At 40.6% G+C, this 72089-nt stretch overlaps 1 long non-coding RNA gene across 1 annotated transcript; it reads right to left on the reverse strand.

Annotated features, from left to right (window-relative positions):
* Window positions 1–11304: 11304 nt before the first annotated feature.
* Window positions 11305–47717, reverse strand: LOC110192557 (uncharacterized). The gene is made up of 3 exons (XR_002320190.1): window positions 47640–47717; window positions 45467–45574; window positions 11305–11462 (listed from the first exon to the last, which is right to left on the reverse strand). It is a non-coding gene; the product is annotated as an uncharacterized LOC110192557 (long non-coding RNA).
* Window positions 47718–72089: the final 24372 nt, after the last annotated feature.

Here is a 72089-nt window from a genome sequence, read left to right on the forward strand (position 1 = left end):
ATATTGAAAAAGAGAGCATTTCCAAACACACAAGGGAATATGAAAAGAAGATTGTATATGCAATCTCTGTTATATCATTTACTTTAAAATATATATATGCCTTTAAATATGTACACATATTTAAATACAAATGCATATGTATGTGTATTTATTGTTCAGTTATTTCAGTCATATCTGACTCTTCATGACCCCATTTGGGATTTTCTTGGAAAAGATACTAGAGTGGTTTGCCATTTCCTTCTCCAGCTCATTTTACAGATATGGAAACTGAGGCAAACAGGGTTAAGGGACTTGCCCAGGGTCACACAGCTAGTAAGTGTCTGAGGCTGGATTTGAACTCAGGTCTTCCTGACTCTAGGCCCAGCATTCTATCTACTGTGCCACCTAGCTGTCCTATATATTTGTGGGTATATGTATATATGCATATATACATACATACATATATGTATGTGGAATTTTACAATTACTTTGTTTCTTTAAAATGTTACTTTCAAAATGTCCTGTTTGTATTTCCTTTGAAACTTACTTCTATTCTTTTCTGTGCATTTAAAAAAGTTTGAAATGGCCTTTTGTTTTTTTGGTTTGGCATTTTATGATAACAATAATCCTGTATTTTATTTTATTACTCCCCTCTCATTAGCCATAAGAAAAAAAGGGGAACATGGAACCCTTGTTTTGTTGTTGTCCTTAGTAATCAAAGAGGACCAAAACAACGTCACAATGTCAGGGTCAGTGTTATGTGTCTGACTGTGGCTGATCAAACCAATAGAGCTCAGAAGGCTCTACCACAGGTCAGGCACAAATAGTATGAACATTTGGGAAGGAGATGTCTCTAAATTTGTGCATTTCACATTTCACTTGAGCTAATGCAATTCTGCTTTGTTCATAGAGCACAGCACCTTCTGCTGGATGGTCCTGTGCCAGTGTCTCTCATATCTCACAATTGTTTCCAAAGTTCTTCAGAGAAACCTTGAGAATGTCCTTGTATTACTTCTTCTGACCTCCACATGAATGCTTGCTTTGTGTGAGTTCTCTGTAAAATAGTCTTTTAGGCATTCAAACAATGTGACCAGCCCATCAGAGTTGCACTCTCTGCAATAGAATGCTTGGCAGTTCAGCTCCCAAAAGGGCCTCAGAGTCCAGTACCTGATCTTGCCAGGTAATCCTCGGAATCTTCCTAAGACTATTCAAATGGAAGTGGTTCAATTTTCTGGCATGGTACTAACAGATTTCCAAGTTTCACAGACATGCAGCATGAGGTCAACACAACAGCTATGTAGACCTTCAGTTTGGTAGGCAGCCTAAAACCCCTTCTCTCCCACACTTTCCTTTGGAGCCTTCCAAACACTGAGCTAACTCTGGCAACGCATGCATCAACTTCATCGTCTATGTGCACATCCTTGGAAAGTATGCTGCCAAGTTAAGTGAAATTATCCACAACATTTAAAATTACTCCATTTTTTTTGTAACCAATGGTTCCATGTATGGATGGTGTAGGGCTGGCTGGTGGAGAACCTGTTTTCGTGGTGTTGTCAGCCACAATGAGCACAAGAGACAGAGAATCAATCAATATTCTGTTGCATTTCAGCTGCAGAACCTGCACTGAGTGCACAATATGTGAATAAAAAGTCACACACCAACTCTCCCTCCACTTTCATCTTAGCTTGTAGTCTTTTTAAGTTAAATAATTTACCATCAGTGTGGTAGCTGAACTTGATGCTATTTTTGTCCTCATTGAATGATCTGACAACATCACTGAAAACAACATGCTAAAAAGTATGGGAGCATGCATACACCCCTACTTCACTCCATCAGTGACTGGGAAAGTGAGAGAGCATTGTCCTTTATCCAGAACCCATGCAAGTATACTGTCATGAAACTTGAATACAATACTGATGAACTTCTTCAGTAGACTAAATTTCACCATGATTTTCCACAAGACTCATGACTGACAGTATCAAAAGCTTTGGTCAGATTGAGGAATGTTGTGTACAGAACTCTGTTCTGGTCCTGGTAATTGTCCTGGAGTTGTTGGTAGTAAACGCTGCCATTCCTCAGCCCTTTCTGAAGCCAAACTTCCCCTCAGGTTGATAACCATCTTTCAGGGGAAGGATTAGCTGATTAAGGAGGGCTGGCAATAATCCTGAAGGCAATGACTAAGAGAGAGAACCCCACTCTCCATGATCATCACAGGACAATCTATTTCCTCTTCCTTTATAGAGATGGACAATGGAGGCAGCCTTGATCTCCTGGGGGATAACCTCTTCTTGCCATATAACCTGGAAGACTTCAGTTAGCTTTTGTATGAGCAGTGGACCCCCATGCCTTGCAAGTCTCAGCTGGAATAGAATCAGCAACAGGTGTTTTGCCACTTGAGAGAAACCTAATGGCATTCAAAACCTCTTCTTCAGTTGGAAGTTTGGCTAGAGAGATCTGAGGATATGGTCAATGGAAACAGAGCTGTTTTCCTTTACATTGTTGTTATCATTTTAGAAATTGTTTTCCTGGTTCTACTGACTTTACTCTGTGTCACCTCATGCTACATAATATTCTTTGCAAACATCTCTTTTGTCCTGTCTTACAACACAATTCCATTCCATCACATTCATATGCCAATGTGTTAAGCCATTCACCAATTGTCTAATAAACAATCCAAGGCATACTCTTCTCTTCTCTTCTCTTCTCTTCTCTTTCTTCTCTTCTCTTCTCTTCTCTTCTCTTCTCTTCTCTTCTCTTCTCTTCTCTTCTCTTCTCTTCTCTTCTCTTCTCTTCTCTTCTCTTCTCTTCTCTTCTCTTCTCTCTCTTCCTTTCTCTCTTCTCTTCTCTTCTCTTCTCTTCTCTTTCTTCTTCTCTTCTCTTTCTCTTCTCTTCTCTTCTCTTCTCTTCTCTTCTCTCTTCTCTTCTCTTCTCTTCTCTTCTCTTCTCTTCTCTTCTCTTCTCTTCTCTTCTCTCTCTTCTCTTCTCTTCTCTTCTCTTTCTCTTCTCTTCTCTTCTCTTCTCTTCTCTTCTCTTTCTTCTTCTCTTCTCTTTCTTCTCTTCTCTTCTCTCTTCTCTTCTCTTCTCTTCTCTTCTCTTCTCTTCTCTTCTCTCTCTCTCTTCTCTTCTCTTCTTCTCTTCTCTTTCTCTTCTCTTTCTTCTTCTCTCTTTCTTCTCTTCTCTTCTCTTCTCTTCTCTTCTCTTCTTTCTCTTCTCTTCTCTTCTCTTCTCTTCTCTCTTTTCTTTTCCCTCTCTTTAATACCCCTTTAGAGTTAAGAAGTTTGTTTCTTTTGTTTTGTTTTGTTATTTTGTTTTGTTTTTTGCTGTTCCCTCCTTGGTATTATGTTTGCTCAACATTACCTCCACCTCACCCCAATCCCAATTGTTTTCCTGTTGAATTTGTTGTATTTTCTACATCAAACTATGTATGTTCAATTCTCCTTCTTTAACTTTCAGAAAAGAGTGACGTTCATCTGATGACCACTTCCTCCAATCCTTCATCTATGTCTGTATTCTTTTCTCATGCATCCCATTAATGAGAAATAGCAAGTCTCTTATTCCTTTGACTGTTTTTTAAATTCACATTCTTCTTTTTACCTTCCCTTGAAGTTTTTCCCTCTTCAAACTCTTAGAACAGAACCAATGCCCCACCCCAGGTCTTTTGATTTTTATTTTTTGCTTGTTTGTTTAAATTAAATAAATCAATATCCTTAATACCCTTTGAAGACATGAAGGTTCTGGGGACACTTGTTTCTTCTCCACCTATTAAAGTATTAGTACTATGTTATCATAACACTTCTTCCAAGTGCCCAAATAAATTTACCTTTCTAGGATTCTCTGAACTCATATATTTGTATTTCAAAATTCCTATCCAGTTCTTCATCAGAAATAACTGAAACTCCTCTGTTCCAACATTTTCCCTCCTGTAGAAGACACTCAGCTTTGTGGGTTAAGCTATTCTTAGCTGTAAGCCTATATCTTTTGTGTTTTGGAATATCGTATTCCAAAATCTCCCTGATTTTTAGTAGAAGCTGAGAGGTCTTGATTGTAACTCCTTGGGACTTGAACGGTTCCTTTTAGAATACTTGCTATATATTTTGATTTGATGTGGGAATTGTGGTTTTTGTCTATGATACTTTCGGGACTTTTCCTTTTGAGATTCCTGCCAAGAGGTGATCAATAGATTCTTTCTGTCTTTGCCCTCTGGTTCTACGAGAGCAGAGCAGTTTTCATTTCTGTTTTCTTGAAATGTAGTGTCCAGTCTTTTTTTTTTTTAAATAATAGTTTTCAGAGAGTCCAGTGATTTTTAATGCTCTATCTTGGAATGTTTTCTGTTCTCTCCTTTTTGGAAATTTCGTCCACTGGAGTTCAAGTTATCATCTTTATGAAGGCATTTCCCAAATGTGTAGATCTATCCCTAATCTTTTCCCAGAGCTGCAACTACATATTTCCAACTGCCTAAAGTTCAACACATCCAAACCTAAGTTCATTTGTCCCCTAAAACCTCTCCCCCCAAACTTCTTTGTTTCTGTTGATGATGCACAACTATCGTCCCATTCATCCAATCAGGGGTCCTTGGAGTCATTTTTGAAAAGACAGGTAGAACAAGGCTTGGGATTATCAAAATTCCAGCCAACAGCTTGTAAAAACACATTTCAAAGGAATATTATGGGGTTTGGAAACAGAGCTCTTCAGTGATTTTTCCACAGACTTTAATGATGTGAGTTCTAGGCCAGGTAAGAGAGGACAATGCTATGGCAGGCTTCTAGGAGAGGTGTTTGTAGGCAGATGGTGCTTGGTGTTACCACTCAAATCACACTGCAAAAGTGATTGCCTATTTCTTCTCTATATAGGGCTGGCCCTGAGTGCCCATTCCCAGGGGGCTGGGGAGCCAGAGACCTAGAGTTGTTAATGGACGGGAGCAAAGTAATGGAATAGGAAACTGAGACTCTAGACCCAGCTGCCACAGAAGATAGATGAGTGGTCAGGGGCAAGGATGAGGGTGAAATATCAATACAAACCAGGTACCAAGAGCAAGTCAAGAGCAGTACCTTCCCTGAATGACCATTTTTGTTGCCTTCCTCTGATGGGATCCCTCTTTTATGGAGATTCCAGATGTGTTGGCAACATTTATTCTAACTTCTTCAATCTGTGATCTCAACCAGAAAGACCCAAATACCGTTGTGATTAAAAATCAGATTGGTATTAATGATTTTAAAATCAGCAGCTTGTGTGCTGTTTGTGTTTTTTGATAGAATTGGCCCCTAAAGCTCCGGAAGAATCTTCCTCTGGTTGTGATAGAAATGTGGCCCTGGGCCTACCTTCAAGTGGGAGGAGCAGAAGGATTAACACTTGTACAAGATCATAGAGATTGGGGAATTGGGAAGACCAACCAAGAATTCAGGGCCTCAATAAATTAATGTGATTTATCTGAGTTCATGGGTTTACTTAAAATTGAGAAGAAAAAATGATGGTGTTCTCCTACGTTTGGCAGCCAATGAAGTAAAGGAGTGTTGGGTTTGTTTGTTTGTTGTTTGTTTGTTTTTTGTGGTAAATCAGCATTCCCATTAGGAAATGGAAAAGGAGAGAGCCGGTGTATGAAGTATGCATGGACAGGTGGGATGAGGCTTCATTATGGCTTCAGATGGGGAGATACTGAAAACATCCAAGGGTGGATTGTGTCACCAGGTGGTAGTGGGAAAGATGTTTTCTATAGTTTCTGCTTTTGTAAGGGAAAAGTCTCATTTCTGATGAGTGTCAGTGGTGGCTTCATTAATTTTCTTTGATTCCCAGGGATTATAGTACAATAATTGGTGGAGAAGCAAGGTGTTACCTATTATTTCCGATCCTGGGTCTATCATGTGAAATCTTTGAACATTATAATTGGTCAACGGGAAAAAGGAAGAGGCAACACATGTTGGACTAGCTGATTTTGGCCCTGTTCTTATACAAATACTGGCCTTGGCTAGAAGGTCCTTTTGGAGTAGGGATTATTTCATTTTTTGTCTTAGCATTCCCAGCCCCTCATGCAATACCTGGCATGTAGTAGATGCTAAGAAATATTGATTGATTGGCCTCTGAGACATACTCCCCTATAAAGGGATCATAATGAGGTCATAAGGGTCCACATGGCAACACAAAGAACAAAGGTGCCAAAGTTTGTTTATGGTCTGAATTCAATTAAAATTCCTAACTCTCTTGAGTCAGACTCAGTTTTTAACACATTCTATATAGATCTAATAAACAAGTTAACATTCACTTCCGGATTTGTGTTCAGTTTTATATACACACACACACACACACATATATATATATAGATATAGATGTAGATATATATGTATACACATACACTCATATATGTATGTATGTATATGGGGCAGCTAGATAGAGCACTGGGTTTGGAATCAGGAAGGCTCATCTTCATGAGTTCAAACCAGGGCTCAAACATTAGGAGCTGAGCAGGTCACTTAAGTGACTATTTGCCTCAGTTTCTTCATTTTTCAAATAAGCTGGAGAAGGAAATGGCAAACCACTTTAGTGTCTTTGTCAAGAAAACTCCAAAGGGTCACAGAGAGTTGTTCATGACTGAAATGACTAAACAACAGTGAGAGTGTGTATGTGTGTGTGAGTGTTTCATGTATATGAAATGGCCAGTTGGCAACTTCTGAGGACTAGAATAGGTCCTAAAACATCCAAGTAAATGGCTTTTTGGTCACCTGATTCCCATAGGACAGTTATGATTTTTAATACAAAAAAGATACTACAACAGTGTGCCAACATCAGTAAAACTTTAACTGATGTGGTATTTTCCACAATGTCTGGTCTCTCGTTCTTTGCTTCTTAATGTAATAATAATAATGTCTAACACTGATATAGCACCTACTGTGTGCCAGGCACTGTGCTAAGTGCTTTCCAGTTATTATCTCATTTAATCCTGGGAGGTGGGTACTATTATTTACAAATGAGGAAATTGAAGCAAATAGAGGTTAAGTGACTTGCCTAAGGTCACCCAGTTGGTAATAATAAAAATATAATAGTAACTAACATTGATATAGTGCCTACTATGTGCCAGGCACTGTACTAAGTGCTTTATGATTATTATCTCATTTGATCTTCACAACAACTTGGCAAAGTAGGTACTATTATGATCCCCATTTTACAGATGAGGAAATTTACATTTTACAATGAGGCAAACAGAAGTTAAGTGCCTTCTAGTTAAGTGATGAGCTGGTAAGTGTCTGAGGTAGGATTTGAACTCATGTCTTCCTGACTGCAGGCCCAGAGCACTATTCACTATACCACCTAGCTGCCCTTATGTTTATAAGGATGTGATTTTGCTTCTTACATGACCATACTATTCTTCCTCACTCTGGGGAATGTAAATGAATCAGTATTACTCACTCTAGACTATACCCATGCATACATACATTCATACTTATCTACATCAGTAAGTTAGGCCTTTATCCCCTTGTTAGGATCTTTGTATATAGAAAGTTTATTCCCATTGCCCTATGGAAACTGAGTTAACATTTCACATGTAGAATCCTAAGGAAAAAGCCATGAGCACTTGTGATAGGACTAATTGTTATTAGTTTCCCTGATGTAGCCTCTTTCCCAAACTCACAACATGGAGTAGGCCCAGACCCCTCCTCCTTTCCCCTTTCAACTGGGATTAGCTTTCACTAAAAGGAGACAAAACTTTTCCTGGGACCTGATTGGTATTGGCTTCTCCAATGCAGCTTCTTGGGCACCTAAAGACATGAAAGTCTCAATCGTGGGCTGTTGGGGACCCTTCCACTTGGTGGATTTCTGAAGACAGCATGAATAATCATGAGCTTCACCATCTCCTGTTCCAGTGAATGGATGCTTTCCACCGGGAGACATGCTTCTCTGTCTGGCAGTAGCTGCTTATTAGCAGAGGAATTTGCCTGGCCCAGAAGTAGCTAAACCTGGTGAGGAGCCAACTTAACAGTCATGGGCCCTCCTTGACCCAGCCCAACAACAGGTTGCCTTCTTTGCAACTTCAGTTGAGCTATCCATTAAGCAGCCTTAGGAGGAGCTAGCTGTACTGAGCAGCAGACCAACCTGTCCATGATCAATACCACACTCCATGACAAGCCTCATGGGAAATCTCTAGAGAGAGAAAAGATATTGAGGCCCTATGTACAGTTCCAGAGTTCTGAGCTGCTTTAGCCACATGTGTGTTATGTACGTGCCCATACCACCATTTTCTTTTAAGTTCATATACATTTTTACCCTATGGCCTCTGTGTGTATTTTTAGAATGGTGCTCCAGGTTTAGGGGGAAAATCTTTGTAACAACTTTTCTTGCTATGACATTTGAATAAATGCCTTTGCTAAAGATCTGAGTCTTCTGACTGATTGTAAAGGGGAAAGAAACTGGCTGGGACTTCTGAGCTGATATTAAGAATACAGCAACCCAACAAGGTTAACCCTAGAGCCCTGAAAGTTACTCTTCTGGGGACCCATCTTGGCCATTGCAGTGCAAGTTGGTGGAGTGAACACATGGGAGATGTTACATTCTACTCTCATCTTCCTCAGCCAAGTCATTACTATAGTGAAAGATCCCAAAGTTTAAGTCTGGAAGTGGAGGTAGCTAATAATGTCTTACTCCCCACCGATCACCATCTGGGAACACCTAAAACGGAGGGAGCACCTTTAACACATTTCTGAGATTTGACTTTTCCTATAAAAAAAAGAGAAAGCTATCATAGAACTCCATTCAGGGGAACTTCACACCATTGCCACATTCTTTCTACTGCTTTAGAAGTTGTCAGCATCCCTTTCCTATCTCCAGTTGGCTGAAAAGAATATCTTTTGATAAATCTCCTTTGGATCCATAAATCTTGTAGGTGGTTCTCCTTTTCTTCCTCCCCAGTGTGGTTGCTTGGGTTACACAAATCTTTCATTTCAAGAGGCATTTGCTGCCAAATGAAGGAAACAAGATGGGTAGAAGAATCTGATCACATCTCCTACTCATTTTAATTTCCTCGAATTCAGGGAGTCATCCTCATACCCGGGGCAATAAATGGTCCTGATTCGATAGCTACTCTTTGGTTGTATCATGTGTTTGTGTTTCATAAAATCTCTTCTCTTTGATTCCGTTTATATTTTGTCTTCCCTTGGGTGGGCCAAAGCTTGAGAAGATGATAGGACTTACACACAGTACCTACTAGAAAGACACAGATCATGGGGAGCTCTTGAGCAAGCCCTCCCACTCCCAGCCCTGACCTGTAACATTCCTGCTATTCCAGTTGCAATCAGAGATACTTAGTGATACAGAGCTTGTGTTTGGGTGTGAGTATTTGCACATCTCTCCCTACCCATCTGCAGATGTGCATTGTGCATATGCACATGTGAGTGTCTGTAATATTTGTATATTTAAGACCACTTGCTTAATTATCGTAATTCACATTTCTATAGCATTGTAAGGTTTATAAGATGCTTCCCCTCTCCTCATAATTACCCTGGTAATAGATGTATCTCTATTTAACAGATGAGAAAACTGAGTCTCAAAAAAGTTATATGACTTCCCCAAGGTCACACAACTAGTTTCAGAGCTAGGAATTGAACGTAGGTCTTTTGACCCCAATTCCAGTGCTTTTCTAAGTCTGTCTGTCTCCCTTCAGAGGAAAGAACATGATCCTCTTGGCTGAAGCCATCAGGCTGATCTCTCTGCTTTTCTGATCCAGAGATGAAGTCTTATAATCTCTTTCCACAGGGACTAAAGGTGTTGAAAAAAAAGTTAATGCTTCCCCAGCTCCAGATCCTGAACTAGAAAAACGGAGGCCACCCTAAGAGGCAGCTCCGGAGCTAGAACAGTCTTGAACTTAGCATTAGGAATCAGCCCTGGATCAGCCCCTTGAACTTGAATGAGCTACTGAAATTTTCTGTCTCCATCAGCATAGTGTTTGACTAACATCTATAAAATAGTGCTGAGAATATTTTTCCTGTTACCTCACAGGGTTGTTGTGAGGATCACATGTAAAGCTCATTGTAACCCTAAAGGATTATACAAATGTCAGGTATTGTTATTGAGGCACATAGATCTTGGCTGTAAGATCAAAAAGATACCAGAATCAAAAGGGACCTTTTAGATCAGGGTTACTTTTGACAGTTGAATGGACCCCTTCTTAGAATAATGTTCGTAAATGTATAAAATAAAATATAAAGGAAACCAATTAAATTATATGTAACCAATTATGTATATAAAATCATATCTTATATGTAATCAATTGTATATCAAAATGTAAAAAAGTTCAGATCCTAGGTTAATAACCCTTCTAGATAATCTAATCACGTTACAGATGAGGAAACTGAGGCACAATGAAGCTAATTGATTTGTCTAAGGTCACACAGGTAGTAAGTAGCAGAGCTGGGTCCTCTGACTATGGATCCAGTGCTCTGCCCACCATACTATACTGCCTTAGGATGACCCCCTTGTGCATTTCCCAGCCCAAACAAACTCACTTGCTGCCTTGTGGGAGACAGATTAATGGACTCTCCAAACAATCAGTAATCATGAAAGAAAATAGTTCTGGCAAAATACTTCTACATTTTTCAAAGTCTTCTTTCCCAGCCTTAGGAGTACAGGCATACTTCATTTTATTGTGCTTTGCTTTATTGCACTTCACAGATACTGCGTTTTTACAAATTAAATGTTTGTGGCAATCCTGCATCAAACAAGTCTGTTGGCACCATTTTTCCAACAGCACGTGCTCACATCATGTCTCTGTGTCACATTTTGGTAATTCTTGTGGTATTTCTAATTTCATTATTATTATATTATGGTGACTTGTGAGCTGTGAACTCTGATGTTACTATTGCAATTGTTTTGCTATACCACAAACCATACCCATATAAGATGGCAAACTTAATTGATAAATGTTTGTGTATTCTGACTGTTCCGCCAACCAGATTGCTCCCTGTCTCTCCCTTTCTCTTCTCACCTCCCTATTCCCAGAGATCCAGTATTGAAATCAGGCCAATTAATAACCCTACAATGGCCTCTAAGTGTTCAAGTGACAGGATGGGACAAACTTCACTGTTGTCTTATTTTAAGAAATTGCCACAGCACCCCAGCCTTCGGTGGCCATTGCCCTGATTTGTCAGCAACCATCAACATCAAGACAAGACCCTTCACTAGTAAAAAGATTATGACTGACTAAAGGCTCAAATGATGGTTAGCATTTCTTTTTAGCAATAAAGTATTTTTAAATTAAGGCATGCATATTTTTTAGACATAATACTATTGCACACTTAATAGACTACATTATAGTCTATGCATAATTTTTATTTGCACTGGGAAACAAAAAAAATGTGTGTGATTATCTTTATTGTGATAATATGGAAACTGAACCTGCAGTATCTCCAAGGTATGCCTGTATGTGCTTCGGTAGGACTTTTCCTGACTTGGGCCCCTCCTCTCAGGGTTACAAGGTGCTCTCTCAGTGAGGCAGTCACATTCTGAGTGTGTGAAAAGAGCAAAAGGAAAATGAGTCAGAGAAATAACTCCTGGGGCCAACCTCACCCTAGCATTGTTTCATCAAAATGGGGAGTGAGAGAGGGGGATCAAGTGCTTTGCCAGATCTGCTTGCTGTTCCAACTTGCCTAGGACTTGAGGACTCAAGAAATACTGACATCGGGCTGACACATGGAGGTTTGATTTATAGAGCACTCCTCCCGCCTCCTGCTCCAACCCAGAAAGATATCAAACATTATAAATCATGAGGGGATGGTCCTGTTTCTAGATGGCTTGTAAACAACACCAGTTGGTCGTGAACTTTGCTCCCCTTCCTTCTTCTACATAATTTCCCAGCAGGCAACAAAGCTTCTTCAGAGGCTGGAGGGGAAGACAAAATCTCTTGGGGAAAAAAATGCCATTAATTCAGTCAGACCAATCAGCAAGCCAACTGCTGTATTCTTCATAGCAAGAAATTTCAAGAGAGCTAATTAGTTGCTGTCTACTTTGAGTATATTCTGAGGTGCACTCATCATTGCTTTTGCCCACTGTCACTAGGCTCCAGGGAAATTTCCATGACTAACCTGGAATCCTGTCATTTAATGATAGGAACAAGGAGAGAGAACTCTAAATTTCCATGCTGGCTTTATGGAACAAACCAAAGATCTGGGTTCCTTTACTTTTCTAGATCTCATTTTTTACCTGTTTGTGAAATAGTAGCATCTAGGGGTGTGCTGGTAAATGTTTAACAACTGACTTTTTCTCCCCACCAAGTTAATCTGCATTATTACCTTTTAAAAGTCCAGATAATTAACAAAACAGTCAGTCAACAAACATTTATTAAGCACGCACTATGTGCCAGACACTGTGCTAAGCAAACAGAATACAAAGAGAGGCACAAGACAGTTCTTGCTCTCAAGGAGCTCACAGTCCATTGGGGAAGACAACATGCAAATGACTATATACAAACAAGCTGTATAAAGAAGAACTTGGAAATAATCAACAAAGGGAAGGCACTAAAGTGAAGGATCAGGGAAGGCTTCCTGAAAAAGGTGGGATTTTTAGCAAGGACTTGAAGGAAGCCAGATAAGCCAGGAGGTAAAGATAGGGAGAAGAGGATTCTTCTAGCCTAGGAAAATGCCTGAAGTCAAGAGATGGAACTTCTTGTTCAAGGAATAGCAAGGAGGTTAGTGTCACTGGATTACAGAGTATGTTGGGAGTAAAGGGGATGAAGTATAAGAAAACTGGAAAAGTGGTCAGAGTAATTTGTGAAAAGTTTTGAATGCCAAACAAGAGATCTTATATTTGATCCAAGAGATGATAGGAAAACACTGGAGTTTATTGAGTCGGGGTTGGGGTGGGGAGGGGTGGTCACACTTGCACATGAGGAAGATTCAACAGCTAAGTGGAGGATGGACAGCAGAGGCTAGAATCTTTGGCAGATAAACTAATCAATACAGTTTTGTCCAAAAATGAGGTGACCTGTACCAGGGTGGTAGTACTGTCAGAGAAGAGAAGGAGGTATATACAAGAGATAGTATGAAGGTAAAAATGAGCAGATTGGATATGGGGGAAGAGAGAGAGTGAAAAGTCAAGGATGACTCCTAGGTTGTGAGCTAGATGACTAGGAGGAGGAGGATGTCCTCAACAATGAAAGGGAAGTTTGGAAGTGGGGAGGGTTTTGGGGGAAAGACAATGAGTTCAGTTTAAACACGTTGAATTTAAGCTGTCTATGGGACATCCAGTTTAAGATGTCCAAAAGGTAGTTGAGGATGCAAGACTGGAGGTCAGCCGAGAAGTTAGGGCTGGATAAATAGATTTGAGAATCATCAACATAGAGATGGCCAAGATGGAAATCAATAGGAGTTGATGAGATCACTGAGTTAAATAGTATAAAAGGATAAGAAAAGAGGGCTCAGACAGAGCCCTGGGAGATCCTCACTTTTAGTGGACATGACCTGTATGAAGATCCAGCAAGGCACACTGAGAAGGAGTGGTCAGATGCAGAGAAGGAGAGAACCAGGAGAGAGCAGTGTTATGGAAACCCAGAGAGAAAAAGGTATTGAGAAAATGAGGGTGACTGACAGCATCAAAGGCTTCAGAAAAATCATGAGGGATAAAGATTGAGAAAAGACTATTTGGTTTAACAATTAAGAGATTGTTAATGATTTTGGAGAGACCAATTTTAGTTGAATGATGAGATCAGAAGCTAGATTGTAAAGAGTTTTTTAAAAATTGATTTATTTTTAGTTTTCAACATTTACTTCTATAAGATTTTGTGTTCAAATTTTCTCTCCTTCCCTATCCTTCCTCCTCCCCAAGAAAGCATGCAATCTGATATAGGCTATACAGATACATTCATATTAAACATATTTTCACGTTAATCATGTTGTAAAAAAGAATTAGAACCAATGGGTGAAATCATGAGAAAGAAGAAACAAAAGAGAGAGAGAGAGAGAGAGAGTGAGCAAATAGTACTCTTTGATCTGCATTCAGACTCCATAGTTCTTTTTCTGAATGTGGATAGCATTTTCCATCACGTGTCTTTTGAAGTTGTCTTAGATTCTTGTATTGCTAAGAAGAGCTAAGTCTATCAGTTAGTCCTGTAGAGAGTTTCAAAGAGAGTAAACAGAAGCCCCTAGTGTAGATGGCCTTCTGAAGGAGTTTAGTCAAAAAGACAGGAGAGATATGGGATAGTACTTAGAGAGGATGGATGGTTTAAGTAAGGGTTTTTTGCAGATAGTGGAGACATGGGCATGTTTGTAGGTAGGGGAAGGGAAGCAGCTGGCAGATAGTGATTGAAGATAAGTAAGAGTGGGGATGTTAGGAAGGGCAATCTGTAGAAGCAGATGGAATGTAATGGGATCACTTGTTCAGGTAGAGGGATTTGCTTTGGCAAGGAAAAGGGCTACCTCTTCATGTAAGACAGGAGTAAAGGAGGAGATTGTGGCAGAAGGCATCTTGGTGATATGAGATGAGGAGGAAGGGAGAAGAATCGGCTGTCAGTGAATGTCCTTAATTTTTTTTTGTAAGGTATGAAGCAAAGTTCTCAGCTGAGAGGGTGAGGGGACCAAGATCCATGGGAGATTTGAGGAGGGAATGAAAAGGTTTGGAAAAGCTGCTGTGGTGAGTGGGATAATGAATTATTTAGGGAGGTGTAGAAGGATTGCCTTACAGTAGTGAGGGCCCAGTTGAGGTTATGTAACAAATTTGTAGAGGACCCAGTCAGCACAATTTCATGATTTTCTCCACCTTTATTTAGCAATACATGTGTAGGAGTAAAGGCAGTGGAGTGATCTAAGCCCTTATTTGTAGTGCTTACTGATTTCTGAGGCATAAATGCTCACAATGAAAATTTAACAGCCAACTCTATTGAATAGGTTCCAGCTGGTTCCAGAAATCCTCTCCCATCCCTGACAACCCTTTATCAGCACCATTCCCGTTAGTTCCCCATGCTTGAAACCTAGGAGCAATTCTGGACTCCTCACCGTCTCTCATCCCCATATCCAAGCTGTTGCCAAGGCCTATTGATTTTGCCTTTTCAACATCTCTCAAATATTTCTCCTTCCCTTGACACTGCCACATTCTGCTGCATGCCCTCATCACCTCATTCCTGGACAATTGAAATGCCTGATAATGGGCCAACATGATTCAATATGATTTCCATTAAGCCACTGCTAAAGTGATTTTCCTAAAGCATAGGCCCAGCTATGTCATCTTTCCCTACTCAATAAGTTCCAGTGGCTCTCTATCACCTCTAGGATCAAATACAAAATCCTCTGGCATTCAAAACCCTTCATAATCTAAGCCCTGTCTACCTTTCTGATCTTTCTACACTTTACTCCCCAACATGTATTCGATGACCCAGCGATGTTGGCCTCCTTCTACAGAAAAGATACTGCATCTCTCAGTGTCAGGCATTTTCTGTGGCTGACATCCATGCTTGGAATGTTCTCCCTCCTCCTCCTTGCCTCCTGACTTCCTTTAAGTTCCAACTAAAATCCCATGTTGTACAGGAGGCTTTCCCCAAGCCTCTTAATTAATGCTTCCCTCTCTTATTTCTCATTTCTACTATATACATATATATGTTTATACATATTTGTTTGCTGTTGCCTTCATTAGATTGTGAGCTCCTTGAGGACAGGGACTGTTGTTTGTCTTTTTGTTTCCTCACTGCTTGGCACAGTGCCTGGTACATGGTAGACACTAATAAATGTTTATTTACTGACTAACTAGCGTCCACTACTATAAAAAACTTGGAATATGACATTGTATAACGCAAAGGATGTGGGCTTTATAGCTAAGAATAACCTGCCCAGCAAAACTGAGTATAATCCTCAGGGGAAAAAATGGACATTTACCAAAATGGAATATTCCCAAACATTCTTGATGAAAAAAAGACCAGAATTGAGCAGAAATTTTTGATATATAAACCCAGGAGTCAAGAGAATAATAAAAAGGTGAATATGAGTGAGAATTCATAAAGGTCTAAACAAGGTTCATTCATTCATTCAATAAACATTTACTAAGCACCTACTATGTACCAGGTACTGTGCTAAGCACTGAGCATACAAAGGGCAAAAACTAGTCTCTGCTTACATTCTTTATAGGGAAATAATACCTGTAGCCCCTTAGAACTTTTTCATCATCAGGGATCATAGAAATGGTCTAACTTGTCATAGAGCCTGAGTATGATTCTGTTGTGTTTGGATGATATCCAAAGAAGAATGCAGTGGGCAAGGAAGAGGAATGCTCTATGAGAAGGGGAAAGATAAAGGAAGAACAGGGAAAATTATCTCACAAAAATGAGACATGCAAAGAAAAGTATATATGACGTAAGGAGAAGTTGGCAACATGAACTTCACTCTCATATGAACTAGTTAAAGAAGGGAAGACTACACATATATATACACACAGAGCTGGGTATGGAAACACATCTTACTCAACATGAAAATATGAAAGAAAAGGATTACAGGACAAGAAATAAATAAGAGGGAGAGGAGATTTAGCGAGGTATTAGTCAAAAGCACAACAATCTCTTAAAAAGGGGGCAGAAAAAAGAGAAGGATAAGTAGATAGGATGGAGAAAAATACAAAGCAGCCAATTATAACCATGAATGTGAATGAGATAAACACACCCATAAAATGGAAGAAGATAACAAAATGATTTAGAAACCAGAATCCAACAATATATTCTTTACAAGAAGCATACTTGAAACACAAAGATAAACTCAGATTTAAAGAGGCTGAATTAGAATTTTTTATGCTTCAGCTGAAGTAAGAAACACAGAGATAGCAATCATAATCTCAGCAAAAGCAAAAGTAGAAAATAGACCTAATTGCATAAAATTAGAGCCTCATTAATGAGTCATGGGATGTATGACCAAGGGAGGGGGAACATACTTGAGCATATCAAGGGGAAACATGTAAGGAAAGGTGTAACCTGGGAAGGGTTGGACCAATCCTGGCCTAGGAGGTTTCGCACTGAATTCAACAGCATAAAAGCACACTTTCCCTTGCACTCAGGGCCCACCCCTCCTGAAGAGGGGTGGAGCCTGCTTCTGGCCAGAAATGTCTAAATCCTCTGGACTTTCTTTGTAATAAATTTTCTTGATACTAAAACAAAAAGAAAGAAAGAAAGAAAATAAACCTAATTAAAAGAGATAAACAGGGAAGCCGTATTTTGCTAAAAGATATCACAGACAGTGAATTAATATCAATACTAAACATATGTACCAAAAGGCATAGTATCTAAATTCTTAAAAGTTAAATGAGTTGTAGAAAGGAGCCTGATAATACCTCATTCCAAACTATATTACAAAGTTGTAATTGTTAGAACAATTTGGTACTGGGTAAAAAATAGAGAAGTTGATGAGTGGAACAAATTAGGTACATGATATATAGAAGCATATGAGCATAATAACCTAGCATCTGATAAGCCAAACATCCCAGCTATTGGGGTATGACCTTACTATTTAACAAAAACTGTTGAGAAAACTGGGAAGTAATATCGCAGAAACTAGATATAGAATAACATCTCACACTGTATACCAAGGGCTCCAAGTGAATACATGATCTAGACATGAAGGGGAATATCATAAACAAATTATGGAACATGGAAGAAATTGCCTGTCAGATCCATGAATAGGGGAAGAGTTCATTCACAGAAGGTAAAATAGAGAATTTTGATTAGATAAAATTTAAAAAAATTTACACAAAACCCCTAATGCAGCTAAAATAAAATGAAAGGCAAGAAGCTGAGGGGGGAAAAATCATCGTAGCAAGTTTCTCTGAAAAAGGCTTCATTTCTAAGACCTATAGAGAACGCAGTCAAATATATAAGAATAAGAGCCATTTCTCAATTGATAGTCAAAGGATATGAATAGGCAGTTTTCAGAGGAAGAAGCTATCGATAGCCATATTTAAAAAAATGCTCCAAATTAATAATAGAGAAATGCAAATTAAAGCAACTCTGAGGTACCATTTCATACCTATTAGATCGACTAAGATGACAAAAAAGGAAAGTAACAGATGCTGGAGGGGATGTGAGAAAACAGGTATACTTAATACACTGTTGGTGGAGCTGTAAACTAATCCAACATTCTAGAAAGCAATTTGGAACCGTGCCCAAAATGCACTAAGTGCAAAATCTTTTATCCATTGATACCACTACTAGGTATATATCCCAAAGAAAGAGGAAAAGGACCCATATGTACAAAAATGTACTTTGATTGACATGTTGACTAATCCACATTTCCAAAGGACTGATGATAAAACATGTCCTCCATCTCTAGATAGAGAGCTGATGGACTCAAAGTGCAGAGTACAGTATTTTCTCTCTCTCTCTCTTTCTCTGTGTCTCTGTCTCTCCCCCCCCCCTTTCTTTTTTTGGATGTGGCTAATGCAAGAATTTGTTTTGTGGCTATACATTTTTGTAACAGATTTTGCTTTTCATTGGGTTGGGGGAGAGAATTCAGAACTGAAAATAAAATTGAATTTAAACAAAAAAAGTCCCTGCCCTCAAGGAGCTTACTTTCTAATGAGGGAAGGCAACACATAGAAGAAAGCTAAAAGATGAGGATAAGGAGAGGGAGGAGAGAAGGTAGGGAAAAACCAGTTGAGTCAGGAGTAGAGTCAGGAAAGGGGTGAAACATGACTGTCCTGGTTGCTATTCCTTTAAAATGGAGGTTCTGGGAGGAACCATCCAATCAGAGGAAACTTCCGGGGCTAAGAGTGTACTTTCAATGTGAGAAGTCCAGGGATGAAGTGAACTTTTAGGGTGAGGAGGCTGCTATAGCATAGTAGAGAAAGTCAGACAGTTAGGAGTGGAGTCCAGAGATGAATGAGGGAAACAATGCGCATAAAGTAAATACAGGGCCATTTGAGTGGATCAGAAAATGCATTTGAGTAAAGTTGAACTGAATGCAATGAGTTGCCTGGGATCCACTAACTTGGCAGACAAGCCACTCCCTTATGAGCAGCTCAAAGTGTTCAGAATTTTTCCCATCAATCCTAAATTTGAGTCTTTGCAACCATCTCTCCTAGTTCTTTCCACTGGGGAGCAAGTCCAGTTACTCTCCCACACACACTAGTCCTTGAAACACTTGAACCTCTCTGTCGTGTCCTTCCAGTCTTCTTCTCTAAGCTAAGCATTCCCAGTTCCCTCAATTAATTCTCATATTACATGGACTCAAAGGCATTTCTCTGCACATTCTCCATTGTATCAGTCACTTTCCTAGACTGTGCTGCCCAGAAATTAACAAAATGTTTATGTTTCAGATGGTCTGATGGGACGAAGTACATTGGGACTAGTACCTATTTCTTGGAAGCTATGTTTCTTCTAATTGAGGGTGAGCAATGAATGCAACTCCCCATTTAATAGATGGGGAAACTGAAGCCCATTCACCACTGTGTGTGGGTCTCAATTTCCTTGTCTGTACAATATGGAGACTGGGCTGGACAAGTCCTTTTTGCTTCATTTTGTTCCATCCATGTACCTATATCTAAGAAGAGGCAGCTTGGGTGAGGAAGGAGTATCTTTAGAGAATCACAGAATTTTAGATTTAAAAGAGACCCTGTAAGCCATCTACCACAACTTATACCTGAGATTCTCCTCTGTAACTGAGTTAATAAGTTCAGCCTTTGTTTGAAGACCTCCAATGAAAAGTGATAATAACTATCATTTACATAGAACTCCAAAGTTTGTCAAATGCTTTACATTATTTAATTTTAGTCTCTTGACATGTTGGGAGGTAGGTGCTATTATTATTCTTGTTTTACAAATGAGGAAATTGAGGCAGATAGTAGTTAAAAGACTTGCCTGGGGTCACACAGCTAGTAAGTATTTGTGGCTTGATTTGAATTCAAGTCTTTCTGATTGTAGGTCCAGCACTCTACTCACCAAGCCAGATAGTTACATTTTTGCACTGCTTTAATCTACAAAAATTTTAGTGTTGGGTTAGTGGTGCTCTATCTTTTTCATTCCCAACTCTACCAACAATTCAGTGTGTGATTCATAACCAGCCCTGTGTCTCACTTTCCCCATCTGCAAAGTAGGAACACTGACATTTGTCTCTTTCTCCTCTCTTTTTCCCTCTCTACCTCCACTAACAGTTTCAGCAAAATCCACCCAAACCCAAGGTGGAAAGTGGACCAATGAGGGAGGCAAACTTATAATTGGAACTGGGCCCAAGGCAAGCAAGCACGGAGACAATTAAATCAAGTATTTATGTTATGTCTAGGCCTTGGGGGCAAGTGGTTCAGCTCAGTGTTGAAGTGTTCCATGGGGTGTGGGGTGAAGGGCCCCGAGAGATGACAGGAAAATAGTTGCCTAGCTCCCAGGTAGTTAAGGAAAGCTTGGGGTGGGGAGCAGGGAGGGGATTTCAGGAAGGATTTATAAGAGGGAAGAGAAAGAAGTAGTGAGGCAGAAGAGAAAACATTAATCTCCGCTGGACTGTTTATTCAGTTATTATATAGTACTTATTTATTTATCTTATCTATTTATTTATTGGTACAGCCAGTGCAGGAAAGACAGGAATTTCCATGTTCTTGATAGAATTAGGCTACTTTGATGGAAGCTTCCAGCTTCCATGTGGCAATGAGGACACAGAGACTGCCAAGTCCTCTCTCCCTGGAACCCCTTCCAGCTGCTCTAGTATTGACTGTACTTCCTTTAGGAAGCCTTCCCAGATTTATCAGATGAGAACTAATAGCTTTTGGGGCCCCACCCTGCTTGGTTATAGAGCTCCAAAGGCTGCCCCACCTCTGTAATGACTTCCCTCCTTCTATTTCTTTCACCACCTCCTTCCACTCCCAAGGCCTCCATTCCTCACTTTAACCTCAGCCCTTCCCTGGGCTCTGAGACTGAGACAGACTACAGGCAGAGTAAATACCAGGACACCTGGCCTTATTGCTAGCATCTGGTCAGCCTTGTTATTATTCCTTATAATTCATGTCCAATAACTGAGCTCTTGCTTCATAAGCCCACTTTCAGAAACTGGATCTCTGTCTTGTCTCACTCTGCCTGAGCTTCTGTCTTGGAAGCTTGTAATTCATCTTGGCTTGCAATATTCATTTATTTATTTGTTTGTTTGTTTATTTACCTATCTATCTATTTATTTGTTTGTTTGTTTATTTATTTGGCTTACTGCCAAAGCTCGCTGATGGTGAATCCATGCCTGGACTATCGTCGTCGCTCACCAATGGATCTCCCTGACACTGACCTCTGACTACCAAGTCAATCAATAAATCAATCAACAAGAATTTTAAAAATTAATTTACTTATTTTTAGTTTTCAACAATCACTTCCATAAACTTTTGAGTTTTACATTTTCTCCCTCTCCCTCTTCACAACTTCCTCTCACGGTGTGCAATCTGATATAGGCTCTACATATACATTCCTATTAAACATATTTTCACATTAGTCATGTTGTAAAGAAAATCAGAACCAATAAGAGAACCACAAGAAAGAAGAAACAAAACAAAACAGAAGGAAAAAAAAAAGCAAATAGTATGCTTCAATCTGCATTCAAACTCCTTAGTTCTTCTCTAGATGTGGATAGCATTTTCCTTCATGAGACTTTTGGAGACGCCTTAGATCTTTGCATTGCTGAGAACAGCCAAGTCTATCCAAGTTAGTCATCATACAATGTGGCTGTTATTGTATACAATGTTCTCTAGGTTCTGCTCAATTCACTCAGCATCAGTTCATATGAGACTTTCCAGGTTTTTCTGAAGTCTGCCTGCTCATCATTTTTTTTTTCAGAAGAAAGACCTGATTTCTTTTTTTATCTTTTTTATTTTATTTTATTTTTTAATACAAATTTATTTATTTTTAGCTTTCAACATTCACTCCCACAAGTTTTTGAATTCCAAATTTATACCCCATCTCCCCCCTCCTCCCACCCCAAGACTGCATGCATTCTGAATATCCCTTCCCCTAGTCTGTGCTCTCTTCTATCTCTCTCCCCTTCTCTTATCCCCTTCCCCTTCTATTTTCTTGTAGGGCAGGATAGACTTCTGTACCCCATTTCCTGTATTTATTATTTCCCAGTAGCATGTGAAAACATTTTTTTAAAACATATGTTTTTAAAACTTTAGGTTTCAAATTTTCTCTCTTCCTCCCTCCCCACCCACCCTCATTGAAAAGGCAAGCAACTCAATATAGGTTGTACATGTGCAGTTATGCAAAACATGTCCATAGTAGACATGTTGTGAAAAATTAACTCTATTTTCCTTAATCCTATCCTGCCCTCCCATTTATTCTATTCTTTTTTTTGACCCTGTCCCTCCTCAGAAGTATTTACTTCTGATTACTCCCTTTCCCAATCTCTCCTCCTCTCTATCATCCCCCTGTTCTCTTGTCCCCTTCTCCCCCTATTTTCCTGTAGAGTAAGACAGAGTTCCATACCCAATTGAAAAAAGCCAAATCTTATGAGAATAAGATTCACTCATACTCTCTCACCTTCCCCTTTTCCCCTCCACTGTAAGGGACTTTTCTGTTTTTTTTTGTGAGATAGTTTACCCCATTGTACCTCTCCCTTTCTTCTTCTCCGACTATAATCCTCTCTCATCCCTTAATTTTATTCTCCAGATACGACCCCTTAATCTTCAACTCACCCTGTGCCCTCTATCTATCTATCTATCTATCTATCTATCTATCTATCTATCTATCTATCTGTCTGTCTGTCTGTCTGTCTGTCTGTCTCTGTCTGTCTATCTATCTATCTATTTATCTATCTACATATACATACATATAATTTTTTTCCTCCAACTACCCTAATACTGACAAAGGTCTCATGAGTTATAAATATCATCTTTCCATGCAGGAATGTAAACAGTTCAATCTTAATAAGTCTCTTATGATTTCTCTTTCCTGTTTACCTCTTCATGTTCCACTTGAGTCCTGTATTTGAAAGTCAAATTTTCTATTCAGCTCTGGTGTTTTCATCAGGAATGCTTGAAAGTCCTCTATTTCACTGAATGACCATTTTTTCCCCTGAAGAATTATACTCAGTTTTGCTGGGTAGGTGATTCTTGGTTGTAATCCCATCTCCTTTGCCCTCTGGAATATTATATTCCATGCCCTGCAGTCCTTTAATGTAGAAGCTGCTAAATCTTGTGTTATCCTGATTGTGTTTCCACAGTACTTGAACTGTTTCCTTCTGGCAGCTTGTAATATTTTCTCCTTGACCTGGGAACTCTGGAATTTGGCTACAATATTCCTAGGAGTTTTCCTTTGGGGATCTCTTTCAGGAGGAGATCTGTGGATTCTTTCAATTTCTATTTTGCCCTCTGGTTCTAATACATCAGGGCAGTTTTCCTTGATAATTTCTTGAAAGATGGTGTCTAGGCTCTTTTTTTGATCATGGCTTTCAGATAGTCCAATAATTTTAAATTCTCTCTCCTGAATCTATTTTCCAGGTCAGTTGTTTTTCCAATGAGATATTTCACATTGTTTTCTGATTTTTCATTCTTTTGGATTTGTTTACTGTGTCTTGATTTCTCATAAAGTCAGCTTCCAATTGCTCTATTCTAATTTTTAAGGAAGTTTTCTTCAGTAAGCTTTTGGACTTCCTTTTCCATTTGGCCAATTTTTCTTTTTAGGGCATTCTTCTCCTCATTGGCTTTTTGGACCTCTTTTGCCATTTGGGTTAGGCTATTTTTTAAGGTGTTATTTTCTTCAGTATTTTTTTGGGTCTCCTTTAGCAGGCTGTTGACTTGTTTTTCATGATTTTCTTGCATCACTCTCAGTTTTTCCTCTACTTCTCTTACTTGCTTCTCAAAATCCCTTTTGAGCTTTTCCAAGGCCTGGGACTGATTCATATTTTTCTTGGAGGCTTTGGATGTAGGAGCTTTGATTTGTTGTCTTCTTCTGGTTGTATATTTTGATCTTCTTTTTCACCAAAGTAAGATAATATAGTCTGACTCTTTTTTGCTGCTTGCTCATGATCCCAGCCAATTACTTGAGTTTTAAACTCTTTGTTAAGGTAAGAGTCTGCTTCCAATGTGGAGAGTGTACTGTCCCAAGCTTCAGGGGTTTATATGGCTGTTTTCAGAGATACTTGTAGGACCTGTAAATTTTCAGTTCTTCCAAGGTGGTATGATAAGGGGCGAGGTGTTTACTCCTTTCCTAGCCTGTGACCACAAGTATTCCTTTCTGTCCTGTAACTGTGAGGAAGGGTTCCTCTCCACAGCCACTCCAAGCTCTGCCACGCCAGCGTTCCTCCTCACCCCAGCACTGCCGCCCAGAACTGTGACTCGGATCCAAACAGGGGCAAAGCAAGAGATTCCTGCCTCAGCACTGGCAAAGAGATCCCTGCAATCCCTCTCTGATCAGCCACTGGATTCCCCCTCAGTCTGTGGGTGGAAGCTCAGGAAGCAGCTGCCCCTGCCCAGGGCAGCGCTCTTGGGAAATGGTGCTGAAACCCCATCTCCTGTCTCAGCACCGACAGAAACAGACTTTTCCCACTGACCTTCTAAGTTGTCTTTGGCATTGGTGGATTGAGGAGTCTGGAAACCTCCGCAGCTGCCCACGATTCAGTGCTCCAGGTTCGCTGTGGCCTGCGCGCCCACACCGTGCTGCACTGTGCTCCCAGCCCTGCGCGATATACCTTTCTGATCAATCATCCAGGTTGTCTTGGGCTGGAAATTTGTTTCCCTCTGTCTTTTTGTGGGTTCTGCTGCTTCAGAATTTGTTTAGAGCCATTTTTTATGAGTATTTGGAGGGGTTTGGAGGAGAGCTCAAGCAAGTCACTGCTTTCACTCTGCCATCTTGGCTCCGCCCCCCTGCTCATCATTTCTTATAGCACAATAGTGTTCCATTACATTCATATACCACAACTTGTTCAGCCATTCCTCAATCAATGGATATCCTCTTAATTTACAATTCTTTGCCACCACAGAAAGAGCTGCTCTAAATATTTTTGTACACATGGGTCTTTTTACCATTTGTATGATCTCTTTGGGATACAGCCCTATAAGTGCTATTTCTGGGTCAAAGGGTATGCACATTTTTATAGCCCTTTGGGCATAGTTCCAAATTGCTCTCCAAAATGGTTGGATCATTTCACAACTCCACCAACAATGCATTAGTGTTCCAATTTTCCTCACATCTTCTCCTACATTTATCATTTTCCTGTTTTGTCATGTTGGCAAATCTGATAGGTGTGATGTGGTACCTCAGAGTTGTTTTGATCTGCATTTCTCTAATCAATAGTGATTTAGAGCATTTTTTCCATATGACTATAGATGGCTTTAATTTCTTCATCTGAAAACTGCCTGTTCATATCCTTTTGACCATTATCAATTGGGGAATAGCTTGTATTCTTATAAATTTGACTTAGTTCTCTGTATCAGTAAGCATTTATTATGCACCTACTATGTGCCATACACTTTGCTAAGTGCTGAGGATATAAAAAGAAGCAAAAGATAGTCCCTGCCCTCAAGGAGATAACAATCTAATGGGAGAGAAACAACATGCAAACAAATATATTCAAGTCAGTCAATTAGCATTTATCAAGAACATTCTATGTGCTAGCCACTGTACTAAGCTGTAGATAAAAATAAAGGCAAAAAACAATCCCTGCTGTCAAGGGGTGCAAGGTTTAATGGGGGAGACAATCTGCAAACAACTATATACAAACAATACATATTCAGGATAAATTGGGAATAAGAGGAAAGGCACTAAGATTAAGGAGTGCTGGGGAAAGCAAGAAGGTGGGACTTTAGATGAGATTTAAAAGCAGTAAGGGAAACTAGGAAGGTGAGATGAGGATGGAGACAGTTCCAGGCAAGAGGGACAGCCCAGGAAAATGCTCGGAGGTGGGTGATGGAGTATTGTATTCCAGCAACAGAGAAAATACCAGTGTTGCTGGATCCCAGAGTGTGTGGAAGGGAGTAAGGTGTAAGAGTCCTGGAAAGGTAAGAGGGAAGCCAGCTTTGAAAGGGCTTCAAAAACCAAACAGAAGATTTTGTATTTGATCCTGAAGGTAATAGGGAGCTCCTGGAGTTTACTGAATGGTGTGTGTGTGTGTGTGTGTGGTGTGTGTGTGTGTGTGTGTGTGTGTGTGTGTGATATGGTCAGACCTTCATTTTAGGAAGATCAATTCTACAGTTGAATGGAGGATGAGACGGAATGGAGAAAGACTTAGAGCAGGGACCCCAACCTATTGTAAGCTATTTCCATTGGACAGGCATGAGGTGATGAGGACCTGAGCCAGAGTAGCAGCAGTATTAAAAGAGAGAAGGGGGTGTATTTCAGAGATGTGGAGAAAGTAGAAATGAGATTTGGCAACTGACTGGATGGGGTAATGAGAGAATGAGGAGTCAAGGAGGACTCCTAAATTGTGAGTTTGGGTGACTTGGGTGGATGGTGCTAGCCTGGACAGTAATGGGGAGGTCAGGAAGAGTAGAGGGTTTGCCTGTTGCCAGATGTTCCTGCTGTCCAGACCACTCCCAGGACAGTGTTGTTTCTTCAGTGGTGCTTCTGAAAGCAAAAAAAACTCAGCTTGCAAATGCAGACTCAAATCTTTTGATGCTCATGAAAAACCTTCCTCTCTCCAGAAGATGAGTTTTGGGTCATCCTCTTCAACACGAGTCCCTTCTTCTTTCATAAACCCCAACACCCTTGGCCAAGAAAGGGAGTAGCCATGTGCCTTGTTCTTCACTGTTATCATTCATTCAAAAAGTATTTATTAAACATCTGCCAGATACTAGTCTGGTTGGTTGGTTGTTGTCCTTCCTTCTCCAGGAGGACCAAAATGACATCACTGTGCTAGAGTCAAATTTCAGTGTGTCCCATTGTGGCTGATCAGACCAATACGAGCCTGGAAGGCTCTACCACAGGTCAGGCACGAATAGTCCATGTGAACATTTGGAGTAGATTCTCTAAATTTGCACATCTCATGTTTCCTCTGAGCTACTTCAATTCTGCTTTGCTCGTAGAGCACAGCACCTTCTCTGATGTGGGCAGGCTGTGCTGAGTGGTCCTGTGCCAGTGCCTCCCAAGTCATGCAATCAATTCCAAAGTTCTTAAGAGAGCCCTTGAGAGTGTCCTTGTATGGCTTCTTCTGACCACCAGGTGAATGCTTTCCCTGTGTGAGCTCTCCATAAAACAGTCTTTTTGGTAAGCATAAATTTTTCATTCAAACAACGTGGCCAAACCATCAGAATGTTTGGCAGTTTAGTTCCAGAAAGGACCTCAGTGTCTGGTATCTTATCCTGCCAGGTGACCTTCAGAATCTACCTAAGACAATTCAAATGGAAGTGATTCACGCAGGTGCTCCATCAGCCAGCGTTACATCATCCATATGTGGAACCATCAGTTACAGCAAATGGAGAAGTTTTGAATGCTGTGGATAAGTTCACTTACCTCGGTAGTGTACTTTCCAGGGATGTCCACATTGATAATGAGGTTGATGCACACCAGATACTATGCCAAATAGTAAGCACTAGAAATATAATGAACAGAAAAAGAATCTCTGACCTCAAGGAACTTAGTTCTGCTGGTGGGAAATAACGTCCATAGAGATAAAAGTTCCTTAGGAACTGGGAGGTGAAGAGCAGAATAGTGACAGCTGGAGGGGATCAGGAAAAGCTTTGTAGGAAGCTGGAGAGCTATTGAGGGAATCTGTTCCAGGGATGGGGAATAGTGTGTGGGAGTCTTCAATCAATAAACCTTTATCAAGTGTTTGCTATCTATGGCAGACACTGTAGTTAGTTCTGAAGATCCAAAAACAAAGCAGGAAGCACTACCTGTCCTCAAGGAGCTTATATTCAGATATGGGCGACAATAGGTACTTAAGTAGGTAGGTGACAGATATATCCCAGAGTAGATAGAAGGGGAAGGTGCTATGAACTTGGCGGACAAGAAAGGGCCTCCTGTCAAAACCAGAGAAATTGGAGATAAAGTGTCAACGGGTGTAAAGGTGAGGTCCAGAAACCACCCCACCCCATTTTATCCTTGATACCTTAACTAGGTGAGCATGCATCGCAGTCAGTCAATCATAGGCTTTAGACTATGCACTAAAAGTTTTTGGAGCTGGAGTGACCTGCAGAGTTGCACAAGGGTCGTGCTTATAACTTGTTCTCTCCCCAGGAGTTATTTATAGATAAATAAACACATTAGAACTGGAGTCGCTTGAAAGGTTGGAGCCAGTGTGGTAACCCCTGGGGAACAACAGGGTGAAAGGGAAAGACATTAGCCTTCCCCAGTCTTTTGCTAAAGGGGAACTTTTAGAGCTTTGAAAGATCAGAGGATTATGGACTCCTTTCTTCCCATTATCAGTGTTCCTAGTCAGCTGATGGCAGCATCACACTGGGAGCATAGACATAGAGTCCCTGTTCTATAAGGAGCCCATATCTAAGAAGAACTTCTTAATCACTGTCTGAATGGGAGGAAAGGACAATCCAGCAGCCAGGATCGATCCAGGAATCATCTGTTTGCTACGTATACTTCCTAAACTCAAGGTTACTCTCTTCAAGACTCTGAATGTACTTACAATGTGTGAGATGTTTGAGAGGATGTTTTGTGCTAACTTTTCCTACTCTGATACTTTCTAAACACTATTAAAGGCTGTCCGACTAAAATGATTCTCAACTGATTATTTCGGGGACAGGAAGCATAGCTTTAGTTGATGGTATTAGATAATTGCCCCCCACCCATACCCCTCAGGAATACCTTCCCAGAATACTGGGAAGGAGATACAGCCTTGTTCTGGGACCTGAGACTCACCTCTGAGGATGGGAGTTGGGATGAGGCTACTCAGAGCTTTGTGTGACTTATATGGGGAACAAACACATAAGAAAATTTGGCTGGAACATGGAATGAGTTAAGGGGAGTGATGTGAAACCATTCTGGATATATAGGCTAGATGCTTTAAATGCCAAAGAAAGGAATTTGTATCTTATCCTAGAGGCAATAGGAAGCACTGAAGCTTCTGGAGCAAAGGATCCAGCAGTAATTTGATATCTAATGGAAAGGATAAAGACTGGGGGCGAGGACACCAGTTAGGTAGCTACTGCAATAGTCTACATGAGAGATGTTGAGGGGCATGACCTAATGCAGGGGCTGTGTGAGTGGAGAGAAGGGGGAAGGATGCCAGCAATGCTACAGAGTTAGAAATGACAAGATTTGGTAACTGTTTGGATGTGTGAGATAAAGAGGAGTTACAAGTCAAAGATGGGCCCAAGTTTGCAGACTTGGGTAACTAAAAAAGTGGCAGTGCTTTTGAAAGAAATAGGTAAGTTAGAAAGAGAGTCAAGTTTGTACAGGAAGAAAATGAGTTCTAATTTGGACGTGCTGAATTCAAGATAACTCCTGGGCATCCAAGGACATGGTGGTATTTCAAAGCCCTTCAAAACCTAACCCCTTCCTACCTTTCCAGTCTTCTTACACCTTATTCCCCAACACTTCCCAACACTTTTCAGTTAGTGACACTGGCCTCCTGGCTGTCCCATTAACCCAATATCCCATCTCTTGTCTCTGGACATTTTCTCTGACTGTCCCCCATGCCTGGAATGCTCTCCTTCCTCCTCTTCAACTACTGACCTCCTTGGCTTCCTTTAAATCCCATCTAAAAATCCTACTTTCTACAGGAAGTCTTCCCTAACCTCTCTCAATTCCAATGCTTTCCTTCTTTTAATTATTTTCTATTTATCCTACAGATAGCTTGCTTTGCATATACTTGTTTGCATGTTGTCTACCCCATTAGATTGCAAGCTCCTTGTGGGCCAACACTGTCTTTTGCCTTTTTTTTTATTCCCAGAACTTAGCACTGTGCTAATAGGACCTCAGTAAATGTTTCATTGATTGATTTAATTGGTACTTGTTAATGCAGGACTGAATTCAGGAGGGAAATTAAACCTGAATGCAGAGGTTTTGTAGTTATTTATATAGAGATGACAAATGAAAGCATGGGAACTAATGTAATCCCCAAAAGAGAGCGCACAGAGAGAAAAAAGAAGGCCCATGGGAAAAGCCTCCGGGGCACATGGATGGATGACCATCCAGTATAAAAGAATGAGAAAGATCAGTCAGACAGGTAAAGGGAAAACTGAGAAAAAGACAAGAGAGCATTGTCATATAAATGAAGGGAAGAGGGATATGAAAGAAAAGGCAGTAGTCATCTATTTCAAAGGCTGCAGAGAAAAAGAAGAATGGAGATTGAGAAAGGCCATTTGGTTTACCAATGAAGAGCTCCATTGGTAACCTTGGGGAGAATCATTTTAGTTAGATGTGGAAATTGAAGGCCAGATTGGAAGGAGCTGACGCATGAGGAAGAGGAGAGAAGGTAGAGGCTACTTTTTATAGAGATTTACTTGAGATCTTCCCATATCTTTCTGTACAGATCCCTGTTGCAGTCATTCATAGCACCACATTCCAGGCCAATCTCTTTTCTTTTTAAGGAGGTAGAATGGGTTAGTGGCAACAGTGCTGGGTTTAGATTGGAGTCTGTGAACATATGAAAGAAGACACTATCTGCATCCAGATAAAGAACTGATAAATAGAAGCATGTATAGAATGGTTTTACATTCATACACACATGCATTATATATCTACATCTATATCTATATCTATATATATCTACATCATACACAGACACACACTTATTTGTGTCTAATGGTAGTTTTCTCTGGGGGGGGTAGGGAGAGAAGAAAAAAGGGAGAAAAAAAGAAAGTTACACAATAACTTTATTACATATTTGCAGTTTCATGTGCGATTTCATCTTTTTTTCTGTTCTACTATTATGAAAATATTTGTTTTATTTCTTAAATTTAGAATGAAGTAAATAAAATTTATAAAATAAACTATAAAATTTTTAAAATAAATAAATAAATAAAAATTTAAAAGACAAAACACTAGCTCTTCCACTTACTTTCTGTGTGATCTCAGGCAAGTCACTTAATATGTCTGGGTCTCAGTTTCATCATCTTTAAAATGAGGTGGTTAGATTAGCTGTCCTCTAAGGTCTCATCGCAAGCTCCATCCATGACCCTATCATTTTCAAGGAGTTCAGTACTTGAATCACAGCCTCCTCTCCGTCCTCACATCTGGCCTCATACTTAAAGACTTCACTATATGTTGATGTCCCCTCATACACCTCCTAATTGGACTGATGAACTGGGAGGCCATGGTGTATGAGGGGACTACCTTGGTGTTCAGTTTTTGAGGGCCAGGCTTTTGGAAGCTCTATATTTCAGGAAGGTGGAGGTTCAAAATCATGAGGCAATTTGAAACTGTACCATATGAGGATGAGCTAACACCTAAGGAAAAGATGACTTGTGGGGATAGGAGGAGGCGTGTTTGAAGGGCTATTACTTAGAAGAGAACCATAGAACCTCAGAGATAGAAGGGATCCTGAACATCATCGAGCTCTTCTTACAGTCTGAAGCATCTCTAGGACATCCCTGACAAGGGATAGTTTAGTTAGTCTAGTTCAGAGAAACCCTTAGGGTGCTACAGCATAAATCTAGAAGGAACCTTAGAGAACATCTAGCCCAAAGGCCACATTTTACAGTTGGAGAAACTGAGGCCCAGAGTGGCTAGGTGGCTTATCCAAGTAAGCAGCAAAGGGTTTGAACCCAGGCTTTTTAATTCCAAATCAAATGCTGTTTTCATGCTACCAAGTGGCAGTTGAAAGAGAGACCAGAGTTCGTATGGCTCAACATATATTTGAACAAGTGGTAGTCTAGGCCAGGGGTGGGGAATCTGTGGCCCTCTAGGTCCTCAAGTGTGACCCTTTGACTGAATCCAAACTCCACAGAACAAATCCCCTCAATAAAAGGATTTGTTCTGTAAAACTTGGACTCAGTCCAAAGGCTGCACCCAAGGACCAAGAAGGCCACGTGTGGCCTCAAGGCTGCAAGGTCCCAACCCTGGTCTAGGCTGTAATTAAACACTTCAAGTAATAGGGAGTTTACTACATACTATTATTACTAATAGTTGGCATTTATATGGTACTTTAAAAGTTTGCAATGCTTTTCACATATCTTAACTCATTTGATACAACTCTGAGAGGTGGATACTAGTATTATCTCCATTTTATACATAAGGAAACTGAGGCTGGGAGTTTAAGTGATTTTCCCAGGGCCATATAGCCAGTGTGTCTGAGGAAGGAGATTCAAACTCAGGTCTTTGTAACTCTAACACTTGATCCACTGTGCCACCTAGCTGCCTACTGAGACAACCCATTTCATTTTGGAACAGATCTCATTGTTAGGAACTTGGTTTTTTTTTTCCATATTTATATTAAGCTGAAATCTGCCTCTCTGAAACTTCCACCCTCTTCCTACTACTGCTTCCTGGGGGCCAAGCAGAACAAATCTATCCTTTTCCATATAACAGCTCTTTATATTTGATGACAGCTATTGGGTCTCCAGTTATTGGGCAGCGAGGTGGAGCAGTAGATAGAGTATGAGGTCTGGAGTCAGGAAGACTCATCTTCTTGAGTTCAAATCCAGCCTCAGACACCTACTAGCTGTGGGACTCTGGACAAGTCACTTAACCCTGTTTGCCTCAGTTTCCCCATCTGTAAAATAAGCTGCAGTAGAAAATGGCAAACTACCCCAGTATCTTTGCCAACAAAATCCCAAATGGGGTCACAGAGTTGGAAATAACTGAACAACAAAATTGGGTCATTCTCAGGTCCGTTCTTCTGCTTAGTCAGGTTGTTTTTTTGGATAATTGCGTCCAATTCTATGCACCATATTTTGGGAAGAGGAGGATATGGAAGAGGTGAATCAGAGTGATGAGAAATCTGAAACCATGCCATATGAGGATCTATTGAAGGAATGGACATGTTTACCTTAGAGAAGAGCAGACCTAAACACTGGACCCCAGATATACTCTGAGCAGGGCAGAGAACAGCAGAGCTAGCCTCTTGCTTCCATGTCCAATCCCTGCAATTTCTTTAGATTTACTTTGAATATTTTTTTTTTATTTAGTCATTTGTATACAGTACAATGTAAGCTCCTTGGGGGCAGCAACTGATACATTTTCCCCTTGTATCTTCTGCACCTAGCACAATGCCTAGCCACAATTAATGGTCTCATTGAATTTAATTGAATTTGACAGTCAATAAACATTTATTAATTGCCTACTATGTGTCAGGCACTGTACTAGCTGTTGAGGATACAAAAAAAGGCAAAAGACAGTCCCTGCCCTCAAGGAGCTCACAATCTAATGGGGGAAGATAACATATAAAAATAAGTGGCTACCCGGTCCCCTCTTCTTAACTACAGGATCTCAAGTATCTCTCCATTTGTCCACCTTCTACAATTAAAGGGAGGAAGGAGCCCCAGATGCTGAGGAGGTATGGGCTTCAAAGTTGATGTGATCTTGCAGAAAGATGAGTTTCTGGAGACAATGATAAAGTCCAGAGGAGCAGGCAGGAAATGATGGGGGGGCTGCTCTGGGCCCCCTCCTCAAATAGAATATCTGGGAGGAGGTCTCTGATGTCCATCCTCTACCCACTCCAATTTGAGGGAGGGAAGGGCCCAAGGACACTGACTTTCTTAACATGGTGAATTCACAAAAAAGTAATTTACTCACAAGAAATTTGGGACTCCCACCATAAGAAGGTAATGAAATGCGTCTAGTCAGTTCAAGAAAGTCTTTATTCCTCAGAAAGAAGGAAATGTCAGTGCTACTTAAGCAGGCTTCTCCTTTGTTTCCTTCTTTGTTCTCCTAGTTTCACCCTATAAGTTACACCCTTTAAGAACAACCCACTCCTGGATTATGGGGCAGGGGAGATAAGTCCATCAAAGGGGAAAAAATTTGGAAAATATTTTTTATACATCAATATAGATATGTTATCTTCCCAACAAAATATAAGCTCCTTGAGGGCAGGGCTTATGTACTATCTATCTTTGTGTCCTCAAGCACCCAGCCCAATGTCTAGCACATAGGTGCTTACTCCATGCTTACTGGTTGTTTGAGCATTCTAAAGCTATAATAATTACTAAATGGAGACTTCTCTGTTCTAGGAGAAACTTTCTCCTGATGAGAGAGCAGCATATAAATATGTAGAATAGGGGTGGCATCACAAAAGTATGGAATATTTCTTGATGTGGGCATTGTTGGCAAAATCCTGATGTCACACTTGAGTGTTGATTCAGGAGGCCACAGAAACACAGGAGCACTGAGCTAAATGAGATCTCAGTGGGCAGCTAAGCTACCCAGCTCCAGAATGGATATCCCCTCTAGAGTAGTACTTCTTCAACTTTTTCTACTTGTAACCTCTTTTCACCTGAGAAATTTTTACTTGACCCAGGTGGATAGGTAGATAAAATTGATATACAAATCAAACATTTACTGATAATAAATCATAAGGAAATTTATTTTAAAATAATTCTTTGGTATATGTATAATTTTACCACTTATTAAAGGCAAAAGCAAATATGCATACTAATAAGATGGATGTGCTTGTTTATTTTTACATAAAGAATTAAATCTTGGCAAAATATTTGATACTGCAGGACACAGAGCAGAGGTTCCCAAACTTATTTGGCCTACTGGCTCCTTTTCAAAAAAAAAAAAATTACAGCACCTGTCTAGAAATCTACTTTTTTTTAACCCTTTAATTTTTTTTGAAATTTGTTTCATTTCAAAAAATATAAATTTTTTTTCAAAAAATGACGCATCTTAAAATTTAATAATTTATTTTAAATTTGTAGGGTTTTCCTGCATTGAAATTTTGATGACACAGTATTGCATCATGTAACCATGTAGTATTTTAAACAAGTCATTACATGCACATACTCCTGCCAACACATGCTGGACTTCCTGAAAATGCACTACATGCTCACCTGCCAACACTTGCTTATTAAGACATGTTGGTGGACTTGATCACTGATTGGTTATAACTTGCATTTTGTGTGTTTGTTTGGAAAATAATGTAATCACTACAACTTTAACTCTGTTATACAACAGACAAAGCATGTACAAATGGTTTTTTAAAATTTTCTTCTCTTTTCTTTCCTTATGCTTTCACTCCCCTCCCCCCTTATTCAATGCCCCCCAGTTGTATCCAAGGCTACTACTGCCTCCTGATTGTTCCAGTGCTGCCTAGGGAGCCATATCACCCACTTTGGGAACTTCTGAGTTTCACAGCATCTTCAACATTTTTCAGAGTTGATTGATATTTTGATTTTGTAATCGTGAACACTGAGAATGCTGTTTCACATAAATATATAGTACAAAATGGCAGAAGTATATTTAAGGCCATTTCAAAAATTGTTGGAAATTCTGTTTTAGTCCCAAGCCAAAATTAATTTAACAATTTTTTAGGAAACTCAAGTTTTAAACTCATGTCTCTTGATAACTTAGCAAATTTTTCTTGAACTTTTAATGACAGATGATGGATGTTTTTGATTTCAACTGAGCATGGTTTATGACCCCAACTTAGTTTTTTAGAATCAAAAATTGAAGGGAAGTATTTCTGAAACTGACTACAGCTTCTCAACTTTGTACTTGCACAATTGACTTTTTGGATATAAGTGTAAGTCTTAACATTGATTCTTGGTAGATTCTACCCAGTGCACATTGCATAAGAGGACTCCTTTGAAATTGATATCCAAATATTAATGTTTACTCATTGGGTCCAGACATTCAAATAATTCCGAAGCCATTGAATTATGCTATCATCTAGGAACCTCAGAATTTGTCCATACCCAAGTTTTTTCTCTCAGAACATCAGTATCTGGCTCATGTCTAGGCCTCTACAAAGAAGGCAAAGTTAGCTTAGCTCACATATAAGCACACAAAAGACTCTCACTCAGGCCCATAAACAGTCAAGATACCCTGTCTTCCTTTACTTATCTTCCATAGGATGTCTATGGTTCTCTCAATTTAGATTAATATCCTGAATGTAGGTCTTCCTGCACTTTCAGAAGAAAGTGCTCAGGGTTGCCAGGGAGTTGAGTACCTCACACCTGCTGGGGGGGGGCAGGGTGGTATACAGACCAGGGCCCTACATAGTCCTCTAGAGCAGAGAGTCAAATACAAGGCTCTCTGGCCACATGTGGCCCACAACATTTCCCAATGTGCCTAAACCAGATTAAGATGAAGTCCTTATTTGATTTTAATGTATTGATAGATTAATGAAAAGCTCTGTGTGTGTGTGTGTGTGTGTGTGTGTGTGTGTGTGTGTGTATTTATTTATTTATTTATGAACAAGAGCTATCCCCCATGCCTGCAGTGCTCTCTGCCCTACTGCTCTTCCTCGCTGCTTTTAAGTTCCAATTAAAATCCCATGTTTTATAGGAAGTCTTTCTCAACTCTCTTTAATTTTAGTGCCTTCCTCCTGTTAATTATTTCTTATTTTTCCTGTGTATGGCTTGTTTATACATATTTGTTTGCATGTAAAATTGTAAGCTCTTTGAGGACAGCAACTATATGTTTCTTTTTGTGTCAGTAGCAGTCCCTGGTACGTAGTAGACACTTCATAAATATTGATTGATTTTCTAAGTCAATATGCTTATATGCCATTTAGTGGCACCTATTCAATTTGAATTTGACTCTATTGCTTCAATGCTTCTTCAACTGTGGGTCACAACCTCATGTCTACCACAGTTTAAGAAATGCTGAAGAGATCGCATGTAGAAAAAGTTTAAGAAGCCCTGCTCTAGACTTATGACATCACCTTTGGTGGGGGTCCCTTCAATAGGAGAAAACACTTGGCCTCATTAAGAGAGCTGGCCCCTTTCCCCACATATACCTCATCCGCATAACTTGGTGTCAGTGAAGGGACAAGGCCTATGTTTGCTGGCTTTGCCCCTTTGCTCACCCTCTGCTTTGGCTGCTGCTTGGTCCAGGAATACCTTCCTATGCTAGGTCTTTTTCAACTCCAACTGATTTTTATTCTCTTGCATGTGGCTCTTGGGAAGGGTTGTATGGATTCTTTACAGGAAACTAAGTTCACTCATGTGCCTAACTGGCTTCATTTTGTCCAATCTTCCAGCTCTGGCTCTTACTCTCTTTTTAGCCTTTCTTTAAAAAACAAAAAAGTTCTATTGATTTTTTTTTTGCAAGAGACATTTTTCAATTGATTCTCCCCTACCACCCTTTAATGCTCCTTATTAATGAAGAAAAGCATTTAGACAATCCTAAAAACCAGTTACAGCAGATAGAGTACATGACTTTCTCCACTTATACCCCCCATCTCTCTGCTGAGATGAAGGATTTATGTTGTGTCATCTGTACCTAAGATCAAGAAAAACTATTGCAATTAATTTGCATTCACTTTGCATCAGTTTATACACCTCTTTTAAAAAAAGCTTTTTGGAGCATACGAAAAAGAAAACAAGTTCAGATATAAAACAGAATAGAAAAACATTATATGTGAAACCATGAATCTCTATTATGCAAAAAATTGGTCTAAAAATATATATGTATTTCACCTTATCATTTTCAAAACTGTACTGCTTTTGTGAATTTCTCTCTAAACTTCCTCCTGTTCTTTCAATGAACTTTTAAAAGATGCTACAATACCCACTTTTCTTTCTCTTCTTCCTTCCTTCCTTCCTTCCTTCCTTCCTTCCTTCCTTCCTTCCTTCCTTCCTTCCTTTCTTTCTTTCTTTCTTTCTTTCTTTCTTTCTTTCTTTCTTTCTTTCTTTCTTTCTTTCTTTCTTTCTTTCTTTCTTTCTTTCTTTCTTTCTTTCTTTCTTTCTTTCTTTCTTTTTTCCTTTCCTTCCTTCCTTCCTTCCTTCCTTCCTTCCTTTCTTTCTTTCTTTCTTTCTTTCTTTCTTTCTTTCTTTCTTTCTTTCTTTCTTTCTTTCTTTCACAACACAATTGCTAGCTTCTCCTTTTCCCTGCCTCCTCTAATTCTTACTCTTAAATAAAAAGGGAAAACTACAATACTTATACCTATAGTGAAATGGAATCCTATGCATAGAGAGGGCTCATGTATGGCTCAAAAGGAGGCAGAATAGACATCTCTAGTCTCTTTCCTCCCACCCCCCATTTTCCAAGGGAGATTTTTATGCATACCCAGAGGGGAAGCGGGAAGTTGGGCAAGAGGCCACTTTGCTTTCCTCAGAGAGAAGGAGATACCAGGTTAGAATTATGTCTATCTGCTCCCTTAAATATTGTTTGTCTAAAGGATGTGATTGGGTTCAAGCTAACCCCTGATAGTTTTGTCATTTTTGGGGGAAGAAGGATCCCAAACTCTACATTCAAGGCTTGACCCGCTTCCGACCAAATACTAGTTTCATAATGCACATACAAAGCAATTATCATTTGTCCAAATCATAGCAAAAAAAAAAAAAGAAAGAAAAAAATGAGAGAATATATAAACAGGAAATATACACAGAAAATATACACAGGAAAATATACTTGGTGATGCAGAGTGAAGGAGCTCTCCCACTGGGAATGCAGTAACTCAACTGAGAGAGTGTTCCGGATCTCACCCAAGAGGGCACTCTCTGACATCTCTACTGCAGTTAGCTGAGAATAGAGACATGACAGAGACTGCCAGCTCCTCTCATGTTTTCCCTGAGTCTTTTCCTTCAGCAACCTGAAGTGAGGGTTGCCCTCTTCCATCTTCTCTTTTGAAACTAGAAGCCAAAAGCACCTATAGCAACTTGGCACCTGAATAGTCTTGAAGAAGACGTGAAGCTTGACAAGACCCCAAAGGGTACTGGTCCTAAAGAGTCCTGAAGGGGGATTGGCTGAGAACTGAAGCTCTCTTGCCTCTCACCAACTCCACTTATCCCCTCACACAGGGCAAAGCATATTTATCTCCACCAATAAGGAGAGAATTTTATACTAATGGGGTAACATTCCTCCTTTGGGCCAAAACTTTGCAATCCCTTGCAGATATCAGCTGGGACAGGTTTGGGGCTTTGAGACAGGGGTTACATTAACAATTAAATACAGTCAAATAAAACAAATCCACATATTTGTCATTGCCCAAAAATGTGTGCCTCATTCTATACCGTGGGACCATCACCTCTCTGTTGGGAGGTGGGTGGCTGCTTCATCATTGTTCTTCTGGAGTAATGGTTGGTCATTACATTGATCAGAGTTCTTAAGTCTTTCAAAGTTGTTTGTCTTTACAATGTTGCTGGTTCCCCTTGTTCTATTCACTCTGTGTCAGTTTATACAAATTTTCCCCAGTTTCTCTGAAATCACCCCTTTTCATAATTTCTTACGGCACAACAATATTCCATTACATCCATATAACATAATTTGTCCAGCCATTCCCTAATTGGTGGCTGAATTTCCTAACTACCACTGATGGGCACCACCTAAGTTTCCAGTTCTTTGCTATTACAAGTGGCTGCCTAGAAAAGGAGTTGCTATAGATATTTTTGTATGCATGGGTCTTTTCATTCTTTCTTTTGGGGTATAAACCAGTAATGACATTACTGGGTCAAAGCTTGCATATGATTCAGCGACTTTTAGGGCATCCTTCCAAATTACTTTACAGAATGCCTGGACCACTTTGTAGTTCCACCAACAATACATTAATGTACTCATTTTCCCATAGCCCCTCCAACAATTGTCATTTTCCTTTTGAGTCATTTTTGCCCATCTGAAAAGTGTGAGTTGAAATCAGCTGTCTCTTAATGATGTTTGTTTACATTATCATAGTCACTTCATATATTGTTGGTCTGGTTCTGTTTCCTTAATTTTGCAGCATTTCATATCTTTCTCATGAGCTCTACACAGTCCAGTAATTTAAAGCCAGTCACTTTAAAGGTCAACTTCAGGTGTATGAACAATCTTTAGGGATTTCTCCTGGTGTGAACTAGAAACAAGGAAGAGGTGGAGGGATTCACATCTTATTACTTCCCACTTTGATAAAGAGGCCCCAATAATTCTAGAATAAAAGTGAGCAAACAGGATTTTCCTATCTTGTATGGGAAGATTATATCATTGTCAGACAAAGGCTTCCTCTGTGGGGCAGCAAGAACCCAGAACAATACTGGGGCACAACACCCACCCCGGAATTCTCATGTGTCTCTGTACTTTAGGAGCCTTGAATAACATCCCCAAGTACAAACTCCCAGCCCTTCTATCCTGGACTTCGGCACCCAGACTAGGGAGTTGTATCAAGAGAATCCAGTCTATTCTACCTTCTCACCTTTCCCACAGCACTTTCTACCTTCAGACTTGGGTCACAGGCAGCCTGAGGACCTGAAGGCAGTGAATGCTACATCTTAATAACTCCCTATTAAACTTCAAAGGGAGAAAAATTTAAAACATGAAAGAAGCTAATTGCTGGCTGCCACAAATTGGTTCCCAGGTATCATAAAGAGTTTAATAGCTGGGCTAGATACCCCTGTGATATGTGCCATATATAAATACCAAAACAGATGGGGAGATAGGTGAGTGAGGCAGTGACTTCATCAAGTCGCAGCCCTATTAGCCTAAAGGGAAGAATTTTGCTCTACCCATTCTTCGGTACAGTCGTCTGACACAGAGTAGCCAAAAATGTGCTCTCTTGTCTAGTGAGTGCGTTACAAAAGATGCCGAGTCAGCTTAAATACTTCTTCCTTGGAGATCCTTCTTCTGCTACCTGGAGTGGCCAGAATGACTCGTAACAGACTGCAGTTAGGGCTTTTGGTGCTGCTGCCTCATCCATGCCTTCTGGTGGCAGGCCATTGTCACATACACTGTCATTAGCTAACATTTACATATCATTTTAAGGTTTTCAAAAGTGCTTCACCTTATCTCATTTAATCCTCACAAAAAACCCCATGAGGAAGGTGGTGTTTATTACCCCCCATTTCCAGAAGGGAAAACTGACTGCTCAGAGAGGTTTCCCCGAGGTCATACACCTGGTGAGATGCATACCCATATCTTCCTAACTCCAAGTCCAGTTTTTTATCCACTATGCCATGGAGGAGTGATTTGAACCCAAGATTCCAGTGTCTCCCTTTGCCACTCTGCCAACTCCTTTGCTGTAGCAAGTTCTATGGTGAGAGGTCTCTGAGTTTATTTTCTGGGTTCTGTAGCACAAGACTTAAGAATCCCATCCCACATTCTCCCTCTACCCTCAATTACCACTTAATGTCACTTAACTCCTTAGGGACTGAGTCTATGACAAAGTCTACCTTTGGCACACTTTCCTCAAGACCTTGTACCCATGTTGCTCACTCTTATCTCCCTCCCAAATTCCTATGATTCTAAGACATCGCCGGGCCAAGTATGCTAAATGGATAATTTATGTTATAGACAGTAGGAGGACAGAGAACTAGGGGTCAAGAACATCATAGTAGACAGAAGAGGGGCCCAAATATCTGGGATTCATGCTTTGTCTTCTAGGCCTTTACAATTCATAGAGTATTCCCCCATCCACCCTTGAAAGCAAAGAATAGGATTTCTGGGGAGAAAAGGGAAACCATAAATGAGACTGGTCTTATGGGTAAGGAAGATAAACAGATGCTTACCCTTGTGGGGCCCTGGAAAGTTTTTCTCCTGCAGCCCCAAATTATCTCCTTCATTTCTGATACCTGAACTGCGCTTGAAGTCAAGAAACCTGTGTTCCAGGATTATCTCTGACAATTACTAGCTCTATGACCATGGACAAATTCCTTAACTTATCAGAGCCTCAATTTTCTCATCTGTGAAACAGATACAATAATGTCTACAGTACCTACCTCAAAAATAGAGTGAAATTCAAATGAGGTAATATAAAGTGTTTTCCATGTTTTAAAGCACTATATAAATTTCACTTACTATATGTACTACTACCACCCTCACCTTCATCATTAGACCTTATGGCCTAGTAAAAGCCTAAGTCTCCCACATTCCACATTAAATTATTAAGTCATTGACAACACAGAATGAATTAGTTTATGGGATTTCATTTAGCTGAGAGTATGATTTTGATGAGTAGAGATAAACAAGAAGAACACCGTGCCAGGGTGGAGACCCAGAAGGGGAGAATGGAGGGCATTGGAGACAAATTGCTTACCTCAGCTCTTAGACCCTTGTTGGCCCTGATCAGAGTCCACTTTAACAACAGACTTTATTCAGACACGTAGCACTTGAGACTTGAGAAGGGACTGGGAGAGAGGTGATAGCTGGGGTGGGGCTATGGGCCTAGGCCCAAGAATATCTACCTAGTATCCTTACTGGAGTTGTCTGCTTTTAGCCTGCTATAAGTTGAAGGCACCTGCGTCTCCAATAAAAACTCTCTGAGGATCTGTCTGTATCTGTGTCACATTAGGGCTATACCCTACTTCTTTCCTCAGAGTGAAGCAGACACCTTGAGATAGCTCTGACTGCCTGTTCAGAACAAGTGGGTGGAGTTAGGAAAAGTGGTATGGAGGCTGAGAGCTTGCAAAGTTATTTTTGAAGACTTTATGTAGTAGAAGGGGAAGGAGGGGGAGTCCACTAACAGCTTTCTAGAATTGGAGAATGAAATGTCAGAATCCACTGGAAACTGACAAGAGCTTCAGGGTACAGGAAAAGCCGGACTATAGCCAAGGCTCATTGATTCATTTCTGGCCTTGATTAGCTTTACACTTTAGAACGTGATCAATGGACCACACAGGAATCCTTTTCAGAACACAGCAGCCCAGGAGGAGTCAGAATAAGGACCCTTTTCATCAGTCACAAACCCACAAGGTGGCAAGTTCATGAGCAAGTCACCAGGAATGCTAGAAACCCAGCCAGTTGCAAAGGGGCACACAGGTCACCAGCACCTCGGCTAATCCTTCTGTCTATGAAGGTGTGACAGCCCAGCGAGCCCCTCCCAGCTGTTAACTACCAAATCTTTTTAAAAAATCATAGAGTTGGAAGGGTCACAGTCTGGGAGAAATAAACAAAACTTAACAAAGCTTCTTACAGGCTTAAGTCCCTAGAGACATTGGCAAACAGGATCTGGTTCTGTCTCGCCCTTTCTAGCTTAACTCTCTCATTATTTACTAGAGTGACCAGGAGCAAGAGTCTATTCTGCCCCTAGCCTGCTTCAATTTAGTTTTTTCAGTTCTTTCTCAATGAAAGACCTAAGCACATTTCAAAGAGTCTCCCAGCTCCACTTATCCAGGAACATTCAGACCAGATGCTTTATTTGGGTGTAGATATCCCCAGGGAAATCATTATCACCATTGTAGGTAATGTTTATATCGCTTTATGATTACAAGGCTTGCTCTATATGTCACATCTTTTGGTTTTCACAACAACTCTGTATGGTAGATAGTAATAATATTACTATTTTCATTTTACAGATGGAAACTGAGTCTCAGAGATTAAATGAACCAAAAGCAATGGGTGAAAGGTGAAGAGAGCAAATTTAGGCTTCACGTTGGAAAAAATGAGAGCTGTCTAAAGGTGGAACGGGCTAGCTTAAGGGTGGGTGGGTCCCTATTTTTGTAGATCTTTCAACAGAAAATGGCTGACCACTTATCAGGAATGTCATGTTTGTATATATGTACACACACACACACACACACACACATTTTTCCCCTACTAGATTATTGCTAAGGTCCTTCCAGCTCTTAAATTCTGTGATTCTGTGATTTGTTCAAATTGCTCAAATTCACATGACAAGTTTTCAACCTAGTTCTCCAAATTCAGGGTGTTTTTCACTACAACATACGCATATTTCTCATTTTCATTAACATCTTGACCAATATCACCAGGTCAGTAGGCATTCATTAAGAGTCTACTATATGCCAAGGCTAAGGGATGGGGATACAAAGAGGGGAAGGAAAGAAATGATCATTTATTAAGTACCTACTATGTGCCAGGTACTGTGCTAAGTGCTTTACAAATATTATATCATTTGAGCCTCATAATGACCCTGGGAAGTTAGTGTTATCATCACTCCCATTTTACAGATGAGGAAACTGAGGCACACAGAGGTTATGTAACTAATCCAGGGTCCCACAGCTAATAAGTGCCTGAGGCCATATTTGAACTCAAGTGTTCCTGACTTCAGGTCCAGATCTGAATCCCATTCTGCCACCTATCTGATACAAAAGATCCTTTCTTTCAAGGAGATGATGGGGGGGGGGAGAAAGAATGAAAACAACCATGTAGAAAAAGATATACGCAGGACAAATTAGGGCTAGTCTCACAGAGAAGGAACTAGCATTAAAGAAGATGGGATTTTAACTGGAACTTGAAGAATTCCAGGGAAGCCAGGAGGCAGAGATGATGAGGGGAGAGAACTAAAGGTGTGGAGGATGGCCAACGAAAATTTCAGGACTCAGAAGATGGAATGTCCTGTGAAAAGAACAGCAAGGAGGTCAGTGTCACTGGATTCCAAAGTACCGGGAAAGTATAGGGTGTAAGAATACTGGAAAGGTATGTATGTGTGTAGGGGCCAGATTTGAAACACCAGAGGATTTTATATTTGCTCCTGGATATGACAGAGAGCTGCTAGAATTTATTGAATGGGGGGAAGGGAGTGACTTAGGTGGACCTGAGCTTTAAAAAGATCAGTTTGATGATTGAGTGGAGAATGAACTGGAGTGGGAAGAGGCTTGAGAGAGGGGGACCAACCAACCAGGCAATTGCAATAATTAAGGTGTGGGGTAATGAAGGCCTGGACCAAGGGGATGGTAGCATTAGAAGAGGGGAGGGGATACATACAACAGATGTTACAAAGGTTAAATCAACAGGACTTGGCAACAGATTAGGTACAGGAGGTGAGAGAGACAACATGAAGGTCATGAGCCTGGATTACTGAGATGCCCATGACAGTAGCAAGGGATTGGGGAAAAGATAACGAATTCAGGTTTGGATTTATTGAGTTTAAACTGTCCACAAGACATATGATTGGAAATGTGAATCTAGAAGTTGTGAGAGAAATTATGGCTCAATAAGCAGATCTGAGACTTAGTCACATGGAGATGTTGATTGAATCTAGGGGAGTTGACAAGATCACCAAGTGAAATAGTATAGAAGGACAAGAGAAGAGGCCACTAGGATGGAGTCATATGGGACACTTATGGTTTGCATTACCTGGATGAAGAGTAAGCAAAAAAGACTGAGAAAGAGTGGTCAGTCAAGAAAGAGAAGAACAAGATAGCATAGTGTCACAGAAACCTAGAAAGAAGAGGGGGATGGACAGTATCAAAGGCTACAGAGAGGTCAAGAAGGATGAGGCCACTGGATCTGCCAACTAAGAGATCATTGATAACTTTAGAGGGAGAGCAGTTTCTGCTGATTGATGAGGTCAAAAGCCAAACTGTAGAGACTTAAAGCATGTGAGAAAAAGGAAGTGGAAGTATCAATTACCTTCTCGAGACATTTAGCCACAGAAGGGAGAAGGGATATGTGGTGGTAGTATGGATGAACAGACTAAGTGAGAGTTTTTTGAAGATGGAGACATGGAAACATTTGTAGGCAGCAGGGAAGCAGACAGTAGAGAAGAGTATGAAGATAAGGTAGAGGGTGAAGATGAAGAGGGAAAAGTCTGCCGGAGAAGATGGAATTGAGATCATTTACATGTAGAAGGGAGGCAGCCAGTGGCTTGGTGGCCACCCATCGTTTAGGGTTACAGTTTAGGGTTTAGTGTTAGTGTTCAGGGTGTTTTCTACTATAACATACTCATACTCATCATTCTCATTGTCATCTTCATGGTCAATTGGTACCAATTCACCAATTGGTAAGCATTCTTTGAGTACCTACTATGTACTCAGACTCCGTGGGCTGATGCTACAAAGAAGGAAAGAAGGAAGGAGGAATAAGCATTAATAGAGCACTTACTGCCTGCCAGGCAATATGCTTAGAGCTTCACAAATATCTTCTCATCTAAATTTTATCCAATTGATTGAAATCTCTGATTTCATGAGATTTCACAGCACCATAGGATTTTACCTCTGATTCTTTCCTGTCCTTTCTCTCCCAAATCCAATAGTCTGTCTCCATAAAAATTACCATCTTATTTCCCACTCTTTTTACCTAGTACTTGGCTTATCGCAATAATAATAATCTCCTAATTGGTCTCATTACTTCCTGGTTCTTCCCTTTTCAATCCATCCTACATATAGTTGCCAAAATTATCTTTTTAAGGCACAAATCTGGCTATATCACTCCCTTCTCAGAAGCCTTCATTGGCTCACTGTTGCCTCTAGGACAAGATACAAACATCTTATCCTGGGTTTTAAGGCCTTCTACAATGTGGTTCCAATTTACCTTTCCAGCTTTATTTCACTCTATTCCTTTCTATGCATTCAATAGTTTAGCTAGAGTACTGGATAATTTCATCCAGTATTCTTCCATTTCAGCACATTTCTATAGGTCATGCTCTCTTGCCTGCAACTCCACTCCCATCTACACCTACTGAAATCTCTCTCTTTCCATAACAGTGATTGCCTCCTGAAATTTTCCTGGAGTGTTTCATCTGAAAGAACTTCTTTTGCTCCTATAATCTTATAACCTGAATCATACTTATAGTGCACATGGCATAGCCTGCCTATTAGACTGTAAGTGCTATGAGAGAAAGGTATGTGTTATTTTCCTTCCTTGAATCCCTTATGACTAATGGAGTACCTTTTCTATGTTGTTGTGGAGTCATTTCAGTCATGTCCAACTCTCTGTGACCCCATTTGATGTTTTCTTGGCAAAGATACCAGAGTGGTTTACCATTTCCTTCACCAACTCATTTTACAGATGAGGAAACTGAGGCAAACAGGGTTATGTGACTTGCCCAGAGTCACACAGCCAGTAAGTGTCTGTGGCTGGATTTGAACTAAGGTCCTTCTGACTCCAGGGCTGGTGCTCTATCTACTGTGGCACCTAGTTGCCTTTTGCCTTTCATATAGTAGCCATTTAGTAAAAGTTTGTTAATTTGCATTTAATTGAATATTTGTATAGGACACACAGCTAGCAAGATCAAAATAAGCCCATAATATAAATGCAGAGTACCCTTTATTGGTCAAGGGTAAATGAAGTAAATTATGAAGAGGATAGTTAGAGTGGAGATTGGGGAGATAATTTTTTGGAGATTGAGAATGAAAGAGGTAAAGGGAAGCTATTAGCACCTCTCCTACTAACTGTGTTTTCATGGGGCAAGTGGGAGATTTAATGAGGTTTCTGAGGCTTAGGGAAGAGAGGGCTTAGAAGACAGAAGATGGACATGGCAGACATGAAGCAAGATCCCAGAGAAAGTTCACAGGGAGGGGCAGCTAGGTGGCGCAGTTGATAAAACACTGGCCTTGGATTCAGGAGGACCTGAGTTCAAATTCAGCCACAGACACATAACACTTACTAGCTGTGTGACCCTGGGCAAGTCACTTAACCCCATTGCCTAGCCTTAAAAAAAAAAAAAGAAAAAAAGAAAAAAAAAGAAAGTTCACAGGGAGCAATTAAAAGGACACACAGATGGAGCATTCAGCAGGTGTAACTGAAATCAATGGTTGGGGTATAGGAACAAGGGAACTAAGGCAGTCTGGATATTGTGGTAAAGAAGCTAAAGGCACAAAGTGACAACTTTAGACTTGACCTGCTACTCATAGGCTCAGAATCTTAGAGTTGGAAGGAGTCTAGAAGTCACTTAGTTCAACTTCTCAGCAGGCCAGAAATTCTTTCTACAATATCACCCAGACTATCCTCGCACTCTTGGGAGATCAAACCCTCATTACCTTGTGAGGCATCCCTTTCCACTGCTGGACAGCTCTAATTTGGCTAGAGCCATCCCAAAGTGGGACAACTTGCCTTGGGGGGTGGGTGGGATACCCCTCCTTGGAAGTCTTCAGGTAAAGCCTGAATAACCACTTACCAAGGATGCCATAGCTCTTGGTGAATATGTTATAGGTGGGAATTCTTTTTTTAATGTGTTGACCTAGATGGCCGCTGAAGCCCCTGCCAAATTCCAAATTCTATGAGTCTATTATTCTGTAATTGGTAGAAAGTTCTTTCTTTTGTTGAGCTGAGATTCCCTCTTTTATCTTCTGCAGACTCTTCCTATGTCTGCCATCTGGAGCAGTACAGAGCAAACCTAGAGATAGCTATCATATATCATCTCCCCTTTCTCAACAGGCTAATTATAAATTCCTTAAACTATTTAGTCTAGTTTTTACCAACAGCCAACTGGTCTTTGGAAAAGCAAGATGGAGCAAAAAATGTGAGGCTTTTTGTGCAATAGAGTGGTTATCCCCAAGAGAGGATTAACAGAGAACCAAAAGGAAATAACCTAACATCTCAGCTAGCTATCTGACCAGAAACTTCTTGTGATACTGGGAACAAATACCCAAAATGGAGAAAACACTTTTACAGAGGGAAGCAGAAATCGGGGTTACCTAGCCTGGGTATCCTATCTCCCTCTCATATGTTCAGGGTCAGGAAAATGGAAGTAATGTAATTGTAAATGGTTTGCAGTTTTTATTCCTAGTACATAATACAGTACCTGCTCCATAGTTGACATTTAATGATTTTTTTATTGGTGGGCAGCTAGGAGGCAGAGAGGATACAATGTTGGGCCTAGAGTCAGGAAGACTCATCTTAGTGAGTTCAAATTTGGCCTCAGACACTTACTAACTGTATGACCCTGGGCAAGCCAACCCTGGTTGTCTCTTCGTCTTTTGTAAAAATGAGCTGGAGACAGAAATGAGAAGTCGCTCCAAGTATATTTGCCAAGAAAACCCCAAATGGGGTCATAAAGAGTTGGAATTGGCTGCAACAACTGATAACTGTTTATCGAATTGAATTTATTTACTGACTATTGAAGGGCAGATTTCTTGATTTTAATAGATGACTCCCTAACCATTGGTGAACCAGGAGAGGAGATAGGGCACTTTGCAAGTAGTATTTCAATATCTTGGTTAGGATAGTAGGGGAAAAACAGAATTAGGGGAATTTGTGGCAGTAGCAATTAGAAGCAGAGGTAGAGATGAAGGAAGGATTAAAAGATCTACCCCTCCCCACCCCTACCTTCATGCCTATGTCCTGATGAACCTAAATTAGTTTTCCTAGTCTTGTGGGGGAAATACAGGTTGGGCTCTGCCTAGGTGTGCCTATGTCGCTCTTGGAGCATTTCCTGGTACAATAATTCCTGGAATAACTTTAGATTTTAGGAGAATGGCCTCTAATCTCTCTCTACACCAAAGTCAGTAGCCAGAACAAGTTCTTCCAGGTATCTCTATATTCTAACTTGTGGTGCCCAACCCAGGCTTTCCTAAAGAAAAGGAAATGTAGCCTAGTGGATAGAATACTGGGCGTGGGATCAGGAAAACCTGGGTTCAAATCCCGCTTCTGATGGTTATTTGCTGTGTTAGAACAAATCATTTAACCTCTTTGGGCCTCAGTTTCCTCATCTGTAAAATGGGAATAATAGTCCCTGTAAAACAGGGGCTTTTAATCTAAGGTCTATAGGTAGATTTCAGGGGGGAGGTATATGAACCTGGATGGAGAAAAAATAATTGCATATTTATTTTCCCTAATCTTTGCTTTCCTTTGTAATCTAATATATTTTATCTTACATATTTAAAAAATTGTTCTGGAAGGGCTCCATCTACATCACCATACTGCCAAAAGGGTCTATGACACAAAAAAGGTTAAGAATCCCTGCAGTAGGACCTACCTCTATGGGTTCTTATGAGTCTTAAATGAGATGATATAAAAAACTGCTTTGCAAACTTTAAAGATCTATATAGATAGCGGTTGTTAGGAGTACTGTTCCCTTGTGGACTTTTCTAGGTGTTTTACAGTTCCATGTGGTAAGATGGGGGCAGGAAGAGGTAGGGAAAGGCAACAAGGAGACTGTTGGCTTGATACTGTAGACATCACTTTACTGGCTGCCACGCAAAACGAGCCAGAGGAAACTGAGACCCGGGGCCTCTTGTTATATTGCTGTCCTGAATTGGTTTTTATGGGAATGATCAACCTGAGAATCCATCTCGCAGACGTCACCGCCCTGAACATCACCTGTAGCAACCCAGCTATTTCACAACTGTTTGAAATAAATGCTGGGCCCGTTTGCCCATATGAGCCTGGCTTTCACGATGCCCCTTTCTGACACAAAGGGTTTCTGAAAGGAAAGGGGCCCTGATAGGGGCATGTGGGTGGCTGCCAGACAAATTTCCTCAGGGGCTGGGAAGGGCTGAAGTTGGGAAAACCTGGGCAGACTCATCAAGTTCCTCAGCTGCTCTACAAGGCAAGGTCCAAGGTTTTCTTTCTCAAATCCTAAGACTTTAGTTTCAGGTTTATTTTTTTTTAAGTCAGCAAAGGGCAAAAATCCTGAAAATAATTTTTAGGGGGAGAAAAAGAAAAGAAAATCTTTATGTCTTGCTCTGCTGTCAGTGAATAGTGTACAAAATTAAGGTAGGGACAGCTGTCCCCTACCTTTCTCACTGGAGTAGAGTAAGGTAAATGAGATCATGTCTGTAAAGCTCTTAGGGCTCCCATGCAGGGAGGGGCTCTGGGAACCTCAGGTACTATTAGCCACATTATTAGTACACATAACAAGACCCATATTTATGAAGAGTAGGGCCATAAATTGCTGGAGGTGTGGGACAGACTTTCTATTCTTCCTCTCCTTAGAAACTAAAGCTCCCTTTAAAATCCAGATCAAGTGTCATCTATAAGATCTATCCTTATTCCCCCTGATTGTTAATGTCCCTACCCCATTATTTTCATATATATATATATATATATATATATATATATATATAATTTATCTAGGTACTTGCCATTTACACATAAACACCCTCCCTCCATGACAAACATAATATAAACTTCTTGAAGGCAGGGCCTATGTCATATCTGTCCTCGGCACTTAGCACCTACCACAGTGCCTGGCACATAACAGATGCTTAATAAAGGTTTGTGAAATTGGACTGAATTCTTGTGAATACTCACAATATCCCAATGAAAAGAGACACAAATATGGCTCTGACAGGGAATGAGACAGGGCATTTGAGTGATGGGAAAAAATCAGCCAAGTCAGGAAGGAATGGAAAAAGGACCTAGGACTCTAGGAGTGTTGGTCAAACTAGCCTACCTTTCTTGTTAGATGTTTTTAATTTAATTCAATTCAACATTCATTTATTTAATATCTACTATTTATATGCAAGGAACTCTCCTCAGCCTTGGGGACAAAATGACAAACAGTCTGTCTTCAAATAGCTTACATTCTGTTGTAAAAACATGAGGTAGGAAATGAACTCATTAGATAAGGCCCAGACTAGACCTAGGCCTAGGCCATCCTTTTGCATGAAGCCTTCTTTGACTCACTACCCCAACAAGGTTCTTTTCCACTTCTGAATGCCTAAGGATTTTATAATCTGGACCACACAGTCTAGCATTTAATTATACATTGTCTTATATTGGCTGCTTCACATCTATGTGTTTTGTCTTTATTTATTGGGCCTAGTTCTGCAATAGATAAAGTGCAGGGCCTCGAGTCAAGAAGACTCATCTTCCTGATTTCAAATGTAGCCTCAGACACTTACTAACTGTGTGACCCTGGGCAAGTCACGTAACACTGTTTGCCTCAGTTTCCTTTTCTGTAAAATGAACTGGAGAAGGAAACGGTGAACCACTCCAGTATCTCTGCCAAGAAAATCCCCAATGGAGTCATAAAGAGTCAGACACGATTGAAATAACTGAACACCTATTTATTGGCACATGTTCCAGAAGTAGCCTTTGGGATGATTTGAATGGCATAGTCAAGATGGCAAAAATTGTGAAGTAAAGGGAAGTTCATCTATTTGGTCCCCTCCCTCTTCCTCTACCTCTTCTATGAGCTTCTCTTTACTACCACTGCTCCTACCCCAGTTACCAATTCTATGCCCCATTCTTACACTGAACAGGCTTTGGGCTAATCCTTACAAAGGTATTAATTAACCATTTAGGTCTTAGTTGAAGATTACTTAATGTGTGACTATTCCCAAAAGTATTTGCCTTCTAATAGCTTATGTTGTGGTGGAAAGAACATATTGGAAGTTTTGGAATCAGAAGACCTGGGTTCAAGTCCAGACTCTTTGCCATTTACTATGTAACCTTGAGCAAACAACTCGATTTTCTAAGCCTTATTTTCTTAATCTGTAAAGTAGAATCTGTGATCTAGAGATGGGGAGGGCTTTAGGGGTGATCTAACCCAGCACCCTCATTTCACACTTGAGGAAAATCAGAGAGGTTAAGTGATTTGCCAAAGATGATACACATAGTAAGTAACAGAGCCAGAGTTCAGACTCAGGTGCTGTGACTTCAAATCCAGGGCTCTTTCCACTATACCATGTTCTCCCTCCCAGAGGTATTGTGAACATCAAGTAAGATAATGGAGGTAAACCCTTCATAACCCTGACAAGAGTGTGGATGAAAGCTATCATGATTTTTATTCTAAAAGGAAACATTAAAGACCAGGAAAGCCTTCAAGAACCTAGTCCACTGTTAATTGAACCAAAGGGATTTGGAGGTAGAAAGGGAGTTAGAATCTCTGCTACTTACCTCCTGAATGACCTTGATCAAGTCACTTATCTATTTGGAGTTTCAATTTTCTTATCAGTAAAATGACAGTTTGGATTAAATGACCTCAAAGACCCCTTCCAGTTGTAAATCTATGATCCTATGAGCATGAAAGAATGGAGAAATGAAAGCATAATGGGGAAAAGGGTAATGAAGGCCCAGTCCTTAGAGTTTGAAAAATATGACTTGTCTGATACCTATTTAGGTCTTTTACACCTCATACCTTTATTATTTGATGGCAACCAGCACAAGAACTGCATTAGGCCCTTTCTCCCACCCAATTGCCATGTGGCCATGAACTTATAGACTTTATTTCTCTTGTCACTTTGATGTTATTCTTTCTCAATCTTAGATGATTGAGTATCTGACACCAGGTTATGACCTTGTGAGCTTTGAAAGAGAAGAACCAGTAATTGGAGTAAGTAATTGAACCTGCTGGTAGCCACAGCACCTGATCCTGGTGAGTACAGTGAGGGGACCCCAAGCAGCTACATGGCCTATGATCCTGCCCAGATAAGAAAGGGAACAACTTGTCCACTGGCTAAAAGAGAACTTAGTGGTGATGCTGTGAAGGAAGAAAAGCACTCCCAGGACCAGAAAGTAACCTGCCCCCCCCCACCCGCAACCCCAGTTGGGGATGGAGAATGTTTTGTTGTAACTACTCTAAGTTTGATTCCACTCTTCTCTCACACCAAGTAGTTATTTGGGGGTGAAGGGGAAGATATGAGGAAGGATATTATTGTCTCTTTTCAGTAAATATCTTTTCGTAAAACCTAATTGATATTGAATAGATATTAGTTGGTTAAATAATACTGAGGGGAACACACCAGATGGGGGCCTGTGAGTGACAGTATTATAATCACCAGCCCCTTTGGTTTAGCTCTAGCTCCCTGCGGTGGCAGGAGCAGAGGAAAATTAATTGTTCACTATAGTAATCTATTATTTGATAAACCCAAAGACCCCAGCTTCTGGGATAAGAACCTACTCTTTGAAAAAAACTGCTGGGAAAACTGGAAAAGAGGATGGCAGAAACTAGGCATAGACCCAAATCTCACACCATATACCAAAATAAAGTCAAAATGGGTTCAGGACTTAGATATAAAGGCTGATACCATAAGTAAACTGGGAGAACAAGGAATAGTTTACCTATCAGATCTATGGAGAACAGAAGAATTCATGACCAAACAGGAGATAGAGAACATTATGAAAAGCAAAATGGATAATTTTGATTACATGAAATTGAAAAGTTTTTGCACAAACAAAGCCAATGCAACTAAGATTATTAGAAGGAAGGTAGAAAATTGGGAAAGAATTTTTACAACCATTCTTTCTGATAAAGGCCTCATTTCTAAAATATATAGAGAATTAAGACAAATTTATAAGAACACAAGCCATTCCCCAATTGATAAATGGTCAAAGGATATGAACATGCAGTTCTCAGATGAAGAAATTAAAGCCATCTATAGTCATATGAAAAAATGCTCTAAATCATTATTGATTAGAGAAATGCAAATCAAAACAACTCTGAGGTACCACATCACACCTATCAGATTGGCCAACATGACAAAACAGGAAAATGATAAATGTTGGAGAGGATGTGGGAAAATTGGAACGCTAATACATTGTTGGTGGAGTTGTGAAATGATCCAACCATTTTGGAGAACAATTTGGAACTATGCCCAAAGGGCTACAAAAATGTGCATACCCTTTGATCCAGCAATAGCACTTCTAGGGCTATATCCCAAAGAGATCAAACAAATGGGAAAAGGACCCACATGTACAAAAATATTCATAGCAGCTCTTTTTGTGGTGGCAAAGAATTGGAAATTGAGAGGATGCCCATCCATTGGGGAATGGCTGAGCAAGTTGTGGTATATGAATGTAATGGAATACTATTGTGCTATAAGAAATGATGAACAGGCTGACTTCGGAAAAACCTGGGAAGACATATATGGTCTGATGCTGAGTGAAGTGAGCAGAACCAAGAGGACTTTGTATACAATAGCAGCCACGTTATGCAATGACTAAGAATGTTAAACTGAACCCTTCTCAGCATTATGAGGATCTAAGACATCTCCAGAGGCCTCGGGATGGAAAATGCTGTCCACATCCAAAGAAAGAACTATGGAAGTTGAATCGCTATCACTTATTTTTACCTTCAGTTGAGTTTTGTTTCATCTTTCTGATGGTTCCTCCTATTGGTTTTAATTTTTACTTACAACTTCACTAATGTGAAAATATGTTTAATGGGCATGTAAATGTAAAACCTATGTCAGATTGTGCACTGTCTTGGGGAGGGGGGAGGAGGGGGGAGAAAAAGGGAGAAAAAATTTTCAACTCAAAAGCATATGGAAAAAAAAATATTAAAAAAAATAAATTATTAAAAAAAAAAAAAAGAAAATATCACCTGAGGATCTGACCTGGTAGTGCTTATGAGAGTTGGCATGAAGAACTCAGAGTCTGTGCTATAAAGGTATAATTCTCAAGAGCTTTGAGGTTATCACAAAGGCATCTGACATCCAGCCTGGATTCTTACAGGACAATCTAGTGTCTAAGTTGGAAAATAATACAGGTAGATAGGGCAAAAGTTCAAAAAGATCAAGCCTTGGTAAGTTGACAAACAGAGATAAGATTCACTAGAGCTCCCTGCTCCCAAAGAGTTGTTTCCTTGGGGTCTTATTGCCTAGCACCTGCTTTTAAAATGCCCGTCCCATACTGGCCTGCTCCAACTAGTGAGCCTCTGTACACACAGTACATAATGAATAGGATTGACATTTTCAGGCAGAGAGTTGTCTACTCCAATCAGGAGTTGCCCAGAAAGGCCTAGCAATGAGCTAATGAATTGTATGAGGGTCCAAGGGTGCCTGGGGAGGGTCTCATTTTCTCATCCCATTGTTATTCCACTTTTGCAAGCTCTCTGTTCATGAAGTCCTTTAAATCAAAGTTCAAATACTGCCTCCTTCATGAAGCCTTTACTGAGCTCTACCCCCTCCAAAAATTATTTTGTTTCTTTTTAATATACTTATATGAGTACATGGTTTCGAGTACCTCCCCTCTCATCCAAATTATCTTGTATTTATTTTATATAAGTGGACGTGTTATCTTATAGATAGAACAGAGGTTCCTCGATGGCAGGGACTAATTCATTTTTGCTTACTACCTGGCACATAGAAGGTGCTCAGTTAATGCTTGTTGATTGATTGATTGATTGATTGATTGACTGATTGATTGTACAATCTAAGACTTAGAGGGGACATCTGACACCATCTAGTCCAGTAATACCTGAAAAAGAATTCTTTTTTTCAGCCTTTTTCACAAGTACCCATTCAGTCTCTGTTTGAAGACCTATAGGAAAGAAGAACTTATTACCTTCCAAGGTAGCCCATCAACTTGTGGAGAGCTCTAGTTTTTATGAATTTTTTTCCTTACATGGAGTTGAAATTCTCCTCTTCTCAACTTCTACCCCTTGTTCTTAGTTTTGTCCTCTAGGTCCAAACAGAACACGTCTAATCTCCTCCATGTGACCTCCCTCCATCATGACTTCTTAGGCCTTTTCCAAACTAAATATAATACCCAGTTTCTTCATTTGATGCTCCTATGGCATGGTTTTCCAGGCCCCCTCAGCATATCCTTCACCAGTACAGTAGCTGGTTGCCCTCCTATAGATGGAGTCCTGCTCATAAATGTCCTTTCCAAAATGTGTCTCCAAGAATTGAACTATAAGTCTAGGAGGATGTTATCCTGGGTTAATTCTTCTTTTTTTCCCCCCTTAGGCAATTAGGGTTAAATGACTTGCCCAGGGTCACACAGCTATTATGTGTCAAGTGTTTGGTTTGAGGCCAGATTTGAACTCAGCTCCTCCTGACTTCAGGGCCGGTGCTCTATCCACTGTGCCACCTGGCTACCCCAACCTGGGCTAATTCTTAATAGAACCTTTGCCATCAGGCCTGTATGGGCTCCTTCATAGCACAATAACTTCAATGGGGATGGTAAGGATGAGGTAGGGAGCATTCTATGAGCAAGTGTGTGATGAGGGATGATAAGCTTTGGGTGGCTGCACCCAACACAGCCACCCTTTCTCATGAGAGAAGTTCATAAATGAAGACTTTGCGGAAAACAACCAAATGTCAATTTGTGTAATAGTAAAATCTGGAACTATAAAATGGAAAATCACCCTGTATCCTGTATTGATACCCGTCTATCAAACACAGCTCCCCCTAGTGATGTTCTGACCCACTGCATGTTTCCTACTCTGAATGTACCTTTCCTATAGCTGAGGGCATCTTTAGAACTAAAGATGGAATTCAACCATGCACATTGGACACTTCGGGTTTGACCTTGCTCCTGGCTTCTCCATGACTAGCAAAGGAACACTGAAATTAATAGCTTTGGGGTACCTAGGAACACAGGGAGGAAGGAGGAAGAGACAAGATACCTGGCTTGTGCTGGTCTCCTTTAGATACCCTCTAAATAGTCACACTGATAATTAAACAGGAGGCCTTGTGGGAGAACACCATAGAGTAGGAATAATGAGAGAGAAGTATGTCATGGAGAGGGGGTGGGTCATCACTTATGAAGAGTCCAATTACAGGACACTTTCCTGGAAGAAATTCTTCCCTCTCACATGTCTACCCTTACCTTTCCAACCAATTTGACTTCACTACTTCCCATATTGCTTCCCAAATGCCTGCTCTTCTTCCCTGCACCCGCACTGCCCACTTGAGTACCCTACTCCTCACTCTTCAAAGACTGTCCATCTGGCTTTGCTAAAAACTAAGGCTGTTTGCTCTGCTCTGTTGTATTCCAAGAGAAAAAGATCTGTATCTAGCAGTTGTAAATATCTCAATGACCCCCTCCCCGCCCCACACACCACTTGCAAGGCTTCTCTCCTCCAGGATAAACGTCCCCAGTTCTTTCAACCAATACCTATATGAGATGTTTTGAAATCTTGTACTACCTTAGTTACCTTATGCATTCTAGCTTGCCGATGTACTTCCTAAAATATGGTGCCCAGAACCAAACATAATAACAGTGGAGTATAATTTCCACCCCATCTTCTGTATACCATATTATTAGTGCAGATTAATATCAAAGAATCCACAAGATTTTATTGCTTTGCAAGTTCAAGATGAGCTAATAGTATAGCATAGCAATCAAAAAAGGCTGTGAGGCACGATGATACTGCTCTACTCTGAATTTGACGTTCAGTTCAGAGTGCCATATTTAGAAAGAATATTGGTAAGCTGGAGCTTTTCCAATCAGGGACTTGGAAACCATGAGGATCAGCTGAAGAAACCAGACAAAAAGATTTGTTTTGCTTGGTCCTAGTGGACAGAACAAGGAACAGTGGGTGAACATTCCAAGGAGGCAAATTTTGGCTTATGCCGAGGAAAAGCTTTCTGATAATTACTGCTGCTTCCAGAAGTAGTGGAGTGGGTTCTCCATCCCTTGAGATCTTTCAGCACAGGCTGGATGAACATTTGCTAGTGATGATGCTGAGGGGCAACTTGTTCAGGAATGAGGTATATTAGAAGACCTCTGAGAGATATTCCAACCCTGAGAGTCTTTGATTCCATGATGTGGTCTACCCAGAGCAGAGTACAAGGGAGTATAACTTCCACCCTGACACCTAGTCCCTTTCTTTTCAATGCAGCCTAAGACCAATGAACAATAAGAAATGATTAAATCTCTACTCTACGTCAGGCCTTGGGGATATGGAGCCAAAATGAAATGTTGCCTGTCCTCAAGAAATATCCCCAAGGATGTTCAATCAGGGGAGATAACATGGAACTATGTACACATATAAATATGTAAAAAGTACACATAAAATACCCAGAAGGCAATTTTGAGACTAGAAGCTGAAGGAACCAGGAAAAGATTCCTATAGAAGATGACACTTGAACTGAGAACTTCTGGGAAACCAGGGGTGAAGGTGAGTAGGGAGTGCATTACAGGCCTGTACAAAGGTACGGAAATTGGAGATGAAGCAATCTGCAGAGAGAAACAGTTCACAATAGAGGATTAGGTTGTTGTTTTCTTTTTTCTGACATGTCACACTGTTGACTCATATTGAGTTTTCAGTCCACCAAAACCCTCAGGTCTTTTTTTTTTTTTATGTCAACTGCTGTCTGGCTGTTCTAGCCAACACTGAACAGTCCTCATTGGCAAGAACATCTCTTTGCTTTCAAGCATAAATCCTTCCTGTAGCCACTTGGGTCCATCAATGGAATATTTACACTATTTCCCACATGCATATAACTGAAAAGGACTGGCCATATACACAACAGGAGCACTTAAGATCTCTTAGTGGATACACATCTCCTACAAACAGAAATCCAGCCAGTTCTACAAAACCTTTATTTAACCTTGGTGTAATTCACCACCTCCAGGATATTGACAGGCTGGAATTAAAGGGCTCCTTTAGCTAAATCTGACTGAAGTTTTGCTTTCATCAGGAAAGGCTGCATGGAGGATGTAACATGTTATTCTGGAGCATGTTGGCAAGAGTACCTTCAGAGCTATCAGCTTACCCACAAATGAACAATTACCCTGGCGCTGTGGTTAATTGCAGCAGCTTCATGGAGTGAAAAAAACAACATCCTTTCCATCTTATCCCAGGGAAAAAGAAAGGAGACATCTACCAATTTGTAAGATGATAATTTCCTAATTACCCCACAAAGTTTGTTATTTTTGGTGGTCTCCTAAATGAGGCTGGGAAAGGGTGAAATTTGATCTGTCTCTTAAGTGATGAGAAACGTTATTGATGGGGTTGGTTTTGTAATTAGTGTTTCCCTCTACAACTTAAGAAGACTCCTATAATCTCTGGCACTGATGTCATAGAAAGTGACTCCTCTCTCACCTGATCTCAGAGCCTTCTGTGCTTGTATGTACTTATATTCTAATTTGCATTTGATTTATCTGTGTCCTTGTCTAATCGTCCCTGCTAGATTAGAAAGCTCTTTGAAGACAAGAAGCCTTGTATCTTTGGGTCCCTCCCAATGCCCATCACTGTACTCTGCATATAGTAAATGTATTAATTCATGTTTGTCAACTGAATAAATGAATGGCTTTCTGGCAACAGGTAAGGTGAGATTCATGAGTATGAAGGCCAGACAGACTGTATTTCAGGTAGGTTAGGATAGCTTGAATTACTTGAAAAACCCCACTCCTGTGTCTCAACACAAGGAATAGCTTATATGATGTTATCCCCTAATACCTTAGAAATAAAGCTTATGTCAATTATGGAATGGCCCCTCAGACATTTTAGAGGAAAGGAAAGAGAGTTATTCCTATTCCAATTACCAGATTACATCTTCTCCCCATCCCCTGATCATCAGTACCCCCAATCTTCTCATCAAAGTTATACTATGCTCTATCAATACGGGTTCTCCCCCAAAGAAGTGACTACTTTTCTCAAAACTGGCTAGAAATATCCCCTAGATTGTCTGGAAGAAGCAGCACAAGTAACTTCTATCTTCCCCTCTCTGAGAGAGTACATCGTATTTTTATAGGCCTGGGCACTTGTCCCTAAGGGAAACTGCTGTCTTTCCCCTCACTCCCCTTCTTTGTTTCCCTTCCACTCATAGGCCAGAAAAAGAGAGGAAGAGAAAGAGGGTAGCAGCTGGAGAAAAGATAAGTAGCTGGGAGGAGGGGAGCAGGGCAGGTAGAGGGGACAGCAATCTTGATGTAACCTTACTGTGTGGGCAGGGTTAGCCTTGGAGATGGGGGCAGGGGTGGTTCCAGGCAGAGTAAAACAGATGAGCATCTTTGGTGGCCTTGATTCACTTTAATTGTTCTCTTTCCCTTTTTAATCCTTTCTTCCTCACTCCAACTCTTTCTCCAGGTCCTCAGAAGCAGCCCAATAAACTTCCCTCATGCCTAGCTTCACCTCCCTTTTTGCCCATTCACCTCTAGATGCCCAAGTAATGTGCTAGACACCTTGCTCACCCTAGTTGGGCAGGGCTTTGGGGAGGGAAGATCTTGGGTTAGGTGTAGGATAGCATGCTGCTACTTTTCTTCTTCCTCCCCAACCCTTAAGCAATTCCTACCATAGTCTATCATACTGGTGAAAATGAAAACAAGGAGACAACAGAAAAGTGAACGATAAGCAAGGTTAAATCTTGTTACTCCCAGAGCCCACCCCCCCTTCCCCCAAACAACAAAAACCTTTACCCTCGGCTCTCACTTCTCAATGATCCTGTTCTGGTCTTAAAAGTTTTGGCATCAACCGCATTCAACCTTGAACACATGGTTGGTGGAGGAGGGAAGGGATATGGTAGATCAGAATTAACATTGGTAATTCAGGGAAGTTTTGCTGGTATTAGTTTCTATAGAGCTCCCCTCCTACCATACAGCTAGGTGGCACAGTAGATAAAGTGTCTGTTGGGACTTGAGTAAGGAAGACTCATCTTCCTGAGTTCAAATCCAGCCTCAGACATTTACTAGCTCAGTGATCCTGGGCAAGTCACATAACCCTATTTGCCTCAGTTTCCTCACCTGTAAAATGAGCTGAAGAAGGAAATGGCAAATCAATCCAGTACCTTTGCCAAGAAAATGCCAAATGGGGTCACAAAGAGTTGGACACAACTGAAAATGACTGAACGTACCCTCTATAGTTGTCTAATTCATCACTATTAATTGATTCATTCAATAAACATTTGTTATTTTCATGTGTTCTGCCTGGTGCATCATGAGATACCAAGATAAATAAGTCAGCCCCTATCCATAAGGTGCTTATCTCTGAGACTCAGTGCTCTGAAGAGGGTAATAATTTAAAATGGCAGCATATGTAGAGGACACTCATTTATTTATCTATTACTTTTCTCTGTCTCTCTGTCTCCCCTCCCCACTGTGTCTCTATCTCTCCCTCCTTTTCTCTCTCTGCCTCTATCTCTCTGTCTTTGTCTCCTCTCTCTTTCTCTTCTCTCTGTCTCTGCTTCCATAGAGGGTATTTATTTTGCCATAGTGGCTTATGTGGTATTAAAGGATGGCTATGGCTAAAATGAAAGAATATATAATATAAATTTTTTAAATTTATGTGTATACATGTATATATGTGTATATATATACACATATATGTATAAATAAGTTATTATATATATATGTATGTATATATATATATGTATATATAAATTCTTTAACTTGTTTCTGGGAAATCAGCTTATCATTTTAGCCAGTTCTAACATGATGAGCTGATTTCTCAGAAACAAGTGAAATAAAACAAAATTATGGTATAATCATTTAGATAAATCATCTTATTTGTGGGCGACATGCTGAACAATGATGTAATAGGATTTCAAGACTATATAATGGGAGTTGGGCATGAATAATGAAATGGCATTATTACAAAACCACATTGTTCAAGGCACCATTGTGCAGAATATCCCTTCACTGCTATAAGCTCAAGAATATGGGCTGACTCTTGAATTCTGGCTGGGCTATCTCAGCCTTCCTTCTGCTAACTGTGGGTAGTATTTACATTCAGGGGTGGGGAACCTGTGGCCCTCTAGGTCCTCAAGTGTGGCCCTTTGACTGAATCCAAACTTCATAGAACAAATCCCCTTAATAAAAAGATTTTTTCTGCAAAACTTGGACTCAGTCAAAAGGCTGCATCCAAGGACCTAGAAAGCCACACGTGGCCTCAAGGCCACAGGTTCCTTTTAGGAGATTCTTTGGGGCAGCTAGGTGGCAGAGTGGATAGAGCACTGGCCCTGAAGTCAGGAGGACCTGAGTTCACATCTGGCCTCAGACCAAACATTTGACACTTACTAGCTGTGTGACCCTGGGCAAGTCACTTAACCCCAATTGCCTAAAAAAAAAGAAAAAAAAGATTCTTTGACTGCCTAGGAAATGGACTTCTGTGCCGTCCCATTAGCTAAATTCTTCTGTGACATAGACTATGTTTTTTCATCCCCAAACCATGTATCTAACAGGGTAGCAAAACCCCCATCAGTGAAATCTGTTAGGGGTTCAGATAAGTAAGAAAAGTCAAAATTGACTTAATTGGCCCATTTGCAGAACCCATCCCAGCAGTCTACCTGAATCTTTTTTCTGTGGTTGTTGAGTCAGGACAGGATCTCAATTCCCACCCCCACCAATAAACCTGCTTCCAGTCCTTTGAGAAAGGAAGCAGTTTCCCCTCTGGTACCCAGCCTTGCTGGCTTGGTCCTTCCAATGTAATTGTTTTTGGGGCCTGGCCCAAAGGGAGGAGAGAGATGGCTTGTTTCCTCAGAGCTCTGCAATGGTTTTCACTCAGGCACTAAGAGAGAAAAATAATTATGAAGCTCTTTGGAAACAGCCTAAGCCTGGTCTGTGGCAGAAACTTGGACCTCCTGGCCTGAAACCAGGCTGAGGAGCTCCAGTCTGAACAGCGCTGTCCCTCCAGGCTGATGGATTAGAACTTCCTTGCCAAGGCTGGAGTTGTTTGTTTGTTCCAAACCCTAGCAACAATTTACCATCCCTTTTAGTAGTGTGTCATATTTACACATTGTCCTGAGCACAAGACGACTGACTGAGAGGACATCTTTCTCAGCTGTACATTCTTTCCCAGGGTTGAGCTGCCATCTCTCATGTTAGCTGGCTATATGGGTCCCTCTTCCTCTGAGAAGTTCACCTGTGTCACCCTCCATACTGCTCTCCCGGCAAAGAGATCTAGGAACAAACTGGTGAAAACAGTCAGCTTTTGTGGGAGCAGGGCTTTCAGTGTGTCATGCCCTCATTCGGCATGCTGTTCCTCAGAAGAGATGGTTTTCAGAGCAGGTGAATATTCAGGGAATATTTATCATATTCTGGGTGTCAGCAACTCTTCTGGGCAAGGCAGTACTCAGGCCCATCTCCTTCACTCAACACTGTTTAAGCTCAGGACCAATAAACTCAAACAGACCCTGATTCTTCCTCTTTCTGTCTAGGAGGAACATACTTTTCCTCCTTTGTCTCTGAAAAGATGTAAACCACTTACTCTCCCAAATGCAAGGGAAATGTTTTATCTATCCCTCCACCAGAAGCTAGAAGCTTCTGGAGGAAAACTACTTCTCAATATTATTTTTTTAAATGGTGCAGGAAAAAGCCACCTGGGAATGCACAGAGAATTGTCCTTGGAGACAGGAAGGCCTGGGTTCAAATCGTATCTCTCTCACATACTAGCAGTATATGCCCTTGGTAACTCTATAATTCTATAAATTGCAGACCCTCATATCTGCATCAGTGGAAAGGGTTTCCACATACCATATACAGATGAACTGTAGGTCTAACTTTCCTAATGAGATCATAGGTTTGTAGCTGAATGGAGCCTACAGCTTTCTAGTCCAATCCTCTCATCTTCCAAATAAATGAAGAGGTTAAATGACTTATACAAGGTCACAAAGGTAGTAAGAAGTTCAGTCAGAATTTGAATTCAAGCCCTTGAACTCCAAATCCAAAATTTTTAGTTATACCACAGCTGCCTGGCAAACAAACCAAACCAAAACATATTAAGCAAAACAGAGGAAAAAAACAACCAGCACATCCAAACAGGAAATGTCACTATGGGACTGGGGTAGAAGGAAGGGAAGGGGTTGAAAGGATCCTTCTGCCATCTAAATCTAAGCAAGTTGACTGGTAATGGGTACATAGGCTGGTTTTCTCCCTCTTGCTAGACAAACAGAACTCTCTTCATTATGCCTGGTTCTGTGTTAAGTGATGCATAAGCAAGCCCAGCAGACACCATCCCTGTCCTCAGGGTTCCCCATTCAAGACTGACAACCTCAGTAAGCACAGGCATGACTACAGGGCATGCAGGAGGGGCAGGTAGGTAGCCCTGGAGTCAGGAGGACCTGAGTTCAAATCCGCTGTCAGACCAAACACTTGACATTTACTAGATGTGTGACCCTGGGCAAATCACTGACCCCAATCGCCTAAAAAAAATTTTTTTTTGAAGAAGAGGGTATGCAGGAGAACACACCAGTAGGGCCATGGCAGACAAGGTTCAGGAACGAAGCAAATTCTGTGTCCATATCTCAGTTCCCAAAGGGGATTGGCACTCCAGGCTTTTGCTTTGAAACTGCTTGGGAGTCTTTCACACCTCTTGCTCAACATGCTAGTTCCTGCTTCCTTCCTTTCCCTCTTGTTATTCCCCTCACCTGGGGTATCTTCCCCTCTTCCTATTTAAACTGGATTCAAGACCCAGTCCAAATTTCACCTCCTTCATGAAGCCTTCACTGGCTATTACAACATTCACTGATTTTTCTCTCATCTGAATTCTTTTGGCATTTAGAGACAAAAAAAAAATCATTACATTTAGGGCCGGAAAGAGACCTTAAAAATCACTTAGTTCCAACCTCCTCATTCTATAGTTGAGAAAACTGAAGCTCAGAGCAGTTATGGAGTCCATAGCTCAAGTCCATAGCAAGCAGCAGATTTGAGATTTGAACCCAGGTCTTCAGACTATCAACACAATGAGATGAGACTGGCAAAGAGAGCTAAGGACAAAAAAGGGGAGGGATGGGAAATGTTCAGTTATATTGGGAAGAAAAGCAAGATCAAGGAAGGGATAAAACCTTTGCTTGGAGGTGGATGGGACAAAAACTGACAACAGAAAGAGGTCAGAACTACTTGATTCTTACTTTTGCTTCTGTTTTTTTAAGCCCAAATGAATGATCTTGTAGTCAATATGATAGGACAAAATTGGCTGACTGGAAATTCATATTCATAAATACAGAGAGTGGGAAAGTACCTTGTTGCCCTTAAATTCAAGCATCTGGCCCAGATGAGCTAAGAAAGAATTGGCAGATGTGATTAAGGAGCTGTTGTCAGCAATGTTGAAAACATCATAGAAAATGGAAGAACCACAAGGTTGGAGAAGGGCAAATATTGTCTTGACTTTCAAAAAATGGAAGAAAATAAATCTTGCACAATAGAGGCCAGTGAGCTTGACTTCAGTTTCTGGGGAACTTCTATAATTGATAGGTAAGTGAAGATTTGGAAAGGGAAGTGGCGATTATAAAGCAGCAGCGTGGCTTCAACAGGGACAGGTCATACCAGACCAACCTCGTTTCTTTTATTGACTAGGTTTCTAAGCTGAAAGATGGGATGTAATATATTTTACCTACATTTTAGCAAAACTTTTAATAAAATATCTCATAATATTTGTGTGTGTATATGCACTCATGTGTGTAGAAAAGATGGAGAGATGTGGTCTAGACAATGATACAATTAGGTGGAATCAAAACTGCTAAGATGGGCATACACAAAGAGTGGCTGTCAATGATTCAGTGTCAATATGGCAGGAACTGTCCATTGGAGTATACAAAGGTCATGTGGCTGGCTCTGTACTGTTTAACATTTTTAACCATGCTAATATCAATCTTCACTAAGGGAATCAATGACATGCTCATCAAATATGCAGATAAGACAAAGCTTGGAGGAATAGTTGATATACTACATGATAGAATCAGGATTGACAATGATCTTAACAGGCTAGAGTATAATAAAATGAAATTCAATAGGGATGAATGTAAAGTCTTATGCCTGGGCTCAAAAAAATCACAAGTACGGGATGAGAGAAGAAAAGACCACTCTGTGTCTGAAAAAGATGTGGGGATTTTTGTGGATTGTCAGTTTAATCACACAGCACTATGATGTGGCAACCAAAAACCCCAACATGTTCTTGGACTGCATGAAGGCAGACACAATTTCCAGGAATAAGGAAATGATAGTCCCACTATAATCTCCTTGCTAGATTTCTGGAGAGTTACGCTTAGTTCTGTGGGCAACAGTTTCAGAAGGACATTGATAAAGATTACACTTTCATCAGTGTAGCTACTAGATAGAGCTCTAGCCTTGGAGTCAGAAAGACCTGAGTTTGAATCCTGACTCAGATACTTACTAGCTGTGTGACCCTGGAAAGTCGCTTAATCTCTCAACCTTAGTTTCCTTATCTATAAAATGGGGATAATAATAGCACCTACTTCATAGGTTATTCAACACAGTTTGTAAGAATGAAATGATATCAGGAAGGAAGGAAAGAAATACTTACTATGTGCCAGGCAGTACAAATATTATCTTATTTGATAATGAGATACAAATTTACAAATTTTGTCAATTTACAAATATTTACAAATTTTATCTCATTTAATCCTCACAACACTCTTAGAAGGTAGGCACGTTATAATCTCATTTTACAGTTGAGTAAACTGAGTTAGACAGAGGTTAAGTAATTGCTTAGGGTCACACAGCTATTAAGTGCCTGAGGCCAGATTTCAAACTCCAAACTCGGGACTCTATCCACTACTCCAATATATAGCTGCCTATACATTACACAATATTACATATATATGTATATATGTATATATGTATATATGTATATATATGTATATATATACACACATATACATACATATACATATACACATATACATACATATATATACATATACATATACACATATATATATATACATACACACACACATACACACACACACACACACACACACACACATATATATATATATATATATATATATATGTAAAGTCCTTTGCAAATTTTAAAATGCTTTGTAAATGTCAACTCTTATTATAAACTGGAGAATGTCCGGAGTGGGACAACCAGGATGGTGGAGGGCCCTAAGTCCACATCATATGAGGATGAGTTGAAGAAGCTGGGCCTCTTTAGCTTGGAGACAACCATGACAACTATCTTCAAATATCTGATGGATAATCATGTAAAAGAGAGGTTAAACTTGTTCTGTTTGGGCCCAGAGGACAGAACTAGGAGCAGAGTGGAAGTCACAGAGGCAGATTTAGGCTTGACATCAGGAAGACATTTCCTAATGATTAGAGCTGTGCCAAAGTGGAATAGATTTCTTTGAGAGCTGCTGAGTTCTCTGACCTTGGAGATCTCCAAATGGAGCCTGGATGACCATTTGTCAAAGACGTTATAGTATCGATTCCTTTCTGCTATGGGTTGGAGACCTTGGATGAGGAAAAGTCATTGAAGTGCCTTGGGCCTCAGTTTTCCCATCTTTAAAATGAGAGGTATTGATCAAATATCATCTGAGGTCCCTTCTCATTCCAGATCGTGTGAACTTCTGGCACCAGAGTTAGAGGATCTGGGTTCAAATTCCATTTCCAATGCTTACTACCTGTGTGATCTTGGGCAAATAAATCTCTCTGGGTCCCAGTTTCCTCAGAAAGTGAGGTGGTTGGATTACCTGACCTCTGAGGTCCCTTTTAGCTCTGAAATCAAGTATTATTCCAGCTAGGTTTTCACTTTTAGGAGTGGGAGCAAGTTGGTATTTTTCTATTGAATCATTCAGGGGCTTTCTGATATGTTCAACCCTTCAACTTTCAGTTTCCAGGCCCAACATGCCTTAAGACCTGAATTCCACCATCCCAGAAACATTACTAGGTCTAGAAAGTACAAGAATTATATGAAAACTTGAGTAAAAAATAGGGTGATGGCCAGCCCTTCTCCTCCTCCTTATAATACCTTCTTTTTCGCTCTTTGGCTTCATCTAGCTCCAGTTTAAAAAAAAAAAGTCCTTGGAAGCTTTTTCAGATTCCAATCAGTGACAGAACTCTGGGTTCTTTTCCAGGATGGTTCAGTGACTGGGACAGTATTCTGGCCCCACAGGGCTTTTGCTTCTTTCACTATCAAAGAGGTTATTTCTGCCCATCTGGGTATGTTGTACTGGTGGGAAGACCTGGGTTCCTTAGGTTGATAAGCTCCTTTTCAGTTTATTCTGGACTTGTTTGGTGATAAGAGCAAAGGAGGCAAGACACCTGTGCACAGAAATAAGACTGGCTTCTCTGTGGGCTCCTGTTTCCAGTACAGGAAGATGAGAACATTGTTTATCTCACTGGCTATAATGAGATCATTATTATCCCACAAAGTACTTAACGTTCTAAGTACAGTGTTGTGCAAAATCAATTAAGAGAAGTACACCTGGTCCCTGCCCTCCACAAGCTGCCTGTTTAAGACACCCTGGGGTGCATAAAAGATCACAGGTCTCCGAAACATGAAGAAAATACATGAAGAGACAATAAGGTATTTATTTACCTCTTGGGACTGGTTGCTCAGTTGCTTAACACATTGTGCTTTTAATCACGTAGGTCACTTAATTTTTTGTTTCCACGGGTCTACACTGTACCCTTAACCCTGACTAACCATCTTGTAAATAGATGCTGTTTGCCATTAGAGGGGGGCCTTCAGGTAGGATCCCCAGTATGGAAGAATCATCAAGAATATATCACTATTTCTGGGGAAACAATTCAAAGTGAACAGATGGCAGAAGGTGAGTTAGTAACTCATATCAATTGACAAGAATTTGTTGAGCACCTACTATGTGCCAGGCACTGTACCTAAAGGAAATGGATAGATAGATAGATAGATAGATAGATAGATAGATAGATAGATAGATAGACAGACAGATAGCAAGAGCTGCCCCCACCATGTAGCGTGCCAATGTTGTTATATTGCTCAAATGGAGGCAAAATGGACACTTCTAACCTCTTCTCCCCTGCCACCCTTCTCCAAGGGAGACTATTTTCTGCAAGGAGGAGGAAAAGACTGGGAGTCAGAAACTTGGCCCAAACTTTGCTCTCCTCAGAGAGAAGGAGTGCCAGACTAGAATTATATCTATCTGCTCTCTTAAATATTATTAATCTGAGGAATATGATTTTCAGGTCCAACCTAACTTCTGGTTACTGTTTCATTATTGGGGAAAAGAAGACCCAAGCTTTCTATCCAAGGCTTGACCCCTTTCCATGAGATGCCAGTTTTGCAATGAACACACAGAGCAGGTAGTCCAAAAAAGCCCGTTTATCCAAATCGTAGCAAAATAGAAATCAGAGAAAGTATACATAGGAGAATATATACCAGCCAATACAAAGTGAAGGAGCTCTCCTATTGGGAGTGAGGTAATTCAGCTCAACCAAGAGAGAGCCCTAGATCTCACCCAAGGGGAAGTTCCCCAGAGTCTCTAGGGTAGCAAGCTAGGGATAGGGACATGATGGAAACTGCCAGCTCCTCTTATGTCAGCTTCTTCCCAGAGTCTTTTCCTTCAGCAACCTGAAGTAAGATTGGCATCTTCCATCTTTTCTCTCAAAGCTGGAAGGCTGAAACACCTGAAGTGATTATAGAATTTGAAGACCTTGAAAAGACTCTTGAGCTAGAAGAGGGTCTGAAGAAAACTGAAAAGCTCTCTCCTTCTCTGGCTGGCTCTGCTTTGCCCTTCACACAGGCCCAAGGTATTGATCTCCACCAGTGAGGAGAGAGTCCCATGTCAACTGATCTCAGAGAGAGAGAGACAGACAGAGACATAGACAGAGAGAGAGACAGAGACAAAGGCAAAAAGACAGAGAGACAGAGAGAGAGAGACAGAGACAAAGACAAAGGCAAAGAGACAGACAGAGATACAGAGACAGAGGAACAGAGAGAGGGCCAGAGAGACAGTAGATAGGTAGGTAGAAGGTAGATTGATCAAGAGTACATGTATTTTAGGGATGGATGTGTGGGAGGTTGGGGTTTGGAGTGAGTTGCTAGTAGCCCCTTTGCACAGAAGATGGCACTGAACCCAGAGAGACTGGTCTCCCAATGCTTTCTGGCTCTTTGTAGAGGTAAGTCCTAGAGGTCTATCTCTCCTTTGATTCCCTGCTTATGGCAAGCTTCATTTAATCTTTACTCTGGTTTCCCTTGTCAGGCCAATGTAAGATGTTTGACTCAGAGAAAAGTGAAGCTTCCCTGGGGACCCACCTGGCCCTACCCTTCAAGGTGAAATGAACTTAAGCACCAGGAAAAATTCCATACAGAAACTTCCCAGTGTCCTGCAGACAGTAGGTGTTCAGTAAATGCTGACTGACTGAAGTAAGCCTGCTTCTGGGTATGTGGGATGGGTGCTCCCAATTCCCAGCTTCTCAGAGCCTTGCAGAGTAGGCCCAGGTAAAGCACAAGGGGGTAGAGAGTTGAGGTCCAAACCAGGCCTCTAGGGCTGTTGTTTCTTGTTGCCTCCTGGGAAAGCCTGGAATATTCACCCCTAGGTCACAAAGAGACTGGAGACAGGGAGTCACCAGGGAGGTTCAGAAGACAAGGACACATACATTTCAAAAATTCTCTTTTTGTTTCTCTTTGGCAGAGGAATTGTGAGCTACAGTCTTCATGCTTAATGGCCTGCTCAGGAAAAAAAAAATCAGCAGAAGGAGAAAGGAAAAAAAAAAAGATTAAACTAATAACAAAACCAAACCAAAACATCACACCCTCTCTACCTCCACCCCTAACTTTACAGTACTTGTGAGCTGTCTTCAAGCCAGTTTCCCTTCTAGGCAAATAATATTTATTTGAGGAGTCCCTGCCACACCACTCCAGAACAAGACAATGCTTGATTGTTTCTTCCTGGCCCCTACAATAAATGACAGCATAGAGAGCAAGAAGTAAAAAGGGAAAGGAGAAATGCTAATGTTCTCCTAGGGGACCAAATCATGTGTGCTGTCAAAACAAGCTTGACAGAGCTAAGGCCATAGGGTTGAGGGGAGGCGGGAAGGGGGGCGGCACTCACTAAAACTCCCAAGGAAAGCTTCACTTTAGATCCTAAGAGCACAGACCTAGCTCTGCAAGGACTCTCAGAGACCATCTAGTCCAATCTCTCCTTTTTCAAACGAAGAAACTGAGCCCCAGGGAAGTCAAATGATTTACCCAAGATCACACAGTCAGTCAGAGACAAGTAAAGTGTCAGGCAGGGGCAAAATTTGAAAAATGACATCATTCCACTTCCCCAGAACCTCAAATCACTCACTAAGGCACACTTCAATTCAACAAGCATTTATTAAGTGCCTGATATATGCAAGGCAAAGTGTTTGGGGTACAAGAACAAAACAGTGTCTGCCCCAAAGGAGTGTACATTCAACTTGAGGGATGCAACTCGTAGCTAAATAAGTAAATAAAAGGTAGTTTGAGGAGGGAGAGAGAGTATTAACAACTAAGTGAGATACAGAGGGCTTCACATAAGAGGTAGCACCTGAGGTGAGCCGGGGAGAAAGCTGAGGATTCTAAGAGGTAGAAGTAGGGAGGAAGGCATTTCAAGCAACGGATACCACTTTTGGGAATGCACAGAGGCAGGAGATAGAATGTCCAGATTGGGGAAGGGCCAGTAGGTGGGCAGTGCCTTAATGAAAGGTACAAGCTTTCATCTCTTGTTGGAGATGCCTCCTAAATCAGAAGGAGTGTCTCTGAGGATATTAAGGACAGATGATGACATCTAAAGCAACCACAGGCTAAAAATGGAGACCATTGCAGGGAGTCCAACAAGACAAAGTACAAAGATGTTAATCCATCAATAAGCATTTATTAAACAGTTACTAAGTGCTAGGCACAGTGCTAAGTGCTGAAGATACAAAGATAAGCAAAACATACCTTTGCCCTCAAGGAGGTTACAGTCTTATGGGAGAGACAATATGAAAACATTTCTGTACAAATAAGCTCTATACAAGATAAATTGGAGACAATAGAAGGAAGGCACCAGCATTAAGGGGGACTGGGGTGGTATTTTAGCTGAGACTTGAAGGAATCTAGGGAAGCCAGGGGGCAGAGATGAGGAGGAAGAGTGTTCCAGGAATGGGGGACAGCCAGAGAAAACGCTTGGAGCCAAGGAAGCCAATGTCACTGGATAGGAGAGTAAGTGGAGGGAAGTAACTTATAAGAAGACTGGAAAGGTAGAAGGGGACCAGGTTGCAAAGAGCTTTGAATGCCAAAGGATTTTATATTTGATCCCGAAGATGATAGGGAGCTACTGGA

The sequence above is a fragment of the Phascolarctos cinereus genome, unplaced genomic scaffold (assembly GCF_003287225.1).
Source record: "Phascolarctos cinereus isolate Bilbo 61053 unplaced genomic scaffold, phaCin_HiC Scaffold_726;HRSCAF=1367, whole genome shotgun sequence".
NCBI classification, from domain to species: Eukaryota; Metazoa; Chordata; class Mammalia; order Diprotodontia; family Phascolarctidae; genus Phascolarctos; species Phascolarctos cinereus.